General features: G+C 45.1%; 1 protein-coding gene across 1 annotated transcript; it reads right to left on the bottom strand.

Moving 5' to 3' along the window:
- Positions 1-18,925: 18,925 nt before the first annotated feature.
- On the bottom strand, positions 18,926-58,996 carry BMP7 (bone morphogenetic protein 7). Its single transcript, XM_068208032.1, has 7 exons — positions 58,286-58,996; positions 33,096-33,288; positions 23,000-23,148; positions 21,638-21,835; positions 20,371-20,447; positions 19,600-19,710; positions 18,926-19,093 (listed from the first exon to the last, which is right to left on the bottom strand). The coding sequence occupies exons 1-7, from the start codon at positions 58,797-58,799 to the stop codon at positions 18,944-18,946; spliced, it is 1,392 nt and encodes a 463-aa protein (XP_068064133.1). The 5' UTR covers positions 58,800-58,996; the 3' UTR covers positions 18,926-18,943.
- Positions 58,997-71,624: the final 12,628 nt, after the last annotated feature.

Below are 71,624 nucleotides of genomic sequence, written 5' to 3'. Positions count from 1 at the left end.
AACAGGGTACCAGAGCTCACCACAAACGGGAAGAGGAAAAAATTTATGAAGTCTGAGGCTTTGTCACCATGGTGACATCTATTTGAATTTGGAAGCTGCATTAGTTTGAGCTCACAGATTTTTCTTTTCCTGTCATTAAAGGCACGCCTCTTATCCTCTCTCAGTTCCCTCCTCCTTCTCTTCTTACCCCACAATGACTGCATTTAAAAACTAAATTTCCTTTCAGGGAAAAAAAATACACAGGATAAATTACCTCCATCCATTAATGCCTCCAGCAAGCTGCAGCTGCTGAGGTCCATTTCCAAGTGGACTTCATGCACAAAATGAGAGGAAAAAAAAATTCTCTTTTCTGTGCCATGCAGTTGGACAGCTATGATCAGATATGTCCAAGTGTGAGAGGCCTTTAATGATCACAGGGCTGACCACATTCACCCCTGCAGTCACTCCCCAGGATTAGGTGGAGTTCACAGCAGAAGTGGATTGGACCCAGGGAAGAACATCAGTGGCCTTCTGGGTTTGCTTTGCAGAGCACGCAAAGAAGCTCTTCAAAGGTTTGTGGTACAACCTAACCTTGACTTCAACTCTGGTTTTAATGGCTACTTGGAAGATGACAACGACCACACTCTTTGGGAATCTGTCATGGGGTGAGAAGCCTCAAAACCACAGGGCCCAAATCTAAGCAGAGATGAAGCCTGTGCAGCCCACACAGCTGCAGTGGCAGCTGTCAGGAGGGTGCCAGAGCAAGCCCTGCTCCTGGCTGACAACTGCAGGGCAGAGAGGCTGAAGCACAGCTTAAAGGAGAAAGGTTTCTTTGATGGGCATCCAGGATGGGTGGCCGCTTCCTTTCATGCTGTGCCTGGGAGATGCTGATCAGCTCCCACAGCAGCCCTGCAGCCAGCATGGATGGGTGGCATGGCAGGAGCCCTGATCCGTAGGCAATGGCACTTAGAGAAGGCGGAATTGATGAATTTGGGTGTTTGTTTGACTTGTCAGAGGGAGAAGCCAAGCTGTGGTTGATGGGTAGAGGAGGACTGGGCTTATTCATTTGCTAATGGTTTTCTGGCCACAGGGAATCTTGGTTTTGCAGGAATTCTGTCCCGGCACTTGGTTTTAGCAGGAGTTTTCTCCCCTGCACTGACCAGCATCACACACCATCCCTCCCCGCCTCCATCTGTGCTCACAGCCTAGTTCACTCTCAGTAACACGTATTTTATTAAATTTGGCTGTGAGAATGTCACCAATTATGAAGGGGAAAGCAAGAGTGAAGGTTAGGGGGGAAAGGTGAAGGTTAAATTCAGACATTCATGAGTTTATGGGGCAGTTTGTCCTCAAATCAAAGCCAGGCTTTCATGTTGAGCTACAGTAAACAGGAATAAACACGAATGTGAAAGTCACTTAAGGAGCAAAAACCCATAAGAATGTTTGCTGCAAAATACGTGCTTTCTTCTCACTCCCTTCCCCTCCTCTTGGCCCCACAGAAGGAGGTTGTTCAGAGTGTTTTCAGCATGGACAATGTGATACCTCCAAAGATAAAGACAAAACCATCCCTTCCACAGACACATCTCATGCTCTGAACCACTGCTGGCAGCACGGCCTCAAAAAACAGCATAGGATTCCAGAGCCCTGGGGTTAGGACACATCCCAGTCCTTCTTGAGGTGCCCAGTGATGTTTTTCCTCAATACCACACTCTGTAAAGGTTTAGCTCAAAGTAAAGTTTTGGGAAGAAATGAGAAAACTGGTGAGAGCAGTTTTTTAAAAAGCAGATTAACCTCAGATCCTCAGCTACCTTTTATTTACCAAACAGAAGAAGTTTCTCAGTGTGATACATTTCTCAAATTATGGGTTTCCCATTTCCTGGCATCCCAATAAAGTCTAGATGAATGATGAGAGAGTCTGCTGGGAGAATGAGTAAACATCTCCTACTGTCTGGAATGCAAGACGACTACTGTCTTATCCTTTGTTACAGGTTGTTAAGATAAAATTACCCTATATATCAACAGCACTGTCAATGAAATTAGAAAGGGCATTCTACCTCCACACTGCCCCAGAGGGTTTGAGGAGGGAGGAGGGAAGGCAGTTGTTTCTTTGTTTATTTTGGTTTTTTTTCTGCCGTGAAAGAAAGGAAGAAAAGGGGTTTGTTTTGGGTTGGGGGGAGAAGTTTTATTTTGCTTTTTTTTAATGCAAATGAAAAAGAGGAGAAAAGCCAAGGAGAATGTGCGAGGCAGGTTTGGGTATTTCACTGGCTGTGCAAACAGGAGAGGGAAAAAGTATGGTTTGATGAGAAATGCCCCAGGACAGGCTGAACTGCAGGGCAGCAAAGCTTGGGTGCAAGGAGACCCTGAAGCTGCAGATGGTGGCTCCAAGCAGGGCAGAGTCCCCGAGCCCAGGATACCCCAGGGCTTTTGTCCCCATCAAGTGTGTGCTGTGAGCAAGGGCTGCTGCAGAATTTGTCAGCTGCAGTTTGGGGAGAACCCTCTTGCGCATGCCTATAATCCACTGACCTGTCGCTGGTGTGTCTTTTATCAAATCTTCTTGCTGTGTTGCAGTTTTCCTGGTCTTTAGAGAGAAGATCTACTTTGGATTTTCTGGAAATGTGAGTCTCGTGAGTGTGCACTTGATTGCCAAAATACTAGAAAACACTGCATATGATCTCCCTGTACTCAGAGAAATCCAGTTTTCCTTGCAATTAGGCTGTATCACCAAAGTAATTACCTGGTTTAGGTTTGTTATATTAATTGTGTCTTCAGCTGTCGCTGCCCTTGAACCCTAGAACCATGAGAGTGGGATCCAAAACTTAAATCCCATTGCCTCTTTTCCACAAAATATTGATTCCTGTTTCCAGACACCTCTCCCAGATGATCCCTAAGCTGCAGGAGGTGCTGGGCTGTGGTGGAGCTCAAGGGCTCCTTGTGCAGGAGCAGGGCTCTAGTGCATGTCAAAGCCTCATCACTTCCATGTCCTCTCTTGTATCCAAGTCAACTTCTGTCACAATCTCAGTCCTTTGCCTTTTCATTCTGTTTTTCCTGAGAACTTTGGATCACTTCTTTTTTTTTTTTTAATTTTTAAACAAAGTTGTTTATTCGCTTTTGAAAGGCAAACATTTCACACTTAAAATATTTTCATTTTGAAAACAGAAAAAAAATTTGACTGAAAACAATACTGGAGAAAAGCTGGCTATAAAATGCTGAACTTGGGTGAGAAATGCTCTTGGATTCAGAGCATTCCTGAGTTCCCCCATCCCATCTTGTAGCATGTCAGAAATTTTACATGTCACTCTCCTGCACTTACGTGTGTGTGTGCACACACACACAGGAGAATTTTCTCTGACAAGCTGTAGGGCTTTGCTACAGATTTTCCATCCCTTACCAAGTCAAGAAGAAAATATCTTAATGCTCTATTCACCAAACACTTTTGGCCCGTTTCCATTTGAACGTTATGCTTGTTTGCATAGGCAATTCAGAGGGGAGTCCATAAAACCTTGTTTTGCCTGAATTTGTGAATGTCTGCCCTCTGCACGGTCTTAAAATGAAATTACATTGGAAAAGGAGCTGTTTTGGGATGCATACGTTTTGCACATATCCTTTAAATAACTCAGATATGTTTTCTAAGGGGGATGTTTTTCCTATGCGCTGAAGGCCATGTTTGTACCACCACCTACGATTTTCTTCAGCTTCAAAACAGCACTGAGTAAATAGCCGAGGGTTTTGGCAACTCAGTGTTTCCAGCACTCGGATCTTCCTGTTGAAGAGATCCCTCAGCAAAGGACAACCTCTTGCTTTAATTCTTGCTGCTCAGTTCCAGCAGAAAATCCTTCTCCTGTCTCCGTTCCCAGCCTAAATCTGTGAAAATGGGGACAAAGCCTCTTCTCTGCCCAGCCCTGCCAGGAGCAGCCAGCCCAAAACGGATGTTTGTCTGTATTAATCAAACACATAAAATGTGCAACCTGAACTGTGTGCAGAACTGAGTGGAAAAAGTGCAACCTGACCACAAAAGTATTATTTTATAAATAAGGTCCTTTAGTAGTAGTTAATTGGATACACATTTTGCTGGATTCATGGAACATTAAAAACTATCATATCCGAATTGACTGACTGAGTTCATGTTACATCTCCAAATTGCCAGTGACCATTCTGCCTCTCAACATCAGACCTTGGGTTCAGCAATCTCGCTCCAGGGCCTTTTTTAAGTACATGGCGCTTTTTTTTTCCCCCCTAATAGAGATTGATTTAGTGTATGTTTAATGGCCCCATAAATCACTCAACATGCCCAACTCGCATACAAATTCTGCCAAAAAAAGAAGTTTTCAAGGAAGCAGATGCCTTGTTCGTGGAACCAATTTGCCCTGCTCTCTGCATGTGCACGAACCCACCATTTCAAGAACCTCCTTATAAAAATGTTCTGCTCTCCCAAGCCTGCACACTGGTCATTTTCTCTGGGGCTGCTTTCTTACCATGCCAAGTTAAACTCGGGCGATTCCCCCGCTGTGCCCGTTCTGTTCGAGTGCCTTTTAGATCAGCAATAAATAAATTCATTGTGCGTTTCAACGGGGAGAAAGAGCTGGAGCTGGAGCTGCATTGTGCCTGCCCTTGTGAAGATCTATTGTGTGCAAAGTAGTGCGCTATCGGATGGCGTGGGTCATTTTTCATTAGCCCACTGAGGATGCAGCTCAAAGCAGAGGATTATAGAAACTCATTTCCTTTGGTTAGGGGGGAAAAAAAAAAGAGTTAACATTCAATAAACTCGAGGGCTATGACGCAATGTGGCCCTCAGAACCTTCCGAGCAGAGCTGTTAATAGCTTCCTTTCCCAGGACGCGGGTTTGCCCCGCTCACTTATCGACTTTGATGCATTAGTAAAAGAAAATATCAACCCCTCATAACTCTCAGAAATGATACAATACATCACTTAAAAGTAAGCTAGGATCAACACATTGTTAACTGTTTGATCTCTCGAGTCAAAATTAATGATAGGTGTTTTGCACACAAAAAAATGAATGTTAAAAGGCTATTTAAGCTAACTAAAGACATCCCTACAACATCAGGGTTGAATTGGAGGTGATTTCCTGCAATGCAGCTGTTATAAGTTTATCAGTCTGCGGGTGGCAGTAACCAGTAATCATAACCAGATTGCAGAGGGGTGGGATGGAACTTATCTTTAAATAGAAGATCTATCTAACTAACTAACTACAGAAAGCTGGTTGGGAACTGAGTCCACGGTATTATTCACTAGAACACCCAAGGGTCTGGGAGAAGCCAGTTTTCTGTATATTTTAAAGAAATGAAATGATTCTGAAGGTTTAACTGCTAGGCAGGGAGAAACCAAGGTTCATAATGATTAACAGCAGACCTCCTGCGCTCTTGTACTTGCAGCATTTACACAATGATGATAGCTAATAAGAAATGGCATTAAGAAATGACTTCAACTTTCTCCACTGAGATCTTGCCATAGGCTGTTGATGAACTTTAACTCGTTCTCTTGTGACATGGAAAGGAAAGATCTGAAATGCAGCATATACTTCAAGCAGAAAAGCGATTGAAAAAATTCCAAGAAATCTCTGTGAAGAGCCAAAGAGAAGTGTTGCACTGTGAGACAATGCCTCTGGACAATTACAGCCTGTTAGTTTTAATGCAGCTCCAATTGCTTCCGTCTGCAGCTAATCTGACCACTGGAAACAGGCACTTTTGCAATGCCCTTTAATTTTTCTGATTTGTGTGTGGGCAGTATCTGTTGGTATTAATATGACTCTTTTCCGGATTGAATTAGAGAAAACAAGATGAGCTTTCAAAGGAGCCTCAGCTTTCTTTGGGAAACGTGAGCTGCAGAGCACGGGATCCACGTGGATGGGTTAGGTCTGTCCCAAGTGCCTGGTGTGCAAACACAGGAAGGAGGCACAGAGAAGTCCCATGGATCCCCAGATGTCCCCAGCAGCACCCCACAACCTCTTTAGCCATCCTTGCTCCTAATTCTGCCAAATACTCCAGGTACTCCATCTCCAGCCTTAGAGCTGTGCCCACAGCCAGCAGGGATCCCCACAATTCCCAACACTCTGAGCCACGCAGATCCACTGTTTTCTGTGGATGCCTTAAACTGCTCATGAGTGAGCCAAAATCTTCTTCCATCCCTACAGCCAGACAAATACACATTTTGTTTTTAAACTGATGCTAGTTTGCAAGAGGTGCTGTGTGAGCCTTTCCCAGATCCAGCTCCCTCCTTTTGTAGGGATTGTCTCATGCCTACACTTAAACCTGGCTTATGGAAACCACAGTTCCAGAGAAGCTCAAATTTGCTCATTTGATGAGGAACAGGCTGAAAAAATGGCAAACATAAAGTTCTAATAAAAATGAATGTATTTTTAAAAATTCTTCACACAGCCTTCCTTCAAATTGTGCTGCAAGTTTAAACCTAAAATAATTCTTCCCCATGTCTGACATCTGTACGTTATTTATACAACACCTTTTTCCATAGAGGTTTTTTAATTATTATTCCAGAGGTGTTTTTCAGTGGAGAAAAAGGAAATTATTGATGAAACTGTAAATTTGAAATACATTTCAATTAAGACCCTTAGTCATTTCCACTTTTTGTTTTCCAAGCCTTACTCAACAAAACCTCTTAATTATTTCTCCATGGCGATGGGATCAGCTCACTCTGCTCCTCTCCCTGCGGGGCCTATAAAACCCTCAGCTGGCAGATCTGCGTGTGCAACAGGCTGAGAGATGTGACACATCACAAATATCTGGAGAGGATAAATTTTCCATTGAACAAAGTATCAGAGAGGCCCCTGCATTGCCTGCATGAGGACAGGTGGATGGGGGCCAAACACTTCCTGATTTTTTGACTTGCTGTGTGATTTCCCGGTTACAGCATTGGAGGTGACCCATTCCAGGCAGCCTGGCTGCCCTCACTCCTGTCTGCTCACTGTGGTCACTCCTGACTCCTCACCACAACCTCTGCCCCCTGCATGCGCTGCTTTCTGTCCTTTACAGCCCATCCCGTCATAGCCATTTCCTCCAAAATTCTGGAAAATTAACATTTTACAGACGAGGAAACTGTGGCACTGGTGTGTGAGGCCTCCTGCACAGAGTTATGCAGTGGATGATGTGAAACACAGATCAAGAGCCCAGGTCCAGCTCCTTCCACGTCACACTGAGTTATGTCTTGTTAAAGGGCAGAAATGAGAGTGGAAATTATCAATATTCAATAGAGGAACTTCTCCCAGAGTAGGCTCTGAAATTCTCAGATGTGTAAATCACTTAATTTATAGTAAGGGCTGTGTTAAGACGCTGTGTGGTTTGCTGCAATCCTTAGACTCACAACCCCCCTGTCAAAACACAGCCCTGTGCAGGTGCGGGGAGTGCTGCCCATCCACCTGAACTGGAGGAAGATCTCTCTGCAGAGAAGCGGGGACTGGTAAACAACCAGTTAAGTGGCTGGGGCACTGTCACTCAACCCCTGCTGCACTGCAAAGTGCTGGATTCCTAAATGTGGGACCCAGATGCAGAGGGAACCAAGACCACATTAAAGTGGTGCTGATCGCCCGAGCTGTGGCTCTGAGGAAGATGCAGAAGCGCTTGGGAGGCTGACACGGGGCTGGGGACAGACAGCACAGCCAGCAATGGCTTTTGCAAGGCACGTGTGAGGGGAAAAAGGTTTCTGTGCCTCCACCAAACCTCCTTGTGTGCAGCCTGGGGCATCTGAGACCATGCCTGCACACCCACACACGTAGGCAGGGCTCCCAACCCCTCTGCAGATGTGGGGCCCCCCAACCTTCTAGAGCAGCTTAGGAGAAGACAGTTTTGGGAGCAATCCTTGCTAAAATGAGGCATGAGATGTGAAAAATATACCTTTGTTACACAGGCTTTCCAGAGAACCAGTGATTTCAGTAGGAACTCCCTCCCCACTGCCCAGCTGGACTTGTAGAACAGCCCAAAACCTGCTTGGACATCCTGATTCTCTGGGCAGGGAGAGGGAGACAAGACAGAGGCAGGTTCTGCCTAGTCCCCGCAGTGATGTAGGGTAGAAAGTCTCCTTGCAGAGGGGCCAGGGCTGTGGGTGGCTTCTCGTGGCCAGCAGAGGACTCTGAAAGGCTCTGTGAGATCACAGTCCACGAGGTGAAGGTGATCACCGGCATGGGTGATTGCCTAATTAGTGAGGCCCTTGGGGATGGAGCCTGGGAGAGGGGCAGAGAGGGGCTTCTCCATCCTTAAGCCGTATCACATGGGGGAGAGACAACATAATTGCCTCCTAATTGAAAAACTGATGGGTAAATGATCACCAAATGAGGTGAAAATCAGAAGTTCCCAGAAAGGACTGAGTTGTAGGATTTTAAACCAGTCACTGAGAAGCTGAGCTTGGTTTTGGGGCTTGGTTAGAGAGGTCAGAGTTTGTTCTAAGGAGGGGAAGGGTCTTGTGGCCTCTAGTATTTTGGTGACTTCAGAAAGGTGCAAGTTCTCTTTTCCTTGGAAGGACAAAATGCTGGTGCTACCTTGATGTCACAGCTTACTTCTCTTGAGAAAAGAAGGTGGAGGAAATGAAAAAGGTGACCTCTGGTACTGGAGAGGTAAGATTTCTCTTTTGTAGTCCTACATAAAACGATGCAGTAGTCTGCAGTGTCTGAGAAACAGGTGTTTGGATTGATCACTGAACAGGCTGCAGCTTGACACAGTGTGTGAATCCTGGTAGAGGAGATTCTGTGTAGTGCTTTTAGAGTAATGTTATTTTGATTATTATTCCAATGATTTATTTGCTCTGGCTTTGCCTTCTTTTTGGTCCTGACCAGGACTGGGGCTGGTTGTGACAGAAGTAATTTGGGCAGCATCCTCACTTGTTGTAGCTGGTAAATTTTGCCTGCTGGCTCTGTGTGTTGTGCCCTGCTGTGCTGCTACCCACTCTGCTCCACTCACTGACAGGGGTGAGTACAGCACTGAGCTGGGGGTGGTTGCTGCAAGTTCTTCACACTCTGCAGGCAAAATAATCTTGAAATTGTGAATTTTGCTGCTGTAGCTTGATCCGTAGGGAAGAGTGGATGTTGCTCTATCCATGTAGGGGACCAAAAGCGTTGCTTGGAACCAGTGGTTCAGAAACAAAGAACAAAGAGATGCTCTGCCTTTGAAAGTTGGTTTGTTCTTGTCCTCAGGACAGCAGAGCTCAGCCTGCAGCTCTGGCTGGAGGGACTCTGAGCTCCGTCCCAGAGCAGGCTGATCCCAGCTTCCTGGAATACGCTCTCCTTTGATCTGGCAGACAGAAGCCCACAACAGCTGCTCTGCAGCAGATAAGGACAGGCACTCTCCAGGCTGATGGCGTTTGGAGATTAGTCCCAGGATGTTGTGCAACAGGCGAGGTCTCCCACCTGCAGCTGGGACAGGACCTGTCTGCTGTGTACCAGGGCTCAGGGGTGATGTAAACGGATGAGCTTCTGCTTTGTCCTTCTCTGCTGTCCACCCACAATTCCCTCACTGGGCAGAGGCTGGGGAGAAAAGCTCCTCTTGCCAGTAAAACGTGTGAGATGAATCTGGAAGTGGCTCTAAAGATTTTTTTGGCTGGTTGGTTTTTCCCCTTCTTTAGTAGAAATTGCTTGGTTACAAGCTCCTCTCTCACAGTTTTTTAGTAAGAAGTTCCTAACATTTATTATTCCAAATAGACTCACTAGAATGCTTTTTTGACTTAAATGTTGATTTGATCTTGCAAGAGAGCGTGATATGTCTTGTGTAGCCCTTTGGCCTTGGTGTGTCACACCTTTCTTGACACTTGGGGATGTTGTGAGCTGACAGCTCAGTCCCCTATCAGCAATGCCAGCTCTCTGTGAGCAGCAGCCCTTGGATCTGGGGGCTGCCAGAAGTGTGGGTGAGTCTGGAAATAACCTTTGCCTGTAGTCAAAGGTAGTCAGGAGTGGTGGTGGACATGACTTCACCGTGCCCACTGCTCAGCATGAGTAACCAGTTCCATGCATTTCCATGCCAACCATTAATTTCCAGATGCAATGACTAGCACGGTATTTTCCATTTCCAGATCGTGTTTGTACTGGCATGATTTAAAATACTTTGTAATTACAGTGGTTCCTATAGTCGACCTTCTAGAGCAATGCAGGGTGCTTGGAAGTTCTTCTTCAACCAGCAATTTTGGTAATGACAGTAATTCACATAATCTATCTTTGTGGCCTTGTGGCTTTCAGAAGTATAGGCTTTTTTTTTTTTTTTTAATTTTTCAGAGATGTAGCCCTATCTCTATATATAGCTCAGTAGATATCTGGTATTCTGGATGTGTTAAGACAAACTCCACTGAGGAATTCCAGTCCCATCACCACAAAGTTTCTGATATTGCTGTTAATGCAATTGAGTAAATGGCAGAAGAAAATTCAATGGGGAGGGGGATATGGCAGTTTCCTCTCAAAGATGAGGAGGCTTCAACAAAAACAACTTCAGGCAGCAGTGGAGCTTCATTTTGGCTGACAACTCACAGCACAATAAGCAGTTTTGGCAGCCAAATGTGACAACATCCTACTGAACAGGGAAAATCCTTTAGTTTGGGGGAGATGGCTGAATCCCAAAGCTGCTCTTATTTACTGGTTTAGAGTAACAGAGACACTTCTAAATTACTTGAAGGAGAAACTGCTCAGACAGATCAGAGGCAGACATCTCCCTCCATGTGCAATTAGATGTGCTGCCTCCTTTGAGAAGGGGCCAAAGCAAATGGGAAGCAGCAATTAAGGTAGACACCAGCAATGAGGACCTAAAGTACAGGGCACAGTGTTTATCAGCTGTTGCTGCACAGAAAAGGTCTTTAATTTGACTGAGGAGGGAAGAGCTGTAGCTCAATATTCTTGTGAATTGATTAACTGTTATTTTTCCCAGAAGATCCTCATATGTGTCGGGTGGGAGGGACAGATGTTGATTAAATGTAAACTTCTCTGCAAATGCGTGTGTGACCTCTGGCATGTTGTTCATTCACACTCCCTTCAGAGGCAGGGAATAGAGCTGGGGAGGGTTTTCCATGCCTCTGTCCAATTAACCTGGGTATTTTCAACCAGAGGCTGACAAAAGGGGGATCCTGAGCCTAGAACAAGCCCCTGAGGTCACTATTCTCATACTGGCAATAAATCACCCCAAATCATTTGTTTTTTAAGCTGTAGGAGCAGTGAATGCAGTCTCTGGTATGCCAGGGTCTGACCTAGATGGTGACCATCCTTGTGATCTGTCCCACCTCTCCATTTGCTGAGAGTGTTTCAAGAGGAGGAAGGTGAATGACAGAGTTGATGCATCCCTGGTCTTCCACCTCTGTTGATAAAGGGAAGGAGGACACTTGAGGAGACACCAGGGTATGTCTGACACATGGTCTGGAAATGAAGCAAAAGCCACTCCAGTATCCTGCAGTGCCAGCAGAGATGTTTTCCTTTTCATTTTCTGAGAGGTGCTGCAGCAGAAAACCAGATCTGCTTCCTCAAAGACTGTCACTCCCATCTGGAGAACATAATATTTGACCCATGGGCTTAATTTGCTGTCAATCTCCCACAAGTCCCAGGAAGCAGCCTCCATCTCCTTTTAACTTGAGGCTGTTACCTCTTGCCCAAAAAAAACCAGGTTTCTCAAGGCTTGTTCTTGAGCCAGATGAGAAACATGAAATAACTGGATGCAAAATGCAAGCATCTTCCTTTTTAACTGACATCAATAAAAACTCTTTGAAGAGGGAATGCTTAGCAAGTGTTAATTAACAGGACTGTCATTGTGACTCCACATTGCCACTGCAGAGTGCAGTGAGTCACTGGAGACACACGTCTCTTTTTGGCTGTGATTTTTTTATTTATTGAGCATCTTGTTCTCAGCTGCTACTAGAAGCAGGAAATCTCTCAAAGCTGTGAAGAGCTGATCCAGTCTGTGCCTTGAATTGGTTATTCTTTTCCACCTACTCCCATGAAGAAGTGCCTCCAGCAGCTCTCAGATGGGGCTGCTGCCATTCCTGGCCAAGGAAGAAATTTGGGACCCCCTGTCTCTATGAAGTATGGTCTGAGTACATCCCCACTAATGTAGACTATGAGGAGGTTTGTTTTTTCCTGCAAACCAAAAATACCAACTTTTTTTTTTTTTAAATACCTGGAAATAAACAGTTACATGATCTACTGAAATTCATAACAAAGAACAAATAGAATCTTTCATGCTGTGTAACAGCCATAAATAAAGGCTTTATGGCTGAGAAGTTGTAGGCAAAGCTCCAGCAAAATCAGATTTATTCCCTCCCCACCCCCTGCACTGTAAGTCTCTGGAAATGGGGGTTCCAAGGGCTGTTCTGACACAACATTAACTGCAGCTTCTTATACCAGACTCCCTGCCAGTATTTACAGTTCACATTCTGTGCATGGTATGTGTGTATGTAACTGCACCAGCTTTTACAGTTGATTTCTCAGTAGTCATGTGAAACCAAAACAACTCACGGGCTGAGCTTGGAATCACTTGTGCATTTTTCTGATTTAGAATTTTAAAAAAAAATCTGCCTTGGTGTTAGGGAAAAGGATCTCCTGGTTAAAGTTGCTCCGAGTTGATGGTGGCCCAATCTCTGTGAGTGTCGTGTTCCCTCTCCCCAGAATCACTGGCTGGGTTTCCAGGGGAGCCCTGCAAGATGGATTTCAGAACTTGGTTGTACAGCTGAAAAGGCAATAGCTGCATTTTTTTCTTCTCACAAAGGCCTGGCGCTACCTCTGCTTGCTGTCTCCTCTAAAACTTAGCCCCGAGGTGTCATGAAATCCATCTTTGGAGTAATTAACTCCTAAAACTGCAGTTCAGCCAGGTCTTTCCCTGTTAAGGAAGAACAACTCATTTCAGTGGATTTAAGAGCTGGTTTCTCACTTCAGGAGACAAATCCAGGTCAGCAGAGGCAGCAGATCACAGTGAGAAATGTATAAACACATCGGAAGCAAAGCTCCTTGCATGTCAGTTTTGGATCAGCTGATATCTTGGTTTGTTCTCCTTTCTTTTGTGCTTAGTATGTAGCCTAAGAGAAGCTAAAATGAGGAACTTGTTCTCATTAAGCAGCTGCCCAAATCTCTCTTTTTAAAGAGTCTGAGGCAGAAGATGTAGAGCCACTGACTGCTCTGCTCTTGTCTACAGCTTGTTTTAAGCACTGAGCAAAATGACTTAAATTGTTGGGACCTGAGAAATGATATCTTTGAGCTCTGACCCTTCATAACTGAATCCAGACACTCAATGTCTCTGCTTCCACAAATTTTATATGAAGCACCTGACACAGCAGCAACAAATAGCATGGGAATAAATCCAGCAGCCTGCAACAGCTCTCCTTCATTAGCCAAGCCAAAGGTCACCCTGCTGGTGTCACCACCAGTGTCTGGCCACTGCTGGGGCTATTGTGTGCTCTGGACCTTAGTGGAGAGATCGTGCAATGGAAGGGAAGGTGGGGAGCCAGGTCCAAAGAGCCTCTGTGGCCCTTTCTGCACTCCACAACCACAGGGACATCTCAAATGTGTAGCGCTGCTCTGGAAATTTAGCACAACCCCAACGTGCTGGGCTGGAGCCCCAGGTGCTGACACACTAAAGCACAACAGATCCACTGAGCTCCTGGCATCCCCTCCTTTCTTCTTAAGAGCTTCTTAAAATAAGCCCATTAGGCCCAAGTTATCAGCAGCCCAGAGCTGCTCACTCAGGAGTCACCTCAGCTCCCGGGAAAGGCTCCGAGCATGGCTTTAATTACAGGCATGGAGGCTGCAGTGGATACAGCCACTCACCCCAGACACAACTGCTCCACTCCCCAAATTGCTGCTGACTGGCCTGGGATTGGGTTTTATTGGGGACAAGTAAGCCAGTTCTTTGAGGGTGAGGTTAATTCGAGCAGCCCCATGTAAAGCTTTAGCCTGCAAATGGTTAAATGCTTAACCATGCCTGCAAAAGCTGGTCAAGTGCAAAGTTGTCTTTCTAAAGGTTTGTGGGGCTGAGACTGAGCCTCCTTTTTTCCCCCACAACATTCCCCAGTACCTTTCACTGGGGGGGAAAAAAGTGTGAATCTGATGAATCTGTCTATGGCTCTTCCAGTTCTCCTCTTAAATGCAAAGCCAGACTTAAACTGTTTTAAGACTGTGCTGCCTTCATTTACGGAATTAATTCATACACAAGGATTCTGTTGGAGAAAACAGCAAATTTATCCCAAAGTGGTAAACCTCACAATACCAAGAAACAACTTTCCAAATACTAAAATTAAAAAGTCTGTTCCCATTGCCTGGTAAATGGACCCTTGGAAAACCAGCTAGGAAAAAATCAGTGTGTTAAACCTGCTACCCTAAACTTCTGATCTCTCTCAGCTGCTGATTTAGGAATACAAATTCCACAGCATCAAGCAGAAAAGGAGAATATATATATTTTTATTTAAAACAGAGTAACTCAAAGTGGTCATAATAACCCATTTCTGTTGCTTTTGTACTTGGGTAGTGAGTGACTGTAGTATAAAGTGCTCCAAGTTTTTGCCTCGAGGTCTTGTCAATCATTACCTGATAAATAAAAACTTCAAACTGGTTCCTTTTAGCTTAATTGGGTAGAATTTCTCTCCAAAGGAAGGTTGAATACTGAGAATAATGTGTTTGTGGCAGCAGTGGAAGTCAGCAAGCAGGGCATTTGGATGGAAGCATACAGGGGATGTAAACTCTGAACTCAAAAGATGAGTCTTTGGGGATTTTTATCCAGAAGTATCTGTTCCCAATGCAGGCAGAGCTGAGGGACTGAATCCAGCAGCAGAGGGAATCCTGCAGCCCCTGGCCATGCTCTGAGCTGTGCTTGTGCAAGCTCTGCTGTCCCTCTCTGCTTTTAGGCTTTACAGCTGACACTTCCATAACAATCAGGAATCTTAAAATTGCACTAAGGCTTATTTAAATCATTATTTTTTATTATATGAACACTGGCAGCAACAGAGGCATTTTCCTGCATAGGGACAAAAGGATCTTTTTGTCAGTACTGGAACAGATCTGAAACAGCTCAATTAAGCAAACATAACATCCTCAAAGTTTGGCCTGAAAGGAAGCTAAAATAACTGTTCTATAAAATGTTTTAAATGTGCTTTAAAATGTCATTACTCAGATAAATCTAGCTGTTTGGAAGCTCGTTCACCAGGGTTTTATGGCCCTGCCAGTTTATGGCAGTGTATGTATTCATGTCAAGAATTCCTCTTCCAGAACAGTAGATGAGGAGACAAAGCCACAGGAGCATTGCAGACCAGGGGGAGGCTGCAACCAGCTTGGGAATGGAGTTTTGGCTCCTAGGCTGGGAAAGCTGCTCCAAAGCACATCCAGCAAGTTGTGTGTATTTGTGGCAGAGCTGGAAACCAGCAGATATTTCATGATACGAGGCTGGACGTGTTGAACTCAGTGGTAAGGCTGCTGTTGGCTGCAGGACTGGCCCTGCAAAGTAAAAGTATTTATTTTATTCTTTCTCTCCTTGCTGGCACCACCCCTGCCTTACACCTAAATGAAGAGAATTGGGACCATAATGAGAAATACCAGAGGATACTCCTTCTAAATTTAGTCAAGGCCTACAGAAGCTGAGTAGGTCTCGTTTTACATCAACAAAGGTCTTTCCACTGATGCTTTCCTGGAGTCTCAGAGCAGTGCACAAAGCAAATTTACCTATGAATTTGTAATTGCTCATGGAAGATGGAAGATTAATTCCCAAATGCTGATGTTAATCCTTTGGCCCAGCAAATATATCTAAGTAAGCTGGCACAGCTCTGCTCACAGTTCAAAGAAAATAAGAACCCCAAAATTGCTATTGTGCCCCAAAGATATAATGCTCAGTTAATAGTGGGATTTAGACCAGTATCTTTTTTCAGCTGCCTCCATAGCAATGCAGTGTGGTATCCACAGTAGGAAACCTCATGCCAGCAGCATCTCTCAAATATGCTAAAACAATCTAAATTAGAAAATGTCAGCTTCTTGGCTGATGTTTCTTTGGAGTTTCTTTCTTCCTTTCTTGTGCCTCTATAATTTTATTGGGATGACTAAATCTCTGAACTATGTTAGCAGTAAACAGAACTAATTTACCCCCTGCTTCTTTGAAACAGCTGCTGACAGCTGCACCATAATTCAATCATGGATCTTTGCAGCACAGACTGCAAAACACATCCATATTTTTGCTATTCTTCCCTCCCTGTTGTATTTGGACCGAAGGAGCTGCCCCAAATAATGACATGTGACAGTTTTGCCTGTACACAGAGAATGAGCTGCATGAAAACACAGGCTCAAGATGAAACGTTATCCAGCCAGAAAGGCTCTTTGAATAAAAGGAGAATAACCACACAGATACGCAATGTTGTCGGGATATCTTTTGTAAAGTTGCAATGATTTATTTTACTAGTTTGTACAAAAAGGCTTCTGACATCTGCTCTATGAAAAGAACCAGAAATGTGTATGCATTTTTGCCAACTGTTAATAAATATCTTCTTAAATAAGGAAACAAATGTGTTTAGGAACCCAGAATCATTTTTCCTGCATGTGATTGAAAAGGAATTCAGAGATGGAAATAAATAATTCTTCTTCCGCTTGTGACAACTATTTACATAAAAATGTACAAACAGTGAAGCCGATGTTGAGCCTAGCAACAGAAATCCTGTAATTATGCTTAAAAACAACAACAAAAAACCAAAACAGAAACAATCCCCACATAATATTTAATATATGAGTCCTATACAGCAAGACACCGTGGTCCAAGTTAAAAACGCAATACACCAATGCAGTGACCACCAACACTGAAACACCCACAAGAGAAAACTAATCCTTGACTACTAAATAGTGGAAGTTCAGGCATGATTAGCTTTTAACTTTCTAGGCAGCACCTTCCCTTCCTTTAGGAGGTTTACAGAAGCACTGGTGGGTATGTGTATGCAATGTCAAATGATGCTTCCTCTCTGTGTGATTTCAATTCCTCACTCTAACCAGGGATGCTCTGAGGGCAGGTTTGGCTCGTTATGGTGCATGGTGCTGTCTGCAGGCTCCACAAGGGCTGGGATTTTGGCTTCAGCTGTTGTCCTGCTGTGTGGCTGGCTGTGCTTGCCCAAAGTCTCCCAATGGGGAGGTTTGCTGCAGTCCTACCTGAGGAGTGTGCCTGCTGCAGCCAGGCTGCTCCTGCAGATGTTGGAGAGGTCTAGGGGGACGCCAGGCACATCTGGCAGCTGCTCACCAAGGCCCCCATCCAAAACCTACCGCTGTTGTGGATGGGCTTCCCCTTTCCCATCAGCTTAATCCTGCTACTGAGACAACTGCTGGGAAAACACCGATTGACTGAAGTGAGATGAGGATTCGGCCATCAGAAACAAGTTTCCAATTCATTTCATAGACAGTAGGGGCTTTTTCTTCCTTTGCTTTTTCTTTTTAAAGTGAGGCAACTGGTCTGGATTTGATCTGTGACTTAAAGAGAGAAGAGCAGTGAGTGAAGTCCAGAATTTCATTTATCTTCTTTCTCTGACGCTCCTCTAAGGCAAGACATGGAGCCAAGTCCCTACTGTGGCTGCATGGCCCCATCTGCTCACTGAGCAGAGACCCATCTCCAGGGATTTATGATGTCCTGGACCCATCTGTTGGAGGTTTAGCTTTCTGAAGTTTGGAGATTTAGGGCTGGGTGTGCTGGACATGGTGTTTTATTGGGCTTTATTTTCTTTTTATCTCCCTGGTGAAATTTATGCCAATCCTACTTTGGTGTGTGCCAAAGTGGGGAATTGGTTTGTGATTGGTTACTGCAGCTCTGTATTCTTCTTTGCAACAACTTTAATTGAGCCTTAATTACTTAAGTGTGATGTTTGTGTAACCTGTGACTTTAAAAGAAGGAAAAAGAAAAGCCTTGAGGGGACATTTTCTTGCTTCTGGTTCCAATGTCTTGGTGGCCCTTGAAGGGGATAGTTGTGGGGTTTTTTGAGGTGAAGCCAAGAGAGCAGGGGGTTTATCAGAAGCACTGGCCCCAGGAAGGAAGGTTTCCTGGCTTGTTCCCAGTCTGTGTGGTGCTGGGTGTACATGCCAACTCACAGCACCTTCTGCACTTCAGTCTCCACGTTCTTGGGAAAGGGCTGGAACTTGCTCCCTCCGGGAAGTCAATGGACATTTTCCACACAGCAGCAGGATCTATAGTTACAGCTCTTACAGTAACTGCTTAGGACACCCCAGCTAAACACCAGGATTAATCCCTGGCTCTCAGCATTTTGCTGCTTTCCTGTTTCAAGTTCATAGCAAATTGAAATACTTTCTGACTGCAAGAGGAAATCTCCTTCCTTGTTGATAGAAACAAGTACACCCCAACATTCTCACTCTTTGAAGCACTTTTCTTCAGTTCTTTTGGTTGCCAATTGATTTATTTTTCTTAGCCTAATCTGTCCTTTGAATTTGTGTCAATCCACATCCAGCTTTTGCTACTGTAGTTTAAAACTGGAAGTTGCATGTTATTAATCCTTGGTTTTGCTTACGAAATTGAAGCAGAGGGATCGAAGCAATAATTCTCTAACAAAATACCTGTTCACTCCAGGTATATTTTGTTCACTTATTTTATTGCAAACCGTGTTACAGGAACTACACACACTTATTAGTCACAGCACAGTCTCACCTTAGATAGATTATTACTGTTTTACTCACAATCAACACTGGTGAGTTTGCAATCTCCAGAAAGACTCATTTGCAAAAGTATGTACTGTAGGAGCCAATTTTGTAAGCAGATTTGGTTTTAAACGGTTTCTCTGGCTTGTTTCAGTTTACAAGCTCATTGTCTGTAATAAACTAAAACAAAATGTGTTCAAATGCCTCTTTAGATCCAGAAACTGCTCCATTGTCTGAACTTTCAGAGGCCTGGTCCTAAAATGGTTTGGGACTTTTTTAAACCCATGGCTGGAGCACCAATCTTTCCCCCAACCCCGCATAACCACACAAACCCACTCTTTGCAAATCACTTCTTTTTCTTTCTTCTTTTTCTGTCCTACAAATCTAGTGGCAGCCACATGCTCGTACCACCATGTTCCTGTATTTTTTTAAGATAACATTGGAGCTGTCATCAAAATAGAGCACTGAGATGGCGTTGAGTTGTGTAGGAGCACAGCAGGGTTTCGGCACAGTCTCTGGGTTTATAAAGTGAACCTGGGGAATTAAAATAGAGAAATGTTAAGATTTACTTCTCCCCTCTCCTTCCCCCATATTCTTCTTTCCTGGGCAACCTTCTGCCTCTCCCATACCCTCACTCAGACAGGAGCTGAGCTGTGTAACTTTGGGATTCACTGATTCTCAGTCTGACCCCAAATCCACTTTTGGTGGCAGCACGGAGTGGATCCTTACAGAGTTTCCCCAAGAAGTGCTGACAGTGTCTTGTTCCTTCCTTCCCATGCAGTGGGACTAAACCCCCATTAGTGTCTATCACAGAGACTTTCAAACCAGAGGGAGCCTGCCAATGCCTGCAGCAAAGACAGGGTCATTTCTGGGCAGGTACTAATTCAGGCCAGACACGTGGGGCCAGGTGCTGCAGGCACCTTGAGAGCGAAGGCAGATCCTCCTTCCCCTGTTAGCTCAGAGACCCTGTTGTGCATAAATAGATTTCTGAGTAGCACCCGTCAGATGTAAGCCTGTGCTAGGAGATAGGGTGCACCTACCAGTGTCTGTACAATGGCATGATTCGTAGCATTCATGTAGGAATTCAGGGGGAAAGCACATTCTCCTTCACAGTAATAGGCAGCGTAGCCCTCCGGAGCGATGATCCAGTCCTTGATTAAATTGGAGCCATTAGATTGTGGAGAAGGACAGAAGTGCGGTGAAACAAAAAGCCAACCAGCACATAAATCTAAACATTCATACACACAGTTACAGCGGCCTGCAAAATAAAAATCTGGCCCCCTGGCCTTTCTAAAGCTCTCTTAGAGGCCTCTAAAGAGCCTGCTCTTCCAGGAGGGACACACCCCACGCTGCAAATGTGCCCACAGAGCAGCTGAACATCTGGGTTCAGTTGTTTATCCATTCAGCAGCGTCCTGCCTGTCCTCAAGGATCACTTCACCCAGCAACACAATGCAGACACAAGCTTTCAGAAAGGAAAATAGCTTTAACCAGGTCTAAAAAAGAGGGGTAGATGAAAATGGAGATCCATGTGTGCCTTCAGCACTGCCAGAGGACCTGCAGGGCTGCAGCCCCTCAAAAGGATCTGAATGTGTTGAGCCTCCAGCCAGCCTCACACTAAATATTTGTACACCCAACTTAGCAGAAGCACTTAAGCATGCTAAAGGCAGTACACAATATTTTCCCCCTTCAGGATTTAAAATAAAAAAATCCAGTTGGTGGCTGGATCTCACTGCTGCAGTTGACAAATGATGTGCCAAGGCACCCCAGTCCCAGCCTGGTCACCCCCAGGAATGCCACCCCCAGCCCTTACCTGCCACCCCAGGTCCCTGAAGCTGACGTAGAGCTCGTGTTTCTTGCAGGCCTGTCGCTGGTCACTGCTGCTGTTCTCTGTGAGGGGACAATGGTGGCCATGAGGTTGGGCAGCCCCAGATCCCTCAGCAGGGAGTGAGGCATTGCTGCTCTTCTGGTGCATTTACAGCTCCTTTTTTAGCTGTTTTAGTCATAATAATAGCTGGGTTCAACCTGTATGAAATGCACTTCTGGCTTTTTTGTGCAATGCCAAAAAAGGCCTGGGAAAGTAGGTTTTTTATCTTAATTTTTTTTTTTTTTTTTTTGCCCTGGACTTCCTCTGACCTCCTAATAGCAACACACAGATCACTCTGATTATTGCCTATACATAAGAGGAGAATCAGTCCATCCTGGACATACAGCCTGATTTGAAGACCCAAGTAGAAAGAATGGCTCAGGAAGAATTTCATCACCGAAAGGGTGGTCAGGCACTGGGAGGAGCTGCCAGGAATGCAGTGGAGTCCCCATCTCGGGAGGTGTTCAAGGGACCACTTGACACCAAGGGTGTCACTCAGTGCTCTGAGCTGGTTGACAAGGTGGGAGTTGGTCAAAGGTTGGACTTGTTGATCTTGGAGGTCTTTTCCAACCTTAATGATTCTATAAAAATATGATTGGAAGTTCTGTTTTCCTTTTCCTTCTGCTCCTTGCAACCTCTCCTTCCACTCAGTGAGGCACTCCCGGAAGCAGCTGGAATTTGCTGCTGCCTCAGCACAGCCAGCCCATTCCTCTGAGGTATCACATAATTAAGCCACATTTCTATTTCAAATGTCTGATGGAGTTTTCTTCCAAATTAGGAAGCGCAGCTCCCCCCAGAATAGCCATGGTTATCCTGAGAAAGAATGGGTTTCCCTCTTCTATGCAAGAATTTTGGGACTACTATGCTTTTTAGGGGCTAAACTTAAAATCACAAGCCCTGAAAATGAACAGCATTTGGATTCAGATACACTGATCTCTTTGATGATTTCAAAACGAGGATTTATTTCATATGGGGGAAAAGGAGTTTTTCTGGTTAGGTGCTTGGGGTATTTTTAAAATTTGGATGAAGAAATCCCTCAATTTAACATCGCTTCAAACAAACATTCTTTTCCCTGACATTTTTGGAGCAACCCTAACCCCACACCGTTTCAAACCGGCGGTGGAGCAAAGGGACAATGAACAGCTAATGTGGGAGAAACCATTCCCACGTCACCCCAGAGGGAGAACCGCAGCCCCAGCCAGCTGTGCTGTACCTGCAATGTTGGAGACCCGGAATGCCTCCTGGTTCTTTGGTGTTTTGGATCTGTTCTGGCTCCTCTGCTTGCCCCCCGTGGAGCGGATGCTGCGCAGGTGCACCTCGGTGGCCTTGAAGAAGGCCACGGTGAAGGGCTGCTTGTTCTGGGGGCCGTGCCTCCCGATGAGCCCCGCCAGCTTGGGGTTGATGCTTTGCCCTGCAAGCACGACAGAGTGGTGAGGAGGGCTGCAGCAGCTTTGGCAGCAGCCAGGATAGCACAGGGCAGAGCTGCTGCCTGCTCAGGGGCGCTCCTGGGAGTGACATCCACCCTCCAAAGACCTGGGCTTAATGGGCAGAGCTGCTTCTGACAAGAGCAGCTCAGCACAGCTAAGTTCATTTTATATCTGGGTGTAAAAGTTTCATTAACTAGTCCTACGTATAGTTATTTTACCCCAAATCCGCTTAGCATTAGCTTTTCCTGCATTCTTTAGAGGGGTTTCTTCAAGTTCACCAACCTATAATTTGAAGTGATCCTATAAAAGGAACCATAAAACTCAGCCCATAGGAACACTAAATTCCCACTGAAGGTTATTAGCTTAAAATAAAAATGCCTTGTATGAAATGCTGACAGAGTTCCAGATACACCTCAGCTGAGAGAAACAAATGTTTAGAGACATTTGCTTATTGCTGCATCTTGCCACCGCCATAACTCTGCACAAAACTTTGATTATCATCCATGATAATCATCATGATTTCGTCTTCATCCTTCATCTTGGGCTCTGGAATAACTTGATTTTTGGTAGAAGACAATTAGTAGGTTTCTCTGTAGAATTAAATCAATTATTTACAAAAAAGGCAAGGAGAGGGTGGCAGTGGGAAATTTAATGTTTCACCTTGTTGCTGTCGAGGGATGTCTGGATGCAGAGATGATATCCAGGATTATTCTGTCCCAAGCTACTGAGTGCTGCTGCTAAATCCAAGTTATGGTAATGGCTTTGTGATCCTTTTGCTAAGGCCAGAGCTGGGCCTGGCCACAAATCAAACATGCCAAAGGACAGCTAGCACTTTCCTGGAGAAGCCCTGCAAGGCTACCTGGCCAGGGAGAGTGGGACAAGGGCTCTCAGTTCATTTATTTAGTATGATTTTTTTTTTAATAGACTGTATTTGCTTCATGATTACATATCATGTAACAGCAGTTACAAAGAAACATTGGGGGTTGATTAATTTTGGTATTTGACTTCACTTAAAGCCTTGAGGATTGCCCAAGCATAAAGTGTTGCATCAAAATCCTGCTGTACTTACAGCATATGATATCTAGTGCCTCCCTTGGCTGGGAATCATGAAACAGAGTCCCTGATTTCTGCTGGTGTGTGACACTCACCATCAATGCCTTCCACGGACAGCTGCAGGCCAAGGTTGTGCTGGGGATTCACCACCCAGTGGTTACTGGTCGCGGTTATGTCGAACACCAGCCACCCTTCCTCTGCAGCCCAGATCGTCCTGGAGTCCAGCAGGAACAAATCTGAATCCCTGAAACAAAAAGCAGAAGTCCCAGTTAGCCGGGATTTCCACTGGAGTCTCCACAAACATCCTTTAGGCAGCACATGGGGTTGGGATTTCAGCGATAGTTGGAGCTGGGCTGCTCTGTGCTCCCCTCTAAGCACTGTCAGGTGAAGCCTCTCCTCTCCTCTCTCCTCTCTCCTCTCCTCTCCTCTCCCTGAGATTTGGGGTTACTTTGCTGTTAACCTTGAGCTCCTGATGCAACTTCAAAAAAGGCTTGCAAGGCCCAGATCTGCAGAATTACTGTTTGCATATGCAAATCTGGTAATTGGGCAAACAATGCTGCTCATTAGCCTTTCCACACATAATTTCCTGACTTTTATGCATGACTGTAGTGTTGGTGCAAGCCAGCTGGAACACTGGTGTGCATACATTAACATATGTTATCGTTTTTGGTTTTGTTTCTTTTTAATTTGCTCATCTGAGGTTACAGATAACAGATTGAGGCAATAACCCTCTGCACAGTCACAGGTCTGCACTACTGTGGGTCACAATCTTTTTTCAATTCATTGCTTGGGGTTTTTTTAAATTCTAGCTGGAGAAATAATATCAGAAAATGAAAAAGATCCTAAATAGAGAGATTCTGTTCTTTTGAAAAAAGTGAAATTATTTCAGATTTACAGGACATTTCCTGGCAAATTTCTGAAAAATTAAAATTTGAGAAAATACAGGTTCTGTAAAGGAAGGAGTCTTCTCTTACCAGAAAAGAAAGAGATAAAACTCAGATTAAAGTGGATGCTGCTGCAGTTCTTTTATAAAAAATTAGTTTAAAAGAAGAACAAAGACACATGGTGGAAGTGTCTAGACAAGCCCTGTAAGAGCTGCTTTTGTACCTACAGTGAACAAACATGATAACTTGTTCAAGTGTAATTATATCCTTTTGAATTAAGAACTATCCTTGAAAAACCCTTTAATCACATCCTCAAAGCTTTAAAAGGCCTTATGAATTTGGTCACTATAGATTTGGCAGTGCAAATATGTATATTCAGCTTGGTTTACACAGTGCCTCTTGTTTCCATGAAACATCAGGTGATCAGAAATTAATCTGAGCAAAGCTGTTGGCATAAGGGCTTTTGACTCACAGCTTTTAGTGATTCTTTCCCCTTTGACATACCAAGAAATTAGAAGTTTTTGTCCCACACAGAACAGGAATGGAGGGGGTTTTGCAATGCTTTTACTATTTATTGTTCCTTTCAACCTTAGTGGGCCAGAGTGTGTAAGAGATGATGGTGTGAGCTAAGTGGTGTCACCACCCACCTCTGACTGTGCTGACTTACATGAAATTGAATTTCTGCAATGAGTTCCTGCAGAGCACGTGAGCACACAGGGTGTGCAGGAAGAGGATTCTGTGTTGCCTCCCTAAAGCAGGAGAAATTTGGGTTCCCCACGGCTGAACATGCAGCCGGGTGCTGCCGAGGGTGCAATTAGTGCTTGCCTGTAAGCAAAGCTCCGCTTTGTGGAAGAAGCCCTACACCAGAGCTGGACTTGCTGCAACACCTCCTTGCAAAGGCCGAGGGGATCCTGTGGGAGTGTTCCAGTGGGCGTTTGGGAGCCAAGGAGGGTGGCTCAGGACGGGCCGTGGTGCTGCAATGCAGAGGCGCAAGGCAGGTGTTGGGAGCTCAGTCAGCTTTGCTGGGTGCTCCCAGAAAACTGAAGTTAAACCGCACGGGTAACCCCTCTCACGTTAGTTACAGCAGTGCAAGATGCTTGAACTCCAACCAGGGGACAAATCTCCTGGGGTGTCATCCCCACCCAGGAGCAGTGGCCCCGTTCCCACAGTGCAGGACACCTCCCAGCCTTCCCTGTTTACAACACACTGAACCAAACACATCCCAGAGGAGGCAGGGACGAGGGAGTTGCATGGATTGGCCCGTTCCAGTGGCTGAGGCCAAGTTTCCAGAGTGAAGGGGTTTTTATTCACACAGTACATTATTTAAGCATGGCCCCTGACTGGAACTCATGATTCACACAAGGTTTAGTTAACAGGGACTTGGCTTGCTTGGTTTTCTGCCCTTGTAGTTTGCAGGTCGATGATAGTAGAGATCATGATTTTTTTTTGTTTATTTTTAGCTACTGTTCAGCTGCAGTATTATTACTCAGAAAAAACAGCCTTTAAGCTTCCCATGCTGACATGATGCAATCGGGGTAAGCAGACTACATGAGAAGGCATCAAGTACTAGGGTGAGTCAGCCTGGGAAATTGTATAAAGCTTTGTTTTCCTGTAGTTACAGCAATGTGCAAACAATAGGCCTGGAGGGGAAGCCCGAAGTGAGAGAGATCAAAGGGACCCACTGAAGGGAAATGTCCTTCCCACACACACTTGGACCCCAAAAAAGCCCCATGTCAGATGCCCTTTGGAGGAGTTCAAGCACTCCTGGATTAGTGCTTTCTGCCCTGGCTCACCAGCAGTGGCCAGGGGTGGGATGCAGAACCTCACTGGTGTTGCAAGCAGAGGCTCCTGAGATGTAGCTCCTGTTCAGATTAAAAGAAACCTCTCGTTCTTTTCAAAAAGAAAACCTCCTTTAAGTGGAATGTCCTGCTCTCCAAAGTCAGGCAAACAGCATTAAATCACCAGCTAATAGGCAGCCAGCCCTCGAGATATCCTTGTTGGACAAGACACAGTAAACACAGCAAAGAAATGTTGTCCTGCTAAGACTTAAACAGCATTTATTCTGAGGGCTTCCATCTAATGACTTGTCACAGAAGGTAGTGCTGGTTAAGTCTAACTAATGTGGCTGCTTTGGGTTTTAGCTGTGAGATAAGGATCTGAGCCCAAAGAGAAAAGGTTTCTAGTGCACATCTCACTCCTGTACCTCACTTTCCAGCTGTGTACTCACAGAGCATGTCCCTGGAGCAATGTGAATGATGGCTCTGCAGCAAGGAGGCAAAAAAAAAACAAAAAACCCTTTGGTTCCTTGGCCCTGCATTCAGTGCCTTCATTTTAGAATTTCAGTGCATGCAAGAAACTGTACCATGACTTTTTCCAGAGCGAGAGATAGGAAAGGCACATGATCCTCCTTTTACAAAAAAATTAAGCTGGGACATGGAAATGTTAATGTCTAGATTAGAGTTACACAAATTACAAAGTCTGGATCCAGACCACAAGTATGTTCTGTTGAGACCACATCAAAATGGCTCGGCGTTCAAAGAACTGACATCAGCGGGAGTGTCGGAGCTTTTAGCAATGATAAAATTTGGGGCTTTCTGCTCGGTTGTCTCAAGCATCAGGCTCTCAGTGGAGCCTGAGATGAAGACAGGAGGTTGGCATTTGCCTGCTGATGTCTTTGGTAGTGTCTCACACTGGATGCCAGACAGGAGAGTCACCTCCTGTTAGAAAGCACTCCCAAAAATTTGTCTACAGGTCATGTAAGTGTTGTGTGGTCTGTGAAACTTCCTGAGTGAACTTGTTTTCTGGGCTCAGGGGTGAGTAACAAGCACTGCAGCGTGAGGGTGGCTGGGCAGGATGCATGTGAGATCGTGTCTGGGAAGCAGCTGGAGCTATGGAGGTGGAAGGGCTGACCCGCCAAAGGGCTGATGGTGGTAAGGAAAGGGATCACAAATATTTAGTGAAAGAGAAAAGGACTGGAAGAAGTGAGTATTGTAGGGGTGAGCACAGAAATAAGAGAATAAGGCAGGGAAAAGAAGGTGTGGGATAAAGGGAATTGTTGCAACATGGCAATTCTAAAATAAGAGAAAGGATTAACAACAATGAAGCTTTATGAAAATAGCATGTATGGCTTCTTTGCTTTTTGCTGGGGTACTTTTTCAGTCCCTGGGATACAGCTTGGTTTGAAGCCATAAACACTAGAAATACATCCAAAAATGTGAAGTGCTGCATCTGCCCCAGTCACCTGCCTTGGTGAGCTGGGGCATGAGGAGAACATGGATGAAAACGTGAGAGATAGAAATTCTGCATTAGCAAGAGAACCAGAGATAAAACTCTGCATTTATAGACTATAATGCTGTAAAAGGTCTACACTATTTTAGAACAGTCCTCTTGCCAAACAGTCCCTGCTTTTAAGTCTATTTTCTTCACTCACTGTCCCCATCCTGCTCGTCAGCCCTGTTATTTCAAGCTGCTGCTTGACAAGTGGTAGTAAACACTGAGGAGCACTTCCAAGAGGGATAAAAATAAATGGGAAAAAGGACAGGCAGCAGCAGTGAAGGTGACTCTTGGCAATTTCCATTACACTGTAAGACAAGGTGTTTTCTGTGACCAGCCAGCGCTCTGTGCTGGGAGCAGCCCCCAGGCTCACCTGGCTCTGTCCTGACAGCAGCAGCTCCTGCTTGCATCAGGGCCAGGGAATCCCTCAGCCCTAAGAGCTGGACTGCCCTGATCCCTCCCTCTACCTGCAGGAATCACAAACCTATCAGTGCTTTAAACAGTAACCATACAGAGGCTCCTTGCAACAGCCTTTGGATGGCTTTACAAATGTGGGCTAACCCTCCTGCTTCTGTTTTAAAGTAGGAAACACTTGAGGCATGGACATGTTGAATTCTTATTGATTCAGCATGTAAACCACAGTGTCTAAGCCAGGGGCACAATCCTCTCCTCTCCACTCATATTCTAACCCTAGAGGGGTGTTTTGGGTCACAGGCATGGTGCAAGTTTTCCAACAGGCAGCCCAAGGACAGAGCTGGCATGGGGGAAGGGGGTTATTCACTTCCAGGTTCAGCAGGTGGAGGGAGGAGAAGGCAAAAAGGGCATCCCAGGAGGGTGAGAGGAGATGTGGGGTTAGAAGACATCTGTTTGGACTAAAAACCTGCCGTATCCAGATTCCAGTTTGCTTGGTGTCATTGCTTAAAGTCAGCTGCAGCTGTCCAAAGACAAGCTTAGGAAAATATTTTTCAGACTTTCCTACTCTGAGAGGGCCCCAGGATCTCCCTGGGCCTCTCCCTGGCACGTTTGCAACACCCTCTGTACACAGACCTGATGCAGCCCTCCTCCCACACCTTCCCTTCCCTGTGCCTGGGATCCCCCGCTTCTCCTTCCCTCTCCCTGCCCACTGATAAAAGCTCTCCCCACTGATAAAAGCTCTCCCCACTGATAAAACTCTCCCCATGCCCCCAGGCAGGAGCCACCAGCCAAACACAGCCCAGGGGCTCTGCCAGGTGAAGGGATGGCCACAGCAGGAATTCAGTTTGCTAGAGGTGTTTTCCAAGGATTGGCCTGCAAACCGGCTGTAGTGGTAGTGAAACAGATCTGTGTAAATTCTGCTGAATCTAGGGAAAAATAAATTCACTTTAAAATTGCAGCAGATTCTTAATTCTGCTTTGTGTGCTTCTAGCAGTTGTGTTGCCTTTCTTACACAGTGTTGGAGAAGGGTAAGATCTCGATCTCAAAGGCTGATTGAAAGTGGCAATGGGAGTTTGTTACTGAGATGCAACATGTTTCCTAAACATGAAGCCTCTTGTACAAACAGTGCTGGGAGAAATGAGGTTATACACATATCTCTGACACTTTCTGTACAGCTGTTTCTGCTCAGCATTGAAGGGCTGTTCATTAGTGCATCACTTACCCAGCAAGGACCCACTGGGGTATGCAAAATGCCTCCTGCGGCTCCTCATGTGCCTGTGAAGAGTTGTGCCTTGCTAAGTTCAAGATTTGTCAGAGTTTTTGCAGGCTGCGGTGGCTTTTAGGAATGGTCTGAAGGAGAAAACCAGATGCAGCTCTGTTCTTGGAGAGCTGCAGGATCTCTGTGCTCAAGTTCCCTTGCTACTTGCTGAGATATAAATGTAGTTATCGACTGAGTTGCAGATAAGTCTCCAAAAAATTTTAATCAAAGTTATTGTCAGTATTTGTAGATACTGTCGTGGTGCTGGGGCTCATCATTAAATCCAACTGTGCTGTGCTGCACCATCCTCAGAACGATCACACTGGTACTTAAAAAAGCCCCAAAAAAAAGGCACATCTGCTTTATGGGTTGGGTGAGCCTAAGCCTTTCTTATGTACTAGAATTACATGTTTCAACCCACAACATGGAACCAGACCCCAACAAATGGCAGAAAGGGGTCTGGAGAGGGGCTCAGGTTTGATCTGGTGCAGCAGTGGTGTAGTTTGAAGCTCAAGCTAAAGCGTTCCAGCTGCAAGTCAAACCCAGGAATGCATCCTGCAAAATCTGATTTTTCTGTAGGGCTGGTAACATGAGCATTCAAATCACTGCCTTTGAAGCCCGTGAAATCCATAATGGCCACAAAGTGAACATGTAACAACTACATTTCAATTACCAAAGGCTGGTCAAGTACCTGGTTTTATTCTCTCCAGTAACAAAACTCCCATCGACTTCAAAGGGGTTGGGATTCACTCTGCAGTGCAAGAGCTGGGTCCGATGAAATAGGAGATGTAACTGGGATGAGGTATTTCAGCTTCAAAAGGTGCAGACAGAAAAGCAGGATGGAGCTCTGAGCCTTAGAGCTGCTCTGCAGTCTGCATTTTTTCTGCAGCTTCAGGTTAACAAACTCAGGGGGATGCCCTGACTGAGCACTGGGATCTGCTTTGCTCTCCCTCCTTTTCCTGCGAGAAGGAGACTTGAGCAGCCTCTGGCTCCCCAGTGCCCACCTTCAGCTCCCACTGAGGAGGGTTTGCCACCACAAACGTAGACTGGATGTCCTGCTGCTCTCACCCTGCTCAAGTCAGGCCCTGGCTTTGTAAAACACCTTCCCAGGCTTTTGGGTGAGCAAGCCACGAAGTCCAAACTGAAGTTGGACATGAGTCACTGGACTTTGAGCTATGCACTTGAAAGCTCTGAGACATGTTATACCAGTTAAAACATCATCAGTGTTTGTGATATTTGGGGCATTTTTGTTCATGAATGTACTTGTTTGCCTAAAGTGAATAACTGATGCTGTGTGCCTAAAGAATGCTGTGCACGCCTTTTTATCAAGGAGATGTTGCCAGTTTGAAGAGCTTGCCTTGCAACAGAAGATTTGAAAAAGTGAGAAAGAATATTTGATCATTTAGCCTGATTTCCTACAAACTCCTGTAATAATATCTTCAGTCTGACAGAGATGTTATTTCTGGCAGTCCAAAGTCAAGTGGCATCTCATCTGCTGCAAAGGAAGGGCTGGGTCCTCATTTTTGCTGCCAGGGTTGTTAGGTTGGGCAGGTGGATGGGGAAGAGGTTCTACCCTGCAAACACTTGAGCTGTTGAGGGGCAGGATTTCAGGAATAATCTGTTGGGGGTGCAGCTGTTGCTCTGGAAACACCTAAGCCTGTCTTTTTCACTGACAATGAAGTGCACACAAGAGATGTTGCTGGTTAGATACCTCCAACCTGTCTGAACTCGTGAAGTCATTAACTGCTGAACTGCTCATACCTGTGCTTTATGTGAGCTGAGGGCACCATCACACCCTCCAAACTAGAGGCTCTTCTGTGGTTTAACTGAAAATCCTGCCTTCAGCACATCTCACAGAGGAAAATCTCTCCAGCTTGAGCTTTCCAGCTCGCTCTGTGCTGTTGTGTGGCTCTGGGAGCTGTCCTGCTCTCTGCTGTGTGTGAGATGATGCTGAGCTGCCCCTGGGAGCCTGGCAGGAGCTGCTGTGCCTCGGGCACTGCACAGGAGCAGCACCAGCCTGGAGAATTTCAGGTTCAGGGCTCAAAAGGCAATTCCAGCAGTGCTTCTGTGTCAGAAGAGCCCTGGGAGAAGGAAACCCAAAGGCAGCAGAGGTTTCCCTGCCTGCGTGGAGGGGAGGGTTTGGCTTTGTTTTGCTCTTGTTGCTAACAACGTCAGATGGGGCTGACTTTCCAGCGGCTCAGGATGAGACAAACAGCCAAGGAAGCATCAAAGTGAATGGGTGTTTTTTGATCAACACTGGAGAGAGTTTGTTTTCTTTCTCCACTTGCCCAATGACACACTGACTTGGATGACTGGGCTGTGACAGAGCCGGGTGGAAAATGTCAGTGGAAAAATGCAGAAAAAGAGCAAATATTTTTACAAACGTTAGTGACAATATTTTTACCTTTGGTCAATCCAAACCAACAGGAATATTTTTCAGGACAAGCTGCTCAAAACTCACCGTGGCCTGTGCCAAAATGTATGCAAAAGGGGAATATGCATGAACACTCATTAAAAATTGTGTTGCTGTGGTGAATATGATGCAGTAAAATTGCATCTAATCTTGTGGCTGGAACATCTGTATAATTAGCAAGATTCCTCACCTCTTCCAGACAGTGGTTGATGTATATGCCCACCCTTTGCATACATTTTTTTTTTTTCCTTTAGGAATAGGAATTAGTGGAGGAGACAGTTTGCAGAAACATCTGCTGCTCCACACACAACTATCCCCAGCAGTACCTTCCCATCCCCTCTAAACAAAGTTGTAACCAACTTTTGGATGCACCACTGTAAAATTAAGATATCAGATCTCATCCTGACTCTGTCAGTAAGATTCCTCGTGGGCACTCACTCTCCAGGACCTGAGGGGGAGCTTCCCTGGCATCTGATGAGGAAGGTCATTTACTCCAGAACAGGTTCCTGGCAATTCCCCAGCGCCCTGGCACACAGGTTTGTGCCTCCTCCTCTGCCAGCACATCTACAGTTTCTGCTCTTCCCAAGACTGGAAGGATATCCCTGCAGGCTTGCACCTAAATAAACCACTCAAGAAATACAGCAAAGGGAGGCTGCTGCCTCTGGAACGGCCTAAGAGGGAACAAACTGAAATGTTTAGGGTAAGTAGGGAATCTGATGGGTCCTGTGCACAGCTCTGGCTTGTTGCCTTCTCCTTTCAGGAAGACCTGGTTAAAATGCACAGTTTGAATTACCACTGTTTGATAAAAATAGATTAGTTTCAGCACAGTCCCCAAACACTGCAAATAATTGCATCATTAGAAATGCCAGGAGAACCATGAGTTTTAAGCTATAAAATCAGAATTTCAGATGTGGAAGAAAACACACCAGCGGTTAAATATTTTTACCATCCAGCAAAGCTGGTAGAAATTCTCACTATTAAAGAAAAGTTGACAAGGTTTCCGGACATATTTCAATTTTTTCTGCATTTTTATTAGCTTTTATAAAACTATAAAGCCAGAGTCCTGATTATACTTTTTTTTCTTACCCTTTTGGACTTTCCACTTTTTAAATCCCTAGTGTTTCTCTTTTCATAAACCTAAATTAGGACTGTAGTATTATTAGCCCATATTTAGTAGTCCTAAAGAATAACTTCTGACTAGAATGTGATTGTAAATACTTTTCGCATAAATAAATGCAATCTCACTTTTGGTAGGATTTGTATGTGAAAGAAATATGTGGAAATGAAACTAAGTGCCTTTGATAAGTGGTTTGGGATTGCTGATTAATTGGAACTAAAACCAGATGAGAAAATTGAACATATGTTCTTATTCAAGTTCCCTGGAGGGTTTGTCAGGGAGCTTGGCATACATTAATAATTGCTTGAAGGGATTTAATAGCTCATCTTGTAGTTTTGCACATGCAAAACAATCAGTCAATATAAAAAGCATGGTGTCATCTGTCTTTGTTAATTAGGGAGCTTGAATGCCTTTGATAATAAGGGCTAGTAATTAAGCTACAATTCCAAAGGAAGCATTTGGGTTTGCCATCTCAGGATCCATCGGAGACAGGAGGAAGGGGGGAGTACCTCCAGAAATCTTGAAATATTCCTGGTTTATGGTAGTTTTTCTGCACTAGCACATGGCCAGGCTACTGAGTGCTCCCAGAGGCCACAGCAGGAGTGCTGGGGATGCTTCCTGGGCCACAGGGAGGTTCACAGGGCACCTCTGCCCCCATCACAACAGGCAGGAGCTGCTGCAGCGGCATCGGCTGGGATCCCCTGCACGCCCCAAAGCCAAACCCAGCCACTGCTGCTGATGGCACCGAGATCTCTGAGAGCACTGGCTGTACCTCCCTGCAGGAGCAGGCCGTGCTTGTGCTCTCAGCAGGGTCTCCCTGTGGGTCCCTCACCTTCCAGGGTGCTCCTGCAGGACCTGGTAGACGCTGATCTGGAAGGTTTCGTTGTCGAAGCGCTCACGGATGTAATCCTTGTAAATCCTGAACTCGGCCGCCGTCACCGCCTCCCCCTCCGGGATTCGGGAGAGATCAAACCTGAACTCTCGGTAGTGGCAGCGCTGATGGTGGAACTCTCTGTCATGCTCCACTGAAACAGAAAACAGCCCATTAGCCACCTGCTTTGCTCCCCTTCCCCTCGCCATCAAACACGCCTGCGAGTTGCCACAACAGAAAAGGGAGGGAATATCTGATCGCAGTATCTCAGGGGCTGCTCAGGTCACTAAAGCACAGAGGAAATACCTGCCTCTCTCTGGGCTATTGTGGGCATATATGTGTTTATCAGGCTCCCTTTGGAACAGTTTTACAGTTGGCTGGTACAGGGGGCCATTGTGTTTTAATGATTTTTGGCAGCTTTGTGCTTGACAAGTGACTCTGGACATTTGCCACCGATAAGGACTGAGCTGAGACAAACAGGTGGAGCTTTTCAGGAGTGCTGGTTCTTGGCCTGGCTCTTCTCCTGACAATCACACACACACATACCCACACACTATAGACACAAATTCCAGCCCTTGAGGCTTTTCGTGCCAGTGACCCACACTTGGCGCCAGCTGAACTCATCACAAGCTCATGGCTCCGCTCCGTAGGGTCAAAGCTTTCATTCTAAAAGATCTTTAGTGATCAGGGCTGTGAAGCAACTGTTCAAAGTGAGGACTTTCTTCCACCTCCCAACCCTGACTGTGAAATAACAAGTGCCAGATCCTCCCAGGCCGGCGTCGGGATGTGTGCTATCCCACGGGGTGACAGGCCTGCCTGTCCCCTGATGGGCAGCTGGTGGTCCCCTGTAACCCTGCTCGGGGTACCGAAGCAGGGGGTCAGTGTTGGGAGGAAACAAAGACTTCAAGCCAGTCCTCCAGCAAGGGGGAGGAGAGGTGTCAGTGCCCCAGCCCAACACATGAGCCTAGGCACCCTTCTTGGAACAAATTCCAAATGAAACAGACAAGTCAGACAAAGGAGAAGGGGGAAATGGAGGTATAAGGGGATGAACTGACTCGCCCAAGGTCACAACGCATGACATTTTAAGAGCTGAGGTTTGAACCAGGGACTTCCTATACGTCCCAGTCCTGTCGTCTGTCCACTTGACCTCTCTGCAGCTTGACTGCACAATTCAAGTAGTTAGCTCTGAGATTTCCTTGGCGAAGAATGTGTGTCTTTCTACAGGCCTGATTTTCTTCTGGCAGCAGCAAATCCATTGTGTAAATCCATTGACTTAAAGGGAATTATTCCTGAAAAAGAGGAGTTTCAAGCCCGGGTCTGGAAAGTGCTGTTTAAATGTACAGCTCTGCGCGGTACAAACACAGATCAGGCCTGGCCTGGGTGTCCCCGTGGCAGGGACAGAGCGTGGGGAGGCTCTGGGAGCAGGGCTGTGTCCAAGCATGGAGCAGGTTCAGCACTGCTTTGCTGGCCGAGGCTCAGCCGTTGGCCATGGACTCTTCCTCCTCTCTCACATCCCTTCTGTGAGGAGTCCAGTTTGCCACTGTGTGATTGCTGCTCAGGGAAATGCTTCAGAGCTCTTACTCATAGCTGGGATCCATCTTAGAGGAGTTTTTTAGGTACGAAACCTCTAAACTTTCCAAGACAAAGGTGATTAAGTTTAGCAAATGGTTTTATGTGTTGAGCAGTCTCTGTTGCACCTCTACTAAACCATCTCAGGGGCAGCATTTAGTGTCTCATACCCTGATGTGGAGGAATATTGTGAATATTCACCAGTGTTTGTGAAAGACTTGGCAGGCTACAGCTGCCCTGGACGTGCTAGCAACACTATTAAACGAGCCTCAATCCCTTTCCTCCAAAGTACTCCTAGCAGAATAAGATATAAAGAGCATAATTTCAGTTTTAAAGGAATTTATCTGCAACTAAATGAAAATGGAATGAAAAATACTTTAATATGGAATCACTCCTTTAACCACAAATGTAGAAGAATGAGTATAATGCTGTGTGGGTTTAGTTGCAGCTGTTAGCAGTAGGATGTACAAATATTATTTGCTTCCAAAGACATGGGAAGGCTGGATTTCCAGAGGAAGGTGGGTGCAGTTTTTCAGTACGTATGTGATGACAACTACATCAACCAACACTGGCCTTTAGCTGCACTTTATACACAAGGTCTGACAACAAGCACATGAAGATGAAACTTTTTGGGGTGCTGCTAAAGTTCACAGCAATTCCCACTGCTGAGCCCTAGAAAAAATGTGTCACGTTAGTATGAAAAATTAACAGCCAGGGTCATAAAATAGAGAGCCCCAAAGTTTGAACTTTCCCATGCTTTGCAGATGTTTGGATATAGGGTTTTGGCCTGAGCCATCTTTAGTGTTAAAGCAAACATTCCTGTGGCTATAGTCATTAAGATCATGAAAATATGTGGATATGTAACTGAAGAAAGAATCCCAAGAAACCCTTCAACTCAGTGTTTATTGTTTTTCCCCTTTTTCTTTGCACTCTGGACCTATCTGCTGACCCAGAAGTAACAAATCCTTTCAGAACTAATTTATGAGAAACACTGACCCTGAATCAACATCTGTTGGATGACTGCAGTAAATCTTATTACATAATTAAACACCAAAATCTATGTTAAAATAACGTTAAGGGTCTGACTCGAGCTCATAAAAGCAAGACTCTTCATTATGAAGGCTGAAATCCTATCCCTAAGTCATGCTGCTGTGTGCTGGTATTTGGGAACATATGGTACAGTATATCTGATCAAGCATTTTTTGTAGACCCCCGTAATACCTTAAGCACAACAGCACGGGGTAAGCAGGGGAGCATTCAAGGAGCCTGAGTTTCCTGGGTTTGATGGGTGTTAGACCTTTGACAATGCTGCAACTGGGTCATTTCCAGTTAATTACCTGAGGAGTTGGAAGGGGGAGAGCTTAAAAAAAGGCAGGAGGGAATAGTGGTATTTTAAATTTTAAGTGTTCACTGAAACAGTCAAGAGAATTGCTGCAGCTCTTTGGATGTGACTGTAGGTCCTCCATTAGATTTATAAAATCCATGATCCCTATTGACACAATGACCATAAAAAGAACCTTTGGCCATCCTTGAAGGACTTGATCTCAGCTGTTTGTTAGCCATTAATGTTAAATTAATGTTTAATGCTCCCTTAAAAGACATCAAGCATTTTGAATATTTGCTGGACATGCTTCATAGCCCTTCTGCCCACAGAACTTCAACTCATCTTTGTCCCAGGCTCACAGTTCTCACAAATCTACTACCCAAAGGCTTTGGTGAATGGTTTTAGCCCAGATGCTAATTTCAAACATTGGAAATTCCAGCTCACAATTCAAATGCCTTGGCAAGGCAGCTGCTTGGAGAGGAAACCAAAGCTCTGGATGTGCAATCAAAGGTTGTAAAATAGGAAAAGGAAGAACACCCTTGAAAAAAACTTCTGCTATGAAACAGACTGTGTGCCTTGACTGTGGGAAAACAGTGCATTTCCTCTCCTTGAAAAACAACCCAAAGTCACTTGCAGGTGATGCCTGTGTAAACATGAGCCTCTCCTCATTCTTAGAAGCAGTATTGCATTTTGGAGGCACAACCACTGCAGTCAAATTCCAACTTAATTTGGCCTAATTTAACACAGGGCTTAATCTGGCCTAACTAAGAAGGCCTAATTTAACATAGGGCTCAAAAATTGCTGGTGTAAAATAACCCTTGGCATGGTGAGTGTGGCACTTAATTGGAGCTATGGTGGATGAGGATCATCAGACACTCCCTCTGGCACAGTCCTTGGGAAGGGTGGAGACAATGGCAGTTGAGAGCTGTGGGGTGGAGGAGGACATCAGATGCATGAGAAAATAAGCAAGACACCAAAAATCATGGGGGGACAATTAAGGCGATGCAGCCAAAACAAGGAATATCTCAGGCTGGTGGTTATCAGTAGCTTGGCCACACCTGTCACAAATATGCAAGTCAGATCAGCACCTTTGAAAGTCTGGCCTTGCCTATCTGAGCAGGATCTGAGTGCTGCTCTATCTGACACAGAGAGGGCTCCCAGCTCTCTGAAGTCCTTTGTGTCTCCAAGCCTCTGTTGTGGCCTGGTGGTGATGCAAGAGGGGGCAGGACACAGTTGTGCAACTGACAGGGATGGTTAAAAGAAAACAGGATGGGTACATGTGCTCAGGTGTGCAGCAGCCAGGTATCAGATCCAAAAATATGGGAAAGCTGGAGATAAAACGTCAACAAATACTGGGTGCTTGTTCTGACGTGTGCTGAAGATACAGAACTTAAAAACATTAGCAGACAGGGATGAAACAGTGTGGCTGTTGATATTTAGAACTTGCAGCAATACACTTAAAGCCAGTACCAAAAAAATACTGTTGGACAGAAAACCTTGTGGTCCTGATTTAACACCCCAGGTGCCCAAACTTCCAAAGCAAATGACACACCAGCATAAAGCTGGAAACTTAAACTGGTCCCACGTTTGGTCATTTTCACAGCAAAGTATGTTGAGGTTAGAAATAAACTAACTCCAACTCTTTGCAGCTCCTTTGTAAATCTCTGCTGGCAAGTGCAAAGCCAACCTGAGCTAATTCTGCAAACCCTGGTTGGACCTTTGGGTTTGTGTCAGGGATTGCTGCTAGGCAAGGCCGGGCTCGTGACACAAGGGTTATGGTGAGGCACAGCTTGCTGTGTTTTTATTTCTCCCCACAAATCCCAGCTCAGTCCCAGGACCCAGCACAGCAGCACCATGCCAGCCACCAGCCCCAGGTGTCGAGCAAAGGACTAGTGAATCACAGCGAGATTTTTTTTCCAAGAATGACTGTGTTAAAAATAATTATTATCGAAGCATTAAAGAGCTTATCTAAATGCCAGGGAAGTCGATAGAAATATTTTCATTAATTTCAATGGATTTCCCAGGAGGCCAATCTCCCTGCTTAGGCATTTTTACTCTCTTGTTTTCTGAAAATGCAAAAAGCTGCTTTTCAGAAAGAAACTCAACATCAGATGAATAGACTCCGTTCTCAGGTTGCCAGACTGGGAAAGGTTTGGTAATTCCTCACCTCTTCCTCCCTGGCACATTTGGGTGATGCACTTATAATAGACTTTGAATGTATAAACAAGTAAAAACTTAAATTTTCTTGTTATCGCTTTCACCTGATAATATGTTAATTGTTTTTATAGGGCACTTTGAGAGCAGTTGTCTCATTTATTGTAGTGTTTACAACAATTAGAGCTACTTGTTTCTCATTTACAATGGAAAAAGGCACCAGAAGGAATGTGCAGTAGGGTGTCTGTAACTTCTTCACTCCCGAAAAAGGCCAGAAGGGATTTGTAAAGGACTTTAATCTCAAATAGATAAAAGGTCCTGAATTCCTGAGACTGAAAGATAAGTCAAAGGAGAATGGATTCCAAAAGACAACATCCCCCTGCCTCAGCCTCTCAGCCAGGCTGCTGCTGAGCCATCAGCAGTTGCCTGAGAAACTCCTCAGAGATTTGGATGCCAAAAAAAAGTCTGCCACAATCTGGCATTAAGACCTAACAGGTTTTCAGAGTCTACCTGTGTGGTGAGTTTAGAGGGTAGGGAAGTTTATCTGCTTTCTCTCCAGCAGCTGCAGAGCTACAGAAAACGGGCACTGTTTCCTCAGAGGTGGCCGAGGGCTGCCTGGTCTGTCCTGAGATCCAGTGGATGGATCTCAGCCTCGGTGAACTAAACTCTGACTGACACATCTGCATCCAGCGGTGCAAAGTCATACCTGAATTTTGCAAGAAAATTTACCTTTCTTTTCCTCCGTCGTCACCCGCTGAGACCGAGGCCAAAGCTTCAGAAGCTCTGTTGCATCATTTCAGTGCAGAGCAGGAGATTCCCAGAAAACAGCTGCCCTGGGACCAGCTCCACCTGGGCCCCGCCAGCCCTTCCAGCCCGTGTCTCAAAGGGAAGCTCCACTCCTATCTCCTGCCTCACCCTCCTGTCTCCCTTGGGAAGTGTATTCAACTGTAAAAAAATTTTCCCTTTCCCAGAGGATCTTTTGGGTGGATGCTGTCCTCTCCCAGCTCCCCACAGTGCCCCAGAGCAGTGTGGCAGGAGGACCAGGGACCTCCCAGCGCGGCGGGAGGGAGGCCAGGGCCACCCCTTGGGGCTCGGGGCTTGTGGTGGTTGTGAAATGGAGCTGTAAATTTTCGGGATGCCAAATTCGAGACCTCTTGATGGGCTTCTAATTAACAGGCATTAAATGTTCCCTCTATAAATTGCACTTCTTTGTCTCTAAATTGGTGGATAAAACCATGGCACTTATGAAATATAGGCCTTTTCTCCTTATGTTGCTGAGGTTCAAGAAGGAGGAAACCAATTAGGGGAGGGATCCAGCGGTCTCTGCAGCTGAAAGAGCCTACTGGGCTCAGCAGGACGCCTGATTGAGCAAGAAATGCGAGGTCAGTCCTTATATTTTTCTGAGGAAAAGGGGGACTATAATAAAGATTATTGCAATAATGTCATGCCAGGCCACAGTCTGCGAAGGCACATGCTTCCCTCCTCATTGTGCTTGACAGCAAGAGTTACAGGGGCAGTGGCAGGAAATTTATAATGGCAAGAATTTGGGAATGCAGAGTTCTGTGATTGGTTTTCATCTGTTTCATTCTCTCGGCTTCATGATTTACATGCTGACATTAGGCAGCTAAAGCAGCAGTTACAGAAATAATTGAAGAAATAGTTGAAGAATATAAATTGGGAGTTCTATAAATGGAGTAGAGCAAATGTCCTGGGGTGTGTGATGAGATATATTTTTAATTTTTTTTTTTTTTTGAAGAGTGATAAAAACAGTATTTGGCGGGCCTTTTACATGGAATAGTTGCAGCTCTCCAAGTCATCTAGAAGCTAATGCAGGTTTTTGGAGAAACCTAAGGAAAAACAAATACAGCCTGGATTCTGATCTGTGACATAAGCTTACTAGTAAAATAGCCTGTGGTTTTTCTGTAACTCATTAATGCATCCCATCACCGGGGATTGCTGCCATCCTTCTACTTCTTAAAACACAGCCTGTCCATGAGCCACAGGCTCAGCAGCCTCAGATATTTGGGGGGCTCTGGGCTCATCTGGCCAAGCCCTGGCCGGATGCCTTGTCCCCGAGTGCCCTTTGCTGAAGGGGCTGCTCTGAGCCAAGGCAGAGCTCAGCAGAAGGGAACCTGCACCCAGCTGCTCCCTGCTCAGGGACCCATTTTACAGCCAGGCAGAGGGAGGAGAAGGTGATAAACTGTTTCTTGCATGGTAAATTCAGTGTGTGCCAGGGCAAAGTCCTGCCCCATCCATGGGTGGAGAGCGGGATTAATGCACTAATTTCAAAGAAGATGAAAACCAGGCTCCATAAATCCCAATCCTCAAACCCAGAGGTTGGAAATTCTTTAGTGCTCACTCTGCAAAGTGATCTGGGGTAAGCATTTTTGCTTCGAAAGGGGGAAAAAAAGCCCTCTGGAGTTAATATTCTCCCTTTAGCCATCACTTCATTTTTTCAGCTTTCAGCATGGAGCTGGTATTGCCAGCAAGACCACCTAGCCACAAACCCAGCAGGGAGCTTCCAAAATTCTTCTGAACACTGACTCCTTGTTATAAATTGAAAAGTGGTAATAGCAACAGTGCATATCACATCTGTGCCAGGCTTCAGGCCTGGGAAGCAGCAGCCTCCCTACTGCAGAACACAACTTGGAAAGATCCTTTCAGTCCACACATGTATCAGCATTAGCCGTTTCTTTGTCAACAAATCCCTTAATACGTAGCCTTTCTATCATGTACAGATGTCCAAAAAATAATGGAATACTGTACTACAAGATTAAACACTTTAATGTCAGCATATGTGTTGCATGACTCTGAACAATGGTATCATTGTGCGTGTGCAAGCAGCCAGGCAAGGGAAGATGGGTTTAATTATCTCCCAAACAGCAGCAAGTTCTTCCTGACTAAGTCAAACTTCAGCTAGCAAGGGCTGCTCAGGGCAGAAATTGGTGTTTCTCCCTTCCTGGTGTTCCTAAATTGGTGTTCTTCCAGTGCTGGGGTTAGTGTTGCACCCGCGTCAGGCAGGGCTTCGAAGCGCGGTGCAGGAGCCACCTGCTTCCCCAGGAGCCACGTGCCACCATGGAATGTGGCGTGGGGACCAGAGGATGCTGTGAGTCACCACATCCTCTCGCCCCATGTGTCACCCACGAGTCCTTTAAGTTAAAATTCCCAAGTATGGTAGATGGCAAAGGGGAAAACAGTCACTGGGAAGGAAAGGACAGAGAGAATCGTGTGCTGCCGTCTGAATTCAGAGACATTCCCTGCTGGGATTTCTCTGCAGACACTCTGAGGCAACGCTGGATGGTAAAACCATTTCTTTTTAAAGAACATCCATGAAGTTTCTGGGCAGGTTATGCACAGGTAATCCATTTTCTTTCCCGAGTGTGCCCTGATGGGTGCCCGCTTCGGCTGTGGTTTCTCTGCTGAAAGCAGAGCCAGACGAGATGAAAGGTATTGTGAAAAATTTACACGTGGGACTGCTCTGCGAGCACGAAACTCTCCTAATAGTAAACAGACCGGTGGTGGTGTGACTCCTGGTGCTGTTTGCTGTGTCTGCATGTGTATCTGGGGAAAGCAAAGTTAAATAAGCAGGGAAGAGATGTGTTTCTACAGAATACCTTATTCACAGCCCTGTCACGTGAAACACAGCAGCACATGGAGCTGCAATCCATCTGCAGCTGCTGTAGTGCACTGAGGATTGCTGTGGGATTTGAGTGGTGTGAGGGAATGGAGAATTCAGGGAGGGGTGACAGGGAAAAGAAAAAAAATGGGAGTTCATGAAGTTGTTCCTTTTGACAGACTCCCTCTATTTCTGCCTTCATTCTCCTGGAATCCACTATAAGAAAATCTCCTGCAGGGCCTCCTCCTCCAGGCTCACAGATCCTGTTCCTCTTCCTCCTTCCACAGCAAAGAGGGAACCCAGGACAGGGCTGACCTGGGGACTCGCCCCAGCAGCTCTCCCATTCCCAAAACCTTGTGGGTGGCTGTTTTCCAGAGAGGCAAGCTGGGGACTGTGGTGATGCTGCAAACCCTGTGTCCCCCCAGCTGGCCCGTGCTGTGGCCATCACAGATGTGTCGGGCTCTCGTGCTGGCACTGGGAGCAGGGCTAACCCAGGCTGGTGCTCACCCCTGACAGAGCAGGGCTGTTGTGTCTCTCTGTACCTGAAAGATGGGATGCACCTGGAGAGCAGCTCCAAGCCAGGGGCTCCTGCAGGGACCGTGGGTGCACAGGGCAGGCTGAGGTGAGTGCACAGCACCTAAAGGCAGCCTCAGCTCTGCTCCACACCCTGCCCTAGAAATGTGCCTGCAGCCAAACTGAGCACTGAGCAAAAGGACGGGCAGAAGCTCATGATTGCTCCTGCTTTCTTTTCTCTGTCTGCACAACGTGGAATAACACAGCCTGAGAGCAGAGGCATGTGCTAACACATCCCCCAAACCCTCTGGGTGCAGCTGTGGGAGGTATGTGAAGATGCAGGAGTACATCTTTCTTTTCCCCTTTGAGCAGAGATGATGGCTACATCACACTGCTCACTGACTTTGTAATTCAGGGGACAGCAGGGCTGCTTCCCCGGTGCTGTGGAATCAGGGAGCTGTATCTGGCCAGGCCAACTTCCCAGGAAAGCTGTGCCAGCCTTAGGTGTGAATTGCAAGTCACACATTTTGCCAGTGCATCCAGGGGTCACTGAGATAGCGGCAGTCTGGGGAGGAATTGTGATGAGGATCAGGCTGAGGTGGCAGCCACAGCACAGAAAAGGGAGGAGGAGAAAGCAGGAGGGTGATGGGTGTCTCAAGGGGGAGGAGGTTGCAGAGCACAAAGAGGGAGAAAAGTTAAGTGGCAGTAAGGTTTATTGAAAAAAAATAATCCCCCAGTCCAGACACTTGACAAATGGGGCCCAAGGTGCTTCCTGCAACCTGCTCTGAGACTGAGCAGGTCTCAAAATATCACTGATGCAAAAACCAGCAGCCTGCCCTGACTGCTTGTACACACTGAGCAAATGGAAACATCCCCAGCCCCAAAGAAGGAGAGACAAGTGGCTGAGCAGATCTGGTCAGAAATAAAGTGTATTCAGCCAGGGCAGATAAGAGGCAGTGTGAGAGACTGCTACAGGCAAGCCTAAAATGTGGCAAAAAGCCCACAAGGGAAGGACTTGCAGGAAGATGGGAGCCTGATGGGAGCACAGGCACCTCAGTCTGCAACTGGCATGTGCAGAGGACATGCAAATTAAAATCAAACCTTGTCATACTAATTCTTCAATGCAGTGATTTGATCATGCAGAGATGTAACAGGATCAATTTTTTTCCTTGCATTCCAGTACCTACCCTGGGGTAAATAAGTCTGATTTGATAAATTAGATGCTATTCATAATAAACAGCCTGAGTCAGTAATTTTGTGAAGGTCACTGCCTGAGCATCTCTGATGTGTTTACACAAAACAGACAGAAATGGCTAAAGGTAGCTCTGGTGTCTGGAGAGTGAGTTCCAAATCTTCCCTCCAGGGCCAAAAGAACTTTATGAAAGTTGTGCTCATAATCTGATGCTTTTAAGATGCTTATATGTTAATTATCTTCTACTACATGATTTTTTTCCAAGCTGCTTTCTGTTTTTTATTATTATTGCAGTATCATTATATAGCATAAATTTACTTAAGACAGCAAAAGATTCAACACTTGGAAAACTGATAGAGAAAGAAGGACTGGATTCTGGACTGGTACAGCTGGTTTAAGGTATTTTAGAAGTAAATGAAATCAAATGAGAATTTATAATCCTTCCTGAGGTCTGGATTCCATCAGACTAAACTCATTAGGCATTAAGGTGCAGGTGCAGCTAAATAAAGGATTGTTCTGCTTTTCTTAGTGCCATAGATTCACATCTTGAGTTCAAAATAAAAGTCTTTTAAAAGCACATGTATATGTTGTGCATCTACTGGCAACACTTGAAAGGGAAAGCTCAGCTGATGGAATCTTCAAATGCCTCATTTTTGCCAAAGGAATGTGCCTGTTTCTGCACCAGCTGTGCTGAGGGACACGACTGGAGAAGTGACTGGACATTGGCCTCTTAAGGCTTATTCATTTAATTTGCATTAGACTTCCTTTCATCTACTGAACAGCTGCCCAAATAAATAGCATAAATCTAATTAATCCTCCTTTAACATTGTGTTGCCACAACAATTCCAGCATCCCCCCAAATGCTGCAGGAGTGTGGGCCTACACCTGCACAGGCTCCCTGGGAGGAGCATGGCAGGAGTTGCAGGGAACCCAGTCTTTCTTGTGGTTTACTGGAATAAAAGGAAAATAATTAAAAACCAGTTTCCCAGGTTTGAAGCCATACGACTTGCTGGATTTCTCAGCTGAAATCCCAGATTCTGGTGCTGTTGGGAGAGCAGTTTGTGGGATATTACAAAATAAGCAGCAGATATCGGGCACGAGGCCATCAGATAAGGATCTCAGCCTTTGATTGCGATCAGCAAAGTCTCAGCTTGGAATGTACACACTGAGCTGTGCCCCAAGACCACGACCAGCTGGGCCTTTGGAGCTTGTCTGTGCACTGACAAACATCTGCAGCTCTGGGCCAGGAGAGCTGGGAGATTAGGGGACAACAAACTATTGAGGGGAAAGGTCCTGCTGCCCCAGAGGGGAAATCCCTGCCAGAGCTGTGCTCTCCTTGCACCCAGGCTGTTACAGCCATTGCCTCTTTCTCAGGTGTTCTGTACGTGGGAGGTCCAGTGGTATTAACACTGTTTATAATTATTAGACAGAAATTAAGTATTTGGAGGGATGTTTTGGAAAATAACCATTAGAAACTTCGGTTACTGCTTACAAAGACACTGTGGAGTGCCCTTCCTCATGCAAGTGTGACTTTGTGACCTAGTTCACATTTTTCTTTGAGATCATCATGTTTCCTCTGTGCTGCCAAGAGAGGCGAGCTCAGGTGGGGCACTGGGTTTGGGACACGGGACCTGGAGAGGAGGTCACTGCCTGGAATGACCCTCCCTGCCATCCTCTCACTGTCTTTTAGACTGTGATGGGACTCAGCTTATGCATAGGAGCTTTTTGCTTTCTAGGAACATTTGCTGTGCAGCACATTTATTTTATTGAGAAATAGGCAGGCGGCTGTTTGTTCTTTGTTAACCCCATACAGCCCCGAGACCTGGGGGTTGCTGACATCCACATATACTCCTGTTTGCAGATGTAAAATGTTAGTGTCTCAGAGTGATGGGAAGTTTAAACTGTTATTTCAGGAATGTCCTCAGGAAGATAAACATGGTATATTCACGTGTAGAGCATGGGCACGTGTCTGTCCCCTTTACACTCTAAACGTTGGTGGCCCATGCCCCAGGCATAACGGCATCTGAGGGTGAGGCAAAGATTTATTTGCAGTTTAATTCCCACCCACGATCCCTTTTATACAAGAGGAATTTTCTTTTGGTACAAGATAAGCCCATCAGTGACATCAGCAGCACCTAGCCCTGCATACCACAGCCCTGCTGGATTCCTGATGCTGAGCCTCTCGCTAGGGCTGGGCCATCCAGGCCTCCTGAGTCAGCCCCTAACAACAGCATTTTCTGTTTTGTTTTGGTTTTTGTGTGTCTTCAAACACAATTTTGCAATTGCAGTTCTGGGGTAAAAGATCAGCTGTTGAAATACACCCTGGTGTCCTCGCAGGGGTCTGGCATGAATGGAGGGAGCGCAGCTCACGTCCTGTTGCGTGCAACTGGCAAAAATAGCACAGAAAGGAGTGTGTGGGGTTTGTGAAAGCATCTCTGAAGGAGCAGGGGCACAGAGCACTCTTCTCCAGCTCGGTGTCCTGCCTGCCAGGCGCTGCTCACTTGTTGGGCTTCAGCTGCCAGCCCAGGGAGGAAAGAGTCTCAGTGTATGAGACACACAGGCTTAGATTTACCTCCCTGCTCTGCAGGGCTTCCAGGGAAGCAGCTCTCCTCTCACAGCTGTGGACTAATGAGCAAAATGACAGTTACTGTTTGCTGAAGAAATATTTGGGGTTTGCTTGGATGCGTTTCTGCTCGCTCTGGGTTCTTTTGTGTGTTTCGGTATTCCTTGTGTCAGGCTTTAATGCGGCGGAACGGTCAGAGATTTCCCTGCACATGGACTCTAATATTCTGTAATTTGATTACAGTGCATGCCATGGATTGCAGGAACTATTGTATTCAGAGGTCAAAGTTGTGTCCACACCAATGAGAGAAGTTTTACACCACATGTCTGATTTGCTTCTCCTTTTCACCTGTCTCAGGAGACAAATGATTCATCACATAGTGCTGAAATATCTTCATCTCCTGATTTGGGCCAAGATTTAAGAGTGGTTACCCAAAAGTTTCTTTTTGAGCTGAGGAGAAAGATCTGTGATGAATCATTCTTTTTCAGTTCTCTCCTGCAGTTTATTACAAGTATATTTGTGTAATTAGGGGGCCCAGTAGTAATGCTGTTAAAATACAAGTGGGCACATTTATTGTTTCCTCCAAAAGGAAACAACCAGTCTCTAGCAGCTCTGGTTTTTCCCTGCCTCAACTGAACATTTACTGTTTTATGTAGCTAGCAGATTGAGGCTAAAGTTACTTCTTTTTTTCCTCCCCCTTTTATTTCTTTTTGTTAAAAAGAAAAGAAAAAAAAATCCCCTCCATTCTCTTAACAAATGCTGGATTTTTAAAGGATATGGTCAGAAAGGGGAACTTAAACTCAGCACAATGTTTATAGTGCCACACAAGCTTCAGGAAAAGTGATGTGCAGTACTCTTTATTAACATCTAAAAAGCCCCTGTGGGACTTTTTTTATAATGACTGCAGAGTAATAAACAAATAAAAGTAGCAAGATTAAATTGTTCAGAATATTTTTAGTGATGGAAGAAGCAGTAACTTTTAACCTTGTGAGCTAAGGAAGAGCAGCTTGTGGATAGAACAAATACAATTAGGAATGGATTCCTCTTAGTGATGACTGCTTATCATTCATGGCATTACAGATAATTGTCTTATGGAAATAAAATTGTTAAAATACGGATACAAAAGAACAGTACGCCAATGTAAGCACCAGAATTCAGAATTTCTAAATTACAGGAATCTTTAATATTCCATTTAAATGACAGACCTGAATTTGCTTTCCCTTGTGGTGCCAAAGGACTCAGTACAGTCCGTGGGTGTTCCAGGCACTGGCACGGGGAAATACAACCAGCCCCATCCCCAGTCCTCACCCAGGAAGAAACTCTTCTTCCATCAGAATTAAAACTCCCAACTACTGGTACTGCATTATTTTATGAGCATTTTTCTGTACTTCTCCCAGAGCTCTTCTGGTCTCTTTTAAAAAGTTTTACAGCCACCGAGCTGTGGGAAGAACAATTGGCAGAGCCGAGGGAGCCCCCCCAGTGCCGAGGCGGCGGTGGCCAAGGGCAGGATTTGGCCCAGGGGCTGCAGGGCCAGAGGCAAGGCTCAGGCTGATTTACAGCCCCCAGGCTGGGCACAGGACACCCTGCCAGCTCCTCGCATGCTGTCAGGGCTGCTGACTTCACCGCCGGGGTGGCCTGGGGCCAGGCTGCTGCAGCTGAGCATGTTGGGGTGACATCAGGGGGGCTGGGGTGACATCAGGGGGGCTGGGGTGACATCAGGGGGGCTGGGGTGACATCAGTGGGGCTGGGATGACATCAATGGGTCTGGGGTGACATCAGGGGGGCTGGGGTGACATCAGTGGGGCTGTGCAGGGCTGGGGTGACATCAGGGGGGCTGGGGTGACATCAGTGGGGCTGGGATGACATCAATGGGTCTGGGGTGACATCAGTGGGGCTGGGATGACATCAATGGGTCTGGGGTGACATCAGGGGGGCTGGGGTGACATCAGTGGGGCTGTGCAGGGCTGGGGTGACATCAGGGGGGCTGGGGTGACTTCAGTGGGGCTGGGATCACATCAATGGGTCTGGGGTGACATCAGGGGGGCTGGGGTGACATCAGTGGGGCTGGGATGACATCGGGGGGGCTGGGGTGACATCAGCGGGGCTGGGGTGACATCAGCGGGGCTGGGGTGACATCTGGGGCTGTGCGGGGCTGGGGTGACATCAGGAGGGCTGGGGTGACTTCAGGGGGGCTGGGATGACATCAATGGGTCCGGGGTGACTTCAGGGGGGCTGGGGTGACATCAGTGGGGCTGTGCAGGGCTGGGGTGACATCAGTGGGGCTGTGAGAAGCTGGGGTGACATCAGGGGGGCTGGGATGACATCAGGAGGGCTGGGGTGACATCAGTGGGGCTGGGGTGACTTCAGGGGGGCTGGGGTGACTTCAGTGGGGCTGTGCAGGGCTGGGGTGACATCAGGGGGGCTGGGGTGACATCAGTGGGGCTGTGAGAAACTGGGGTGACATCAGGGGGGCTGGGATGATATCAATGGTGCTGGGGTGACATCAGTAGGGCTGGGGTGACATCAATGGGTCTGGGGTGACATCAGTGGGGCTGTGCAGGGCTGGGGTGACATCAGGGGGGCTGTGCGGGGCTGGGGTGACTTCAGGGGGGCTGGGGTGACATCAGTGGGGCTGGGATGACATCGGGGGGGCTGGGGTGACATCAGCGGGGCTGGGGTGACATCTGGGGCTGTGCGGGGCTGGGGTGACATCAATGGGTCTGGGGTGACATCTGGGGCTGTGCAGGGCTGGTGTGACATCAGGGGGGCTGGGGTGACATCTGGGGCTGTGCGGGGCTGGGGTGACATCAGGGGGGCTGGGGTGACATCTGGGGCTGTGCGGGGCTGGGGTGACATCAGGGGGGCTGTGCGGGGCTGGGGTGACATCAGGGGGGCTGGGGTGACATCAGGGGGGCTGGGGTGACATCAGTGGGGCTGTGAGAAGCTGGGGTGACATCAGGGGGGCTGGGGTGACATCTGGGACTGTGCGGGGCTGGGGTGACATCTGGGGCTGTGCGGGGCTGGGGTGACATCAGTGGGTCTGGGGTGACATCTGGGGCTGTTCAGGGCTGGTGTGACATCAGGGGGGCTGGGGTGACATCAGGGGGGCTGGGGTGACATCAGTGGGGCTGTGTGGGGCTGGGGTGACATCAGGGGGCTGGGTGACATCTGGGGCTGTGCGGGGCTGGGGTGACATCAGGGGTGCTGGGGTGACATCTGGGGCTGTGCGGGGCTCCGATGCAGCTCAGCATCGCTCAGCGGGGGAGGCTGCGGCAGAGCCGCAGGAAACTCTGCGCTCACTGAAAAGCACTTGTGTGCTAGAGGGAAAAGCTTGCAGGGTGATGCTCTGCGCGATTATCGCCTCATCTGCTGCTCCCCCAGCACTGAGAGAGCTCCTGCTCGCTTTAATTATTGCTTAGGGGGAAGCTGCCTTCCCTCTCCCCTCCTTTTCCTCGTTTTTTGGGTTTTTTTAAGGAGGGTAGCTTTTAAGAGCTTGCCATGAAGATCTAAGTTAAGGGATTTTCTCTACTACAAAGGCTGCATAGTTTCCCAGGCCAGGTGGACCCGATAGCACTGACTGCATGCTGAAAAATCTCATCCCCACCCTTCAGGCACTTTAATTGTAAGCCTTTCCAGATACACTGGATAAACACTGTCAAAATGAACCTGAAAGGGTTGTTGTTGTTGGTTTAGCCCTTAAATAATTATGAGTTTGTCTGTCTAATTACAACATAATCTTGTTTAAACTTGGATGGCTATTTGCAGTATCTCTTAAATGAGGTGGAAGCAGAAACACTGAGAAAAAAAAAAAGAAAAAAAAAAAGAAAATTCACAGTTCTTCCATTTTAAGAGAAGGAAAAAAAAGATTGATTTTTTTTTTTTTTTTTTTTTTTTTTTTTTTTTTTTAAGTCCTGTAAAATTTAATTCAACCTGACAACAAAATTCTCTAACTTGGAAGCTACTGTGGTAGGATAAAGATGATAAAGAATAGTGTGGAACCTCTGAGATGCAACAGAAACTTAATCCTCCAGGGATGATATTTTTCAAACAGTTTAGAAATAGTTTAAGGTAATTTACGGGAAGACTTGAGTGACAAAGCACATTACTTGAAGTGCCTTTCCTTCACTAGGCACTTTCTAAATTCTTTCTCTTTCATTTCTTTACTCTCAGGAGACTTTTAAATCCAGTGAACCAAAACAACACTTTGTTTGTTGGTATAGCACGGGGCTGGCACAGATGGCAGACACTGCACCTGTTCCAATAAACTGGGGAAATGGAGAGATAAACCATAGCACTCATTAAGGGGAATCTACTGAAACATGAACAATTTGTATTTTGAATATCTTCCAGGAATAAAAGGAGAATTACATAAACAGACTTTGTTTTTACCATTATCAGTTTAAAATAAACTTTGATTAAAGGGAACTTCACATTTGCTTTATGTACAAAGGCAGACATACCGCTAAAGAAGTTATGCTAATGCTTGATTTTCTTTAAGAAAGACAAATGATTTTATCTAGCTGCTCCTATTCTTCTAAAGAAAAATTACCTGTTGGCAGTTTAACCAAAATCAGTTCATTCCCCTGTTCCTTAGTAGTGGCAGCTTTTTTTGTTTTTGCATTTTCTCACGTTGAGTAATATCACATTCTTACAATCTAGTTCAGAATGATCAGAGGAACAACATAAACTAAAGTCCATCTGCTCATGTATTAATAAATAACTAAAATTATTGGGGTTGTGGGGGGGGGATTGTTTGGATCGTTAGTAAAAAAGTTCCCTGCAAAACAGCTTTTTGCTGGGCACAAGGAATATGCTATGTAGTATCTGACAGATTACTAAAAAATCCTGAAAAAGAAGAAACATTAAGTAACAGTTCCTCAAAGGATAAATTTCTTCAAACACTTGCCTTGATCATCAGAGCTTGTGCTGTTCAACATGCCATACATCTCCCTCAATTTCTCTCTCTCACACACACACAGCATTAAATACAAAATGTCATGAAAATTCCTAAGTATCATTTAATGTTGGCAGCCCTGCACTGTAAAGCCATTTATATAAAACTGTGGTTGGCAGCTCTCACTCTTCCATGGGAACAAATTAACATTGGCATTCCAAACACAGGAAAGTAAGGAAATTAGAAACACAGTTTATATTTGGCCAGTGCTTTGAAATACTGTACCATGCTACTGATGTCAATTAATGAAAAGCAGAATTTTGCGGAGAGGGTCTGGTTTTGAAACACATTAACACACGTTAAACATGTTTGCACAGGAACTGGATTGTAAGCATCTTGGTTCCAAAACAATAAAGCAATTGCACTAAAACTTGTAGTCTCAAAGTTGCCATTAATTCAATCCACTCAGTCTGGATCACTGAAGGATTTTCACGGGCTCTGAGATGTAGATGGCACAAATGTTTAAAAGAAGGGCTGAGGCACACTGTGGTGGGGATTACACCCATGATGGCTCCTCTGTTACCTGCTGTAAATCAGGTATATTTATGTACAAAAAATGGAATTATAGAACACACACCCAAATAAAGGGGAGGGGGGCTCAGCAAACTTTGTGGTCCTCATCAATGAAACAAGGATTTCCAAAAGGGCTTTTTGAATTAGAATCAGTTCAGCCTTTGCTACCTGCAACCTTGTTTGTAGCAAAGATTTTTACTGACAAAATCTTCAACACCAAAAAAATCTAGATGGCAGTTTATCTCCTGGCACCATTCCACTAACTTCAGTGGAATTACTCCAGCACGGAATTTGGCCCCGCAGCCTTTACAAGGCGCTGTTTATTTGTACTATGATTCAGATATTTTGATACCAGGAATCTTTCAGCACTGAAGTTTCTCCATATGAAATATGTCTTGTATTAAGAAATATCAGTTTCACATTTTTGTCAAACATTATTTGTTAAATTCTGTTTGTTGCAAGGATGGGAATTCAGCTGTAGTTCAACAACATGGATCGGGCTAATAATGATAAGCAGTGACTAATAGGAGCTGGTTCATGTTTTCATTGTTTGCAGCAAAGGAAACTTCCCTCAGAAACAATTTCAAGATTAGGAGAGAAAACTCTGTGAAGCTCTAGCAGAAACTACTGCATGCTCATTATTTCAACACAGGGGCACTTCTTTGGCCCAATTTTGCTCTCAGTGGTGCTCGTGTAAATCAAGAGGGAGTTTATGGGAATTACTTTGGACGTAGAGTTGTATAAATGAGACCACAGGGCCAGCTTCAGTAGAAATTTGACAATTTACACCAATGAAGACCTAGCCAAGAATTTTCTCTTGGGTGTCCATTTTTCCAAACTTAAGCATGTGCAGAACTTTATCCATGTGATTAGTCCTTGTGGGTAGTCTCGTTTATTTCAAACAGTTGTGAAGGAAAATCTTCATCCTGAAACTAATTTAAACAGCTCTCTCATTTCTTTAGAAGTTTCTTCCATTTAGAGAAGAAATATACATGTATAAAATAGCATATTTTATTTATATATAGTATGGTATGTATTTATATATATATATATATATATATATATATATGTAGTTAATTCATAAAAGTACTTTGATGTAGGCCCTAGAGAGGAGGATTGGAAAGGGTTTAAAATCATAGAACATACACCCTGCTTTCTTAACGCTGTATATCAACAGGTAGTCTCCTTATCTGGCATGTTATCAAAATTTGCTTACTTGTGTTCTTGCTCAGAGGACTTCATCCATCATTGCAACTTCTCACTGGTACTCATGCAGTTAGGACAATTTAGAGGCACAAAACGAAATGTGTTATCATTTTAACCACGAATTAACAGTTTCCATATAAATATTAATATTTCCTCACTTGATTCAAGGACAGCAGCCCTAATGGCACTAACCGTATATTTGATTTAAACTAATTAAAAACAGGGGCTCTTGCAATTTAATATATTGATTTTACCAGTGGGACTTAAATCTTTTATAATAAGTGTACACAGCTGCAGCACTCACCCACCGCCACTCTCAAACCTAATCCCTGCATTCCTCCTGACAATAACATGACAGGATCCACACATCCCGGTATTAGCCTTAACCCCGGTGACACTGCCAGAATGTATTAAACTAAAACATCACAGTGTCCTATTTAAAAGGAGCCTGTCAACGGCTCTGACTGGGCTTTAATAGTTATAATCTTTTTTTTAATTAATGTTTCCAACCACTTGTGTAACCTTCTCTCACACGTCTCTCCCCGCCGACCCGAAAATGTGTTTCAGGCTTATTTCCAGGGAATGCAGTGCCTGGTTTCGTGCTGCCTGTCCAGAGGCCATTAAAGCTCCTTTGCAGGGCGAGTGCTGGGACACACACACACACACAGAGACACAGGCATGGCACAACTGGGAGCACTGGGAGCAGGTCCTGCACGCTCCGCTGGTGCCCAGCTCCTGTTCCCGGCATCACAAGACCTGGCCATCAAGGCTTGTCTCCTTCAAAGCCCTTTAAGGGCTGTTGTGTTTTGGCTTCTAAACTGCAGCTCACAGAGGGGGATTCATCCCCCCAGGACAGCCTGTGTGGGAGCAGAGGAAAGACCCTGCTCTGGGATAAATCTGCTGTGTGCCAGCGGATAGGGACAATTTCCAGGTCCTTCTTCCTTGCGTAAGGACATCTGCCCTTAGCTGTTCCTTTCTCTGCTACCAGCACACCCACATGGCAGAGGTAAATAGTTCCTGTCCTGCTCTGCCGTTTGACACCTAGAAATTAGAAAATTAATTAAATTGACTCTGGGATGGGTCTGCACATTCGGAGAAAACCTGCTGGTCACTTGCTGCATGGTCCTTCATACCTTTACTTGGCTGCAAGCTTTCTGCCTAAGCCAGTGTTACACCACCAAGGGCTGCACACATCCACACTGCCCAAAACAATTATGGGATGTACCTGTTCAGGCTTGAGAGCTTTTAACAGCGTTAGGTGGAAGAGAAGGAAAAAACAAAAAGCCGAGGGCCGGTCCTAATGTATGGACAAACCATGTGATCGGCACCAGGCATCCAGGGCTAACTTTTAATCTGCTTTGTTTCAAGTGGGAAATATGTGAAGATCAAATAAGTTCAAATCCAGGTCAAATATCCTTGAAAATCTTTGATTTATACAAGCAGGAAAATGAGGTTTAAAAGGAGTGATTATGAAAGGGTTACTAAAAACACAGCTGTACGCGTACTCTTATATCTGAGGCTCTCCAAAGAAAAACTGTGTGACATCTATATTAACCTTTGGCTGTACACCAATGAAGGCCTGTAGTGAGCTGGAATGCAAGGCAGCCCCTTCCAAATTTTAACACAAGCCAGGTTACAGCTGCAAATGCCTGCAGCCCGTGCTCACTTTATAAAGTATTCCCCGAAGGAAATTTTTTAACTGTTATAGAATCTTTTTCTAATACCCTACAGTGTTAAAGCCTGTTATTAAAGGGCAAGGAGATGGTTCTCTATGCCAAACACTTGTCAACAAAAAGGATAGCCAGATGGTATGAAATAAAAGGAAACTTGGGGGCTCTTCAGCTTCTTGATTTATATTAACAAAAGCCACTTTCAAGTGCTCCTTCCAAGAATGACTAATTCCCCCCCCCCCTTTTTTGCCAGGATTAAACAACGTTGTTCATTTTATAATCAACCACGAGACAAATTTACAAATTGCGTATCACTTGTGCTGACTTTTTAAAAAATATTCTAAGCAAGTCTGTTTACCAAGGCAAGTTTACCAGCATAAGGACAACGCAATTATTTTTAGACGAGAAGGCCTAAGTCATCTAGAGGATGTTTACTCCTTAGCTGCTGTTTATAAACTTGAAATTAAACTTGTGCAGAAAATGCTTTGCGTTTTTCCAGTTCCTAAAATGGATCTGTTTGTAAACTGTATTGGACAGGATCTGAAATAAAATTCCAAATGCTAAAATTATAGTAATAAATTTTACAAAATTAGCCAGTAATTAACTGGCTAACTTAGACCACTGTGGCTAAATTCTCTTTTAATTTACAAATAACTTCATTCTTGACACAACTCCATTCCCAATTCATCTCAGCACAGGTGGAAGCTAAGGCAAAATGCAGCCTGTAAATTAACTGGTTATAAATCTAAATCTAATTAGTTGTCAGGATTTTACAGTAAGTAAAACCTTGCTTAGTACAAAGCTCCCTAAAACGGAGCACCTGTATTCTGGTTCCTCCCTACCAATACCCAGCATAAATTTTCTGGACTAAATATACACAGTATCTCCATAGAAATCAGTGTGTGTGGGGTTTGTTGTTGGGGTTTTTACTATGTAGCCCAGTAAATCCTGCAATGTAATTTTTTAAAAAATATCATTCCCTCTAATGTTGTACAACTAGATGGATGAAGAATATGATTAAGGCAAAAAAAGTGCTTTTGTAGATTAGCATTTAGGAGCCTGGAATTACCGTTTTATATTGACTGAAATTTCAAAGTATTATTTCTTGACTCGCTTTTACTTCCTCCATGCTAAAATGAAACTTTATTATGCTGTGACACTTCCTCATTGTGATGGCTCTGGAATAGTAATAAAAGCCTACCTGTGAAATGCAATGCTCACAGAGTATCTCTTACAAAAGTAGGACACAGTTTACTACAGTCTGCATTTAGGAATTCAGCTCTGCTTTAAAAGGGATCATTGTAGAAAGTCTCAAAAAAAGTCAGTTCTACAATAGATCTTCTAATTTTCCCTGAATGTCATAGAAAACTGTATGTCTCAAAGCAGGTGGTGTGTTTGATTATAAACGGAGTGAGTGGCTGCTCTAATTCATTAAAACCTCCATAAACAAGCCTGCCTTTGTCCTATAAAGATGAAAGGGCAATGACTATAATGGGATGAAAGGTGTGCACAGCGATGAAGAAAGCTATTATAGATCTGTGTCCTTTTTAAACTCGTCCTGGCATGCACTGTTGACAAGGGAACAAAACAGCACAGATAAACCTCCAAAATGTGCCTTGCTGGTCGTAATTCCACCTGTCCTTAAAACTACTGGGTTTTGCTTGTGCTCTTACTACTGAGAGCAATTAAATAAAACAATCATTTAGGATTTTGCACAAAGAACACTCTTGCATTTCTAAGCTGACAACAAAACCTGGCGGGTTGAAATGAATGAATATATCCACTCAGTCACCAAACTGCATCAGGATGTCGATTATCGGGGATTATGGCTTTTACAGGTAAAACCTGCTGCATACAAAGTTCTCACATAGACACAGACGTATGCAAAATGCAACTTTTATTTCACTTTTGTGGATCGATTCCACTCCTTTGTATTCAAAATCATCAGTGGCCAAAATATTAATTCTTTCTTATAACTCTTACATGAGCTGACAAGGAGACTCTTCCTTACATCGGCAATGTGGGACGGGAGCGCTGCAGTTTCACTGATGATTCAGTAAATTACTACACCTGAGGAGCAGAGTTAAACTCCCTCCCATTATGTACTTACATGTTTCATAAGGTTCTTTCCTTTCTACTGAAATGGAAAGCAAAGAATGAATTTCGCTATTTTTATTTGAACATCTTTTGTCTTCTGCTCAGGACTCTCCTTGCACTCGGTGTAGGACCCAAGAACCACGGAGAACAGTGTTAGCAAGGTCACCCTTATCTTTAAAGTCAAATATTTGACTGCTATTGGTACTTTTGACTGCTCAAATATTTGATTTTAAATGTATCATTGCTCATTGGCTTAAGTATCCAGCAGTGACTAGACAAACACTGTAATTCCAAATGGAAAGCACCAGCCCTCATAGAGCACAGCCCCCGGGCCAGATGTAATTCCGAGCTTCCCACTGTGAAGCTTATGGCAGTTAATAAGGAGGCGCAGCTCATGCAAACTAGAGCTCTCCCACAGCGTCCCGTGGCTCCTTATCATGCAAGAATTGTGCCGGGATGGCTACCGTGTCTAATAATTATTAACGTGTGTCACAGAGCCTTTACAGCTCCTGAGCTTTTCAAGTTAGTTAAAGTGCTGGGATTAGAGAGGTGGTGGTTTAGGTGGTGATTTAATCTTTGCTGCCTCTGAAGTTCCAGACAGTGGAAGTGTCCAGAACAGTGATATCCATAAAGGTGATAATGGATTTATTAGAGATGGGGGTCTGTAATTCCTAGCAGGTTATGTGCCAGAGGTGTGCTCCTCTTGCACTTTGCGTTTCCCTTTGTTTGGGACAAAGTCTGAGCTGATCTTGTTTTGGAAATACAATTCAGGTTCTGCCTTGAACTTGCAGGCACCCAATCTGTACGTGTGTGGTTTGAGAGCCGCACATGATGAGGTCTAAAAATGGATAGAGCGAGCCAGGTCTATAATTATACATTTAAAATAGAATGCGCACCCTGACAATGTTTTACTCAAATCCGGCCAAGTCAGTCCACACGGGTGTGCAATCTACAGCGAGCAAATAGAAATCAGATTGGGCCGTGGCATCCAATTAGAGAGGCCTAGTGAGGCGCATACAAAGCGTGCCAACTCTCGTATCGTTTGCATAAACCCATCCACATGTGCTTGTGAAAAGAGGCGAGTTAGCGGCATAAACTGGGGTCAACAGGAAAAGCTGCAGGAGTAAATAAGGATTTACTGTGGAATCCCTCCCAAGCCATTAGGAAAACATGTGCGAGCAGCCCAGCCCCTCCGGCCGAGGGAGCGCGGCGCTGGGATGCCGCGGGGAACGGTCCCAGCCATCCGTCCCCGCAGCCCCGGTGGCTCCGCATCCCGCAGGAGCAGCAGCCCGGCACCGGGAGCTGTGCGGGACCCGTGCCGTGCTCCTGCCTGGCTTTCGTGTCTTCCTTGGCGGTATGGGATGTGGAGCAGACCTGCTAGTCGTCCTGTTCAACTCCTACCTGCAAATCCCATTTCTGACGCGCAGCAGCTATCAAAGGGAGGGGACGACAAAGACCTCAGTGTGTCGGCGTGTGTGGAGCGTGGGGAGAGCTCGTGGCTGTCCAAATGCTGTGAGGGGAAGTCAGAGCCCTCTCGCCGTCGATGCCACTCAATTACCGCCTGGCAAAGCAGCCACCCTGCCGAGGGCCGCTACCTGCCCTTCCTTGCCCAGGTGGGCTGTCACCCACCTGACCCGCTGGGAGACAGCTCCCAGCCGGGGCCACCTGCGCCACCAGTCCCTGGCCTCCCGTCGCTGGCCAGGTCCCCGCTCCAGCCTCACCCTGGTACGGTTCCCTGCCCGGTTGCCCCGGTCCCAGCCCCGCCGAGACCGGCACTCACCCAAGTTGACGAAGCTCATGACCATGTCAGCCTCGGTGAGGAAGTTGCTGTCCTGCAGGCTGGCCAGAGGCGGCCCCTGGGTGCTGAAGATGGGCTTGTAGGGGTAAGAGAAGCCCTCGCCGTCCTCGGCGGCGGCCCCCGCCGCCCCCTCCTCCACGGACATGGCATTGTAAAGGTCCAGCATGAACATGGGGGCCGAGTTGTGCTTGCCGTGGAGGTGCGGCCGCGGGCGGTGCGGCAGGCCGAGGATGGAGAGGATCTCCCGCTGCATCTCGCGGCGCTCGGGGCCGCGCAGCCGCCGGTGGATGAAGCTGGAGTGCACCTCGTTGTCCACCGTGAAGTCGGCGAGCACGCAGCGCAGCCAGAGGGCGGGCGCGGCGGCGCCCAGCACCAGCAGCCAGGAGGCGGGCTGCCCGCGCCCCGCCACCGGCATCGCGGCGCGGCGGCGGCGGCTGCGGGGCGGCGCGGGGGGCGCGGGGCTGCCCCGCCGCGGGACGCGCCCCGCCACCGGCATGCGCGGGGGGCGCGGACGGACGGGCGGCCCCGCGCTCAGCCCCCGCGGAGGCGCCGCAGCCCGCTCATGGCCCGAGGCGGCGGCGGCAGCGGGGGCTGATCAGCGGCACCGGCCCATGGACGGGGCGGCGGCGGCGGCGGCGGCGGCGGCGGCCCGAGGCGCTTCCCCCGGCGGCGTTGGCGGCAGCGGGAGCGGAGCGCTCTGCCCGCGTCCCGCACGCCGCGGCGGAGCCGTGTGAGCGGCGCGGCTCGGCGGGGAGCGGCGGGAGGGTGTCTCTGGTGGGAGGAGCAGGCAGCAAAACCCAAGCGCTCTCTCTCGCTCGCCCGCTCCAAACCGCTTGGGAGAGAAAATCCCTGGAACTGCCTCGAGGAGGGACGTCTGCTCAGGTTGCTTTTCAGGATGTTTGTGGAGGCTGCGGGCTCGGCGAGAGGCTGAGCCGGTCCCGAGCGCCTAAATTGCCGTGAACGTCATTAAGGAGAAGACAACCCAGGAGAGAGGGCGGTTTATGTATAAGGAAGGGGCCCAAACTCCCACAGACTTTATAGATGCGAGTACATCGGCTGTCTGCACAAGCACGAGTACACACTTCTTTTTCCTGCCTACTCTTTTTATTTTTTTTTAAGAAGTTCAGATTAGAAGAGACTGCCCGTGACAGAACCAACTCCATTAAATAATTTAAAACGTGATGATTATATATTCACCTACATAGACACGTATGTGTGTCTCTCTGCACAGAGCCCCGGGTCACTTTTTCCAACTGGCAGTGGGGAGAGTCAATGGAGAAGCGTTAGAAATCCGAAGGAGGAGATATTCCCTAAGAATGGTAAAACCAGGAACATTTATTTTAAATGTAACTATCAACCTGTGCACACGGGTGGTTTATACCATTACCTTGTACCTTTGCCTTCCCATCTCCTTCTGCTCCTGGTACATGCCATTTTTGGGATATTGCCTTGAAATAGGTTGTCAGCTTCTTAAAGCAATGACTTTTTAAACTCAGTGGGTGCAACATCTACAGTAATGGAACCCCAATCCCTATTAGCCCAGCTAGATGTCTGCTACAACAGTAATTAATAATAATATCAGATGACAAATGTAAACTAATGCTTCCCAAATCTTACTTGGAAAGAAGGGGAAGTCAGGATGGTGTATTTGGGTCACTGAAGGGAGCCTGAGGTAACCTCAGAAATCATACATATGTACATTAAGTTTATGCTGACATTAATTCCTCGGGCAAAGGAGGAAGAAAAGGGATGTAGGATAAAGCAGGTCAGCATTTCAGGGGGGTGTTTTTTGATAGATTGTTCATCTAATATTTTCAGACAAGCAACATCTGGTAGTATCCAGCACCAGGTCCTGCAACTCTTTTGGAAACTAATGTTCAGCACTTCTTTTTGTTCTTTATGTTTCAAATCTTGGTGTGAACAGCAGGTAGCCAGTCAAAAAACTGCATGGGAATTGTGATGAATGATATAATGTGATTGTATGCATCCATGTGCACCTCTTAATAACAGGGAAACTGAGGCATCACATAGAAATTACTCATGGCACTATTGAAATAGTGGTGGAACCAGCATTAAACCCTCAGCTCAGACCTAACACATGTTTAGGAGTAGCTCAAGCTTGGGGTGGATGGAGGGAGCAGAGAGGTTGTGGAGCTACATCCACCTTAGGTAACATGAAAGCACTTTCTACACTCACTGGTGCTGCTCAAAAATCCCCCCTGTAGCTGCCTTCCCAGTGCTCCCCACTGATGGAAACACCAGTACCCAGCAGTTGATTTTTGGCTGCCCAGGTAAGATCAAACTCTCCAGCATCTTTTGTACTTCCTGAGGAGCAGCACTAACCTGCTCTTCACCACGCATACATTTGCCTAAATTTCTTCCTTGCCGAGGGTGTGGTTTCTAGATCAATTTAAGCTGATTTAAAGCCAGGCTCCCCCTGAGAAAGGTCTTTGTTTTCTCATCCCACCCCAGCCTGGACCCTCAGCTGTGCATCCCCACCCCTCTGCAGTGCCGGTACCAACACTTACACACAGGTCAGAAAGCTGATTCTGTTTTTAAAATATTTTGGTTTTTAACCATTTGTGTATTTGCTGAAATAATTTTCTGCTGGATCAGCTTCTTGTTCTGACTGACTCCATGCTGTGGTGGAACGAGGGAGGCCACAGGAATGCACAGCTGGGGGCAAGGAGAGGGTGTCGGGGTCAGGCTGCCGTAGGAAGGGCAGACAGATGATTTGGGATCTCCCTGCTCTCCCTTTCAGCTGCAGACAACTTGATTTCTCTTCCTTTTTTGTTCCTTGTAGACTGTTTTCCCAGGGTTGTGAGTGTTGGCCTTTCATCAAGCAGCAGTAGGACAAAGAGCCTTGCCTTTGGCATGGATATGAGATGAAAAAGTCTGCAAGGATGGAAGAGTGGGCTGGAGAGCAGGTGTCTCTGCTGCCTAAATTACTTGTACTGGAATTGCTTGTAGCTCCCATTTAAAAACTGACTAAACTTCAGGTCAATGTTGTGTTCTGAGAGAAAGAAAAGGAAAAGTGTGGGAGGTTTCTCTGCTCACTCGTTAACACCTTAGGTAACTGCTCTGTAGGTGTCACTGGAGAAAGAACAGAGGACAAAAACCAAACCTTGAAACTCTGGATTTGACAAATTTCTTGAAAAAGTGATATTTGAAAAGATTTCCTTCTTGTTTTGTCCAAGTGGTCTGAGTTAGGCCATATTTAGCTATATTCTGATTTAATGCAGGATATACTCTTAAAAGAGGGGAAATGTTGCAACTGTAACCTGTGCTTTCACAGGAGCAGTTGGGAAAGTTTTCTGTTTTATACAGTATTTTCTATGATCCTGCTGCACCCGTACACTTTTTAATAAATGCATGATAAATGGCAATGGGGGTACTTAAAAAAGCATAACAAAACCATGCCAGCAGCATGGGATGAGAAAGTGAGTTTGTTAAAGAATCACTTTTTGATGTGAAGTCCTCAACTCTTGCCTTCATCTTGCTTTGGGACACAACAAAGGGCAGCATTTATTCTGCTGGATACAATAAAGGATGATGCAGCTCAAACTGCAGTGGTTCAGCCCTCAGATCTGAGCTTGAATTTCAAATACCTTTCAAACAGAAAGGCAATCCAGTTTGTACCTTTTTTCATGGACAACGTCTTTCTCTTCCCTCCTTTCCTGCCTGCTGTGTAAACCCTATCCTGCTTCCTGTAGGATCAGTTCCACACAGGTTGCTGAAATATTGGCACCTTCATGTCACTGTCTTTTCCCTCCTCCTTCCTGGATCAATTAAGAAACCAGTTTTTCCTCTTAGTCTTCTCTACTTCTTTTGTGTAGCCTCCTCTTCTTGAGAAGGAAAGCTAAATGCTTGTGATGAAGTAATCCCTGTTTGTTGGCGCTTGCTGCTTTAGATAATTTCTATAAAAACAGACTCCCAATGTTTCTGGGGTTCTGCACAAGCCACGTTGCCAACTGAGTAACTTTTTCATCTCTGTGAGTTTGTGTGCACGCTCTTACCCAAGTTTAGTACCAGCTACTATCACTTTTTTGTTTGTGTGGAAGACAGAATATTTGGAAGTGTGTATTTAGGAGATAAATAAAGGGGCTGATTTAAAAACATGAAATGAACAAAAATGTACAGGCTTGTGCTTGGTGAATTTGTCATCATCAAGTACCCATGTGAGGCATATGCCAGGGGCAGAATTTGGCCATTTGCATTCAGCTTTACCAAACGGGCAGTAAAAAGTGTGGGTTCTGCTAGAAACTCATTTAATGACTTTTCAAAAATCAGACACAAAGCATTTTGTCCTCTTTTCTGCTGATTCAGTTTCAAGCTCCTTGTCTTCCTACTTTGATGTTCTCTTTTTAACTTTAACCATGGTTCTTTTCCATTCTGTTTTGCATCTTCTCTCATTTGTCTTGAACAAAAAGTGCAACTCCTAAATTATAGCAAACTTTTTTCTCCTTCCAAATAGTCCCACTAAACTAGCATGTGTTTGGGGAATTTTGAGCTGTTTGTCTATGCTCTTTGCATGAAGAACATTAATATAGCAAAAATAATAGCATTATTATTCGTATAAGAATGGATAATTTGCTCACATATTTTTTTACCCTGTATTGGATCATTCTTATCAAAAGTTTCTAGTAATCTCTCCAGTGTTACTACTGAGAACATATCCACCAACATGAAGTTAATCACGTCATGGTTAAAGCCATTATATTAGCTCTAATCCAGGAATTTGAGCAGATTTGTGTTGAGCTGTGCTCTGTTGGACAATACTGATCACGTTATAAAAATTAAGTGTTGATTCTCAATGCTACTGTTCAGAGGAGAGTCAGAAATGAAATCTGTGTTTTGGGGTGTGGAAAAGTCATTATTACTTCTAAGGATGCCAGTGAAAGCTAAAACAGAATTTTAGGATTTATGAAATGGGGCTATGGCACTGAATTTAATGTTCATCAACTGGGGAAGGTGGACAGAGTTTGGTCCTTCACAGTTCAGCCCTTCACTTCCTAAAACTGGATCGCCACTGGGATCCTTTTATTGCTGTTTACTTCAGAGAACATTAGAAATGAGTTCATGTTACTGAAACTTTTGCAGTTTTACATTTATTATACATTTATATACAATCTGAATATTGGCATGTGCTATATTTTCTATATATGTTTATATATTGGTGTGAGCATGCATACATACACCAGTGTACTTCAGTCATCTCTCTAAATTTTATGTAACTAATCTATTTCTGCAGCATGGATGCAGGCATGGGAGTATTGTTTAATGTAGACTCCAATAGTGCCAAAGCAGCTCGGAGAAAACTGAATTTAATTTTGTACTATTAAATTATTGCGTGCACACTTGATTTGGTTGACGCTTTTGGCACGAGCCCAGGTATTTCCTTCGTTGGTAACATTGTAATCTGAACGTCTGAGATCTCAGGCTTATATTTGTGAAAAGCTAAGCTGGGCACGAGCTCGGACGTCACTGTTGGGAGCGGATTTGAGTTGTGTTGCAGCACCTTGGAAATGTGCCTCTGAAAATCTGCTTAGCTGTTACATTTTCTTACAATAAATGGTGATCTTTGCTCCTACAGACATTCGGGATTCTTCTTATTAGCATACATTTATGTATTTTTCAATTTTCTGCTGTTTGCATTCACTAAAGGCAGAGATGTTTGCTATTTTTTTTACAATGAACAAAAAGCATATAAAACATATCCATTTTTTTTTTCAAAGGGAACAAAATAACTGATCCCGACCTATGAATGCAATGGGAGGAATTTGGATGGCTTTACTTTTTCTCTCCAGGCAGGTGCAGAGTAATACCTCAAAAGAACCATTATTTTGTGCCTTTATTCCAATGTGTACATAAATGCTTGCATAACCCTTGCACAGCTGCTGTACAAACTACTCATGCCACAAGTATTAGTAATCCTAACAGGGGAGGTTGCATGGAAAATTGGGGTGTGTATGCTAAACCATATGTACCATGCCCCTGAATCATAAAACTCGTGTTGCTGGAGCAGAGAGATCTTTGGAGACTGCTGGTTTTACAGGTCTGTAGGAAGCAGGATTATATACAACAGCTGCACCCCACAGCTTCTCTCCTGTTGAGGCTTATCTTGTGCATTTCAATAAGCAGGAAAGAGAATTTGGTCCAACATTATCTTATATGGTCTCAGCTCCTACTTTTATTTATATTTCATTTCCATAGGAACAATTATTTTCACAGTTTATTTTGAATACACATTAGAGCCACTCCAATTGGAAGTTTTGAGCTGCCAATTCCAAGCTGCATGGGGCTGCAGAGACACAATGTGCATTTTTTTATTTCTGGTTCTGCCTCTAAAATAACTTTCTTTATATCTGTGGTGATTTATAGCAGCGTTTCTGAACCAGTCTGGAGGAAGATGGAAGCTGGAGATTCGTTTGATTCTCCAAAGCCCTGGCCACAAAAATCCCCTCCCAAGCAGAGCAGGGTAGCAGGGCTTGGCCCCAGTTCTGCAGGGCTGGGGGAAGGTTCCAGCTCCAGGGCCGGCCGAGACAGGAGGTTTGCCACATTACAAGTGGCTGCGTGAAGCAATCTCCCAGACCTTTAGCAGCACAAAATCACGAAGCAGGAGGAGTTTAAAATAATCTGAAGAGCCAGTTTCCTCTGCTGGCGTGTGCTGGTGCAGCCCTGTGTGAGCCGACGGAGGTGTGCGTGTTCCACCCAGGCAGGGGCTCCCGCGGCTGGGTGCGGAGCGCTCGGTGTCACCGCTGCCCCTTTGCTCGGGGCTGCTCCAGCTGGAAGTGCAGCGCTGCAGGAGTTTATCTTTCCGAGACTGGCACTTCTAGGTTTTCAGTCAGAACAAATGCGCTTCCTAAATGGTGCTCAGCGTGCACTGAGTTGGCTTTGTCAAGTGCATCTTTTCAGCATTCATCCAAAGCCCTTTCTGCAGTTGTCTGAGCCCCATAGGCGAATATATACTGTTAGACTATTAAGATAATTTTTCAGTTAAGACATCGTCAAACTGCAAGCGGGACAATAGAAACAAAACCCTTTTTGTTCTGACTAAACTGTTCCTAATGACCCCCTCTATAAACAGTGGCACCAGCGGAGGTCTCAACAAGGCTCTTCATTGAGCCCCCTTTCAAAAGGACAAGCAGAGCAGAACATGGGGCAGAAACTCTCAGAGTTACTGCACTTTACTCCGCTCTGGTGGTCTGACCGCAAGAGAGAATCTGTTGTTTTTGTTGTTCAAGGCACCCAAAAAGCATAATTTAAAAGCATGGATTTCCACAGTTAGCATCCTATAAAGAGTACTAAATATTTGGATTGTCAGGAAAGGAGCAGAAGGAAGCAGTTTGTATGTTTGGGGTTTTTTTGTTTATTTAAATCAAGGAGTTATAAAATGGACTATTTAGAGTTCCATATAAAAATTTAACTTATTTGCTTGGGATAAGCTGCTGTCTGTTAAGCTCATGAAAATGTAAAGTCCAGAGAAGTTAAGGTTTTTACGTTTCAGAAAGATCCTCACATTTGTTTTAGGGGTAAAAACCATCTTCGTGAATAACATGTTTATCATAACCAAGGGAAATGTTTCACTTGTTTAATGTGTACAGAAATTGAAGTTATGATGATAAACTGAAACAGGACCAAACTCCTGTTCTTCCAGCTGAGTAACTGCAGGATACGTGCAGCTCAGGCAGTGTCCTCACACAGATGAGGGCTATGGAGATTTTGAATCACTTCCTGATTATTCCTGTCCCTATTTCCATGTCCTGAATACATGAGGAGAACAGCATAGGAGACCTCCCACTTCAACAAAAACCTGTTTACAGAGCATCTTACTGTCTGTAATTGGGAAATGATGACAAGTCAGACAGCAAACATCCCTAATTTGGACGGTTTGGGAATTTACACTGGCCACATTTGCAAGTAGAAATGCCAGTTTCTTTTGAAAGAATTTGGGGTTTGTGTTTTAATATCGGATTTAATAAGAGTATTTCTAACTTAAAGCATAGGCTACTGCTTTGTTTGGAAACAGGGAGAGATTGAGGAAGAGAAGAGAGAAGAACATCCATTAAGACAGGAAGTACATACTGAGTAAAGGCTAAGTCATGGAGAAAAGTAAGACTATTCAGAATATCTTAAAAATTCCATAATGTGATGAGGATCTGAGGGCACTCTGCCATCTTTGGGAGGAGTTCAGCAATTCATAGCTCTAAGGTTTTGGTTTTTTGGTTAAGGATAGTGCCTACACTCTTCCTTTGTAAAGTGTGGGATGGAAGGTTTCAGTGTGTCCTGGAAAAAGGAAGGATTTGGGTAAGTCCCAGGATGAAGGTCCAGTGCCCTGTGACAGGATACTGAGAGAAAGAGAAATGTCAAAGAAATCTTTAAGGGATTTTCTGTAGAAACAAAAGAATCTTTGTGAAAGATACTGTTAGCAAGTCTAAGGGAAGGAATGGGGACGAAAAGCGAATTGAGAGGATTTGCAAGTTGTTTCTAAGCCTTGAGGCAGAACAAAAAGCTGAGCATGTACTGTTTACTATATTTGGTAGGTATGGAAGAGCACTTTGGCCATCAAGGGAGCTCATAAACTGCAGAGCCTCATTGTCTCCCGACTGCGTTGTTGTGCTGGGGGTAGAGAAAAATGCTCCTGTTAAAGGACAGTTCTGAGGAGCAGCAGCTGAGACTTGACCCTGCCTTTTGTGAAAATGCTGTTTTCACAGCAGCACGGCCGAGATCCATGAGCACACAGCCGTGTTTCCATGAATCTGATTTTATTTTTCTTGCTTGTATGCATGTAGGCATGATAGCGTGTGTAGGTCTAGTTTTCAGGATTAAATATGGTAATTGCAATGTGATAGCATGAAAGTACAGTATTCACTTTGTCATATCTTTTCTCAAAAATACACATTTGAAGACAGTTTTTACTGACAATTTCTAGGAACAAGATATTAACTGTATCTGACTAAAATTTACTGCCTCAGAGAAGTCGAAGTGGATCGACAAAAGAAAAAAACATATTTTTTTAATCTAGCTAAATAAATTTATGGGAATTAATTAATTAATCAGAAAAAAAATTTGAATGGATTTTTAACTGTTTAATACCGTGTAAAGCAGATTTTATTTAGCATTCGATTAGCCACTCTTATGCTTAGGGATCACATTAGAGATGTGATAACTTTTTATCATTAAAAAAAGTGTGTCAAAATTATAATTTTCTCCAGTTTTCATATGGGTGCATGAGGAAAAAGTAACAACTTGAACTTTATATTAACTTTGACAGTTGTAAAATTGCTTTCTCTTGAAAGTGATGGATCTGGTTATACATGCACCTCCTGAGCCAAAGTATTCTTCTTACTCTCTTCCAAAAAATGTTGTGATTCACTTAGTTTTTAATAATGTTAATAGTTTTTTTATCCCAGTGCAAATAAAAGCTTATTGTAAGCTTTCAACCTATACTAACAGCAGCAGGACACAGGTATATTTGTATAAAGCAGTGATCTTTAATGTTTTCTAATTTGCAGACTTTGGTGGCAGCCAATTCTTTATGTCATGTCAAAGCAATGTGTCTTATTTACCTTTTTGGATCCCTGTAAAAGCAGCTTATGGGCCCCAAAGGCCTGTGAAGTAATTTTAAAAATCAGTGATATAGGACAATACAGAACGCACAAATCAAATTAATTTTCCCTATGCAGGAGCTAAGTATCTCTCACTCTTCTAAAGGCCAATAAGTTGGACCAAGTTAGAAGAGAAGAAATGAATTGAAGAGTTAAGGGTGGTGCACTGAGAATTAGAGTTGACCAGAAACAGAAAAAAAAAAAATCTAGCGTATAAAAAAATTAATGGTTTTGACATTTGTTTTAGATTTGTCACAGAATGATTTAAAAAACAAAACATGAATAGAAAGAATGAGACATCCCAGAATAGCCAACATCCAGTGGCTAGGGTATTTACTTGGGCCCTGTCCAAGGAGTGCTTTATGGGATTTGGAGCAGACATTTGACATAATGTTTTCAACATTATTTTTGTCAGACTGAAATCTGGGCTCTGTAGTGGGTTGAAAAAGAGCTTGCTTGGAGTCCTGTGCTTCGTAGGTGAGACTTAGTCACCAGCTGTTTCATCAGGCAGTTTCTCTTCAGCCTGGGGAATTTTATTTATTTATTTATTTATTTATTTATAATAAAGTAGCTGCATGGAGACTAGACAGTTATTCTGTTGTGCCTGGTAGGGTGCTAGCATATATTTGGGTATACTTCTGGCTTTGGGAATCTTATAAATCACCCCTCACATTTCTACTCCATTCTCATTTGAAACAGATTTTTCTCATGGAAATATCTGAACCTACCTAACAGTATTTCCATGGAAATCAGCAAAAATAGACATTTTTTTGCAAGTTAGCATTTTCTGATAGAAAAAAGCACTTTGTCTAAAAATTCTCAACCAGGTTTTCTGAGGTGAGGTCTTTCTCTGTATTTGACAAATGTGAGGTGCTTACCTTCAGTATTTTTGTAGGTTGAAGAAGAGATCATAAGTGAAGTGCAGTCTGGGGTGATGAAATCTAGTGGGTAAATTTGTGGAAACTTTGTAAGAAATATCTAGAGCAAAATATAAGAAGATGTTGGTGACTGTCTCTCAGCTCTTACTGAAATTAGGTTAAATTCAGTATGTGGGGGGGCAAAATCAGAAAAGGAGTTGAAAGGTGGAAATTTCAACCCTTCTCATTTGCTGTGCAAACACGGATCTTTCAATCCAATCCTTTCATCCCTGTTCCCACTCTGAATCTCATCAAGCCACTGGACACACATGTTCAGCTTCTCTTTCTGGTTTAGCCTGTGCTCCTGCCAGCCTCCCACTGGTTTGTATTCCTTCCTTCCTGCATCTGTCTGACACCCAGGCCTGATCCTCCCACAAAGGCTCTTCCCCAGGCTGGGCATCCTTTGGCATTCCTGACTAAGAACTGAGACTTACAAGTATCCCAGGGGACTCTAAAGGCATTTGCAGAGGTGGGGAGCATGTGTTTCACCAGGCACAGCTCCACACCTCAGCACCCTCCATTCATTAATCAGCAGAGCTCATCTGAAAGATGTTTACCACGTCTGAGACTGGTTTTTGGATTCCTGGGTTAATGGCCCTGCTTGGAAACAGTTATCCCATTTCTGTAGATGAGGCTGGTGCAGTGCAGGACACTTTGTAATAAAGCCTGATCACAGATCATGAATGCAGTCAGTGCCTTGTTTCCTAGAAGAATCAAATGGAAATATATTTGGCACCAGACACTAAATGTTGCTTGCCCAACTCCCCAAGCAGTTAGAAGATATTGAACAGTATTTCACATATGTCACATGTGTCCCTCAGCTCCATTCCCTTGTCCAGATTCATTATCTGTAGTGTTTCACTTTTAACTGAAGTATCTAGAAGTGAAAATTCATGCAGGGACAACAAATCTATCTCAGTCATCTCCAGCGCAGGATTTGGTGTAGCTGTGCTAATTCGCTGACTGAGAACTAAACCAGGGTAATTATCTACTGAGAGGCAGAATTTATTAGGTCTGATGCAAGTGTCTTGTTGTGCTCCTAGAACCTGGTCCAGCTTGTTTTTGAGACCATGCAGGTAGTCTGGACAGGTGCTGCACACACTGTAAACAAGATTCTACTGACTTCTGGTCAGCGCAGATCCTATCACACCTCTCAGTCTGGTTCCCTAGGGAAATCACTTACACAATCTAATTATTTGTCTGACCCAGTTTCCAAGATGCTGACACATTTGTCACAGGTTATGTAGATGATTTCGAGACACTCACCAGTTGTCCTTACCAGTTTTGCAAGAATTAGCATCTAAGGAGAGGAAGGAATCCTTATTAATTCTCCCACTGAGGGAGAAGGGAGAGTTCAGCAATTGTTCATTGTGTTTGACAGCAGCAAGGCTCTCGACTGATTTGCGCATTGCTCTGATATTCCTTGGTGAAAACACTGCTTCGTTCAGCTGCCAAATCAAAAACAAAAGTCGAGGAATGGCTGGGAGAAGATGCCAAGGCATGCTACGGTATTCCCCAGGGAATAAGGGAGCCTGCATATGTTCTTGCAGGGGGGAGGTGAGGGATAAAGGGGGCTGGAGGGATTGGAGTGGGATATGGTGGAGGACACCTGGGGTTATTCCAACAGGGAGATGCAAGAGCTGCAACATAAATCCATGACTAACCAAGCTTCATTACCTCCACTTTCAGGGAATAATTTGTTAGGAAAATACTGAAGACTTTATTTTGCTGTTTTGGATACATTTACACGCTGATTTAACCCTCCTACAATTCCTGTAGCAGTCAGGGCTGGTACACCACCTTGCTGTTACACAGCAGGCATCTGCTGTTATTTGACCTGAAAAGATCATTATAGGAGCTTTATTTGCTGTGCATTTAATAAAGCTGTAGCTGTTGTGACTATAACTCATGGCTCATGGCTCCCATGTCATTCCGCAACCAGCGATTCAGCATTCCAGGCCCATCAGTTCAAAGGGAAGCGTGAGGGACGCCAATGTATGCCAGAGCATTGGGACTTTTATTGCTCCTCTCCTCTGTTAGGAAGATACATTCTCGAGGAATTGAGAAGTACAAAGCATCCTCAGACCTTGTAGTGCAAAATGTAAAAAGTGATGTTATCTGCAGAAAGTGGACTTTAGATTCTATCAGCGCACATTTAGCATAAAGCATTTCCTATGGTAATGCCTCTCACTTTCCCAGACTTTTAAAGGCTCCAAGTGGCACACAGGCTGCAGACCTCTTTGTAATGTTAATGAATCATCTTAATGGACTGTTTTAGCAGAAACATTCATCACCTTTTGTCCCACGATGATTTTTTTTTTGTTATACTTAAATGGTTAAGTAGGCAATAAATGCCTATCAGACCAACCACTATGCTCTAGTAATCCACCTCACTATAAATCACCAGTGGATTATTATTGTCCTCTTTAATTAACACTCTTAAGGGATTCTATCATTGGATAGACTTTCACCTTGCACTAAGAAGGCATTAACATTTGAAATAAGAAGTGTGTTTATGTGAAAAGCATTAATCACCGTGACCTGGAACTGGTACTGGTGGGTTGGATGAAATATGTGCCTGTGTCCATGGGTGAGGGTTCCTTACATCACTTTTCAATGGAAGCTATGGAATACTTACCTAAGTCATAGCAAATGATAGTTCCAGAGTAATCTTTAATTAGGTCTCAATTATATTTGGCTATATTTGGTTGAAAGCAGCAAGTTTAACAAATTTTATTCCAGTAGTTAGGAAGGCAGTGGTTTTGTGAGTGTAACGGGTTTGTTTGTGGTTCAGTT

Source organism: Anomalospiza imberbis, chromosome 17, assembly GCF_031753505.1.
Source record: "Anomalospiza imberbis isolate Cuckoo-Finch-1a 21T00152 chromosome 17, ASM3175350v1, whole genome shotgun sequence".
Taxonomy (NCBI): Eukaryota; Metazoa; Chordata; class Aves; order Passeriformes; family Viduidae; genus Anomalospiza; species Anomalospiza imberbis.
The sequence above is the reverse complement of the archived record's forward strand: the minus strand, read 5'-3'. Positions and strand labels throughout refer to the sequence as shown.

Bases quoted from the DNA above. Each gene is read 5' to 3' on its own strand.
- BMP7 (XM_068208032.1), bottom strand. From the start codon at position 58,799: ATGCCGGTGGCGGGGCGCGTCCCGCGGCGGGGCAGCCCCGCGCCCCCC. The intron at 19,711-20,370 runs GTAAGGGCTGGG...AATTTAATCAAG, and splicing joins TCAGGGACCTGGGGTGGCAG to GACTGGATCATCGCTCCGGA. The intron at 19,094-19,599 runs GTAGGTGCACCC...TTAATTCCCCAG, and splicing joins ATGCCATTGTACAGACACTG to GTTCACTTTATAAACCCAGA.